This window comes from Mytilus trossulus, chromosome 12 (genome assembly GCF_036588685.1).
Source record: "Mytilus trossulus isolate FHL-02 chromosome 12, PNRI_Mtr1.1.1.hap1, whole genome shotgun sequence".
NCBI lineage: Eukaryota > Metazoa > Mollusca > Bivalvia > Mytilida > Mytilidae > Mytilus > Mytilus trossulus.
Window position 1 is genome coordinate 9,915,585 of NC_086384.1, and position 59,549 is coordinate 9,975,133.

Below are 59,549 nucleotides of genomic sequence, written 5' to 3' on the forward strand. Positions count from 1 at the left end.
ACTTTTTTGTGACTATCCATACTTTTACCTATAAGCTGAGAAAACCAACAAAAGACAATAAATGGCAAGAATCCATTGAGTCTTATATTCAAAATTCTCTTGATAAATACTTTTCCCATTTTTAATGGTTCGGACGGGGTTCTTAGTTACAAAACATTCCTGTTACCCTGAGATATGACCGTGAATACATAAGAATAATTGCATTTAATGTCCAACAAACAACTTCTGTATCAGACATCTTTGGTGCAAGAGGGATGCTGCTGAAGAAGTTTGAAATCAAATTACAATTTCTAAAGCTCATTATTCCGTTCGAATACAATTCATTCAGAAATATTAAAAAATCGCGATGTTGTTGTCTGTTAAATCTACAATCAAACAAATTGTTCTCGATTATAAAATAATGAGGAAGGTAATTGTAGTAAACGTAGTATATGAGTCGCTTTAAACATTTCATAAAACATGGCAATATATTTTCTGGTCGCCATATCGATGGCTCAGATCCCTCAGAAACCCAAAACAGTACGGTTTTCAAGAATTACGAACATAGTAATCCATTAAATTTCTCATTTTTATCAATGACTTGCTTCAACATAAGTTTTAAAAGAGCATAACACAAAAATTGAGTATGTGTAAACGAAAATATCAGATGTTTTTCAGCGACGGAAAAAGACATTCTCCATTCTAAATTTTCATTTGGCGAATCCTTAGAACCTATTGGTACTAATAAAGTACCATAACTCCATATATTTGACACCAATTTCGGGGAAGGCCAATAACGTTCTCTTTTAATCCATGGCTGTGCGTGTGGAAAAAAAACTGGACATCGCAGACAAACAGTGATATCAAGAAATCCTTCTGCTTCGTTCATGTCTGATGCACATGGTCCATGAAAGGTCACAGGCCTAGAAAGGCCGACGATCGGAACAATCAAATGTCGTATACGTCTACTTTCAAACCGCAATTCCTGTCCATATGGAGTAGAAAGCCAATTCACTAGTGCATCATAATGACAGCTGTTCCCTTTTAATTGAGTAAAGCAAGGTTTACAGTCGTCAGTATCCATCACAAAATTATTCGGAATAAGAAACGAATCGTCTGTTCTTTTTTCACTCACATTCACCAATCTAAATAGACACATTACGTCTATATCACTGTTAATTCTAAGCCTTCTGCCTTGCTTTCACTAGTCACTATTGAAAAGTGTTTCTTTTCTGTGAAATATTCTACTGTCGCATAGAATTATCGTCTTGCTTTTACAACTTCCTCTGATCCTATTGTCTCACACAAACAATGGTAAAGTCGTCTGCAAATGTTTTTGTCAGTTTCCATCTGTTAAAATAAGTAAAGTTACTAATAATATGTGAACCACTGCAATTAAATTATTTTAATCATTGATTATTATCTGTAATGCCAAATTATCATTGCAATATGAATCAAAGGATAATGAAATTTATATAGTGATGTACACAGGGTGTTTATAAAAACAAAAGTATTTGTTGTGAGTCGGATCTATGGAACAACATATGTATTGGAAGAAGAGTCGTATTTATGGAACAACACATTGTATTGGATGAAGAGTCGGATCTATGGAACAACACATTGTATTGGATGAATTGGGATTAAACATTATTGATCCTCTCATCTTGAATTCTTTTGTAAACCCTATCATTTTTTTACATTACTTACCCGAAACATTTAAAACAGAAACGTGCACTAACTTTGTACATGCATTGCAATGAATAAAGGTTTCTAATTAAGAAAATAAAACACTACTCACTTTGACCCTGCTGTGGCTAGTTATTAAATTGACATGGTACTCGAAAACTATTAAATATTTTTTTATAAAAATAACAACTATTGTAAATTCTGGAACTTTTTAATCAACACTTTAAAATGTTAAAGATGATGAGAATATTTTACATCGTGATATGAGTGACACTTTTTAAACAAAGGAAAAGTAATTGTATGTGTGCTGATGTTTAAGAAACTGCATTCCTCTGTAGCACGAATTATTTTTATGCACATTATTGCTTATCCCGGCTGACCGGGCCGCTTGAACTTTTGACGCTCACAGCAATCACTTTTTCATTGGGGCGTCAGATATTTTGTTTTGTGACGTCAAAATTTTATGGGACCCTGTGTGATATTCAGTAATGGCGGACAAATAGTGATAAGGTGGATTGTTTTATTTGTAGCACGAATTATCGTTTATGTTTAAAGTTAAAACACACACAAAATGATCTCATTGATTTGTACAACTTGAATTGTTTGTGTGGTATTCATATCTTGCCTAAAAAAATACTGTTGATTTAAACCAACACAAATATTCAGTATTCCAGTTATTGTTACAATTTTATATTAAGGTAGATTCATGGTATACCGCCATCTTGGATTGGACAATCACAGTACAAAATCGGTCTATTTATTTGCCGAAATCTGCAAATTTGGAGACAGATTTGCCATATAATGGTTAGACTGCTTATTTATATGAAGAAAACTTTTTTAAAATGAGCTCTTTTAAGAATATATTCTTCTGACTTTTTAGTCTCGTTCAGTCTTGTTGAAATCTCGTTCTTGAAATATTTCCAAAACATGTGATACAAGTGGAAACTTTCAATGAATTTTAAAAATATTATAATCAAACATAACTCTGTGAAAAAATTGAGTATTTACAATGAACGGTTTTTGAGTAATCCAGTTTTCAAATTTTTCGACCAATCAAGAAAATGGATTAGGGATACTAAAATGATTTTACAAGTTGCATGTACATCTGACATCATTTTGGTCTTTTCAAATTTCTGAGATATGTATGTTTTCATATGATTGCATGTTTTGGCGTTAATATTGAGTGACTGATAAGGTTTTTGCATTATTCTAATAACAGTTGTTGGCATGACACGGGTTATGTTCTTCTCATATATGTTATGATGGTATGACACTAAACCCCTAACTGGAAGGATTGTGCCTGATGTTCATATGATGAAATCATAATCTTTCAGTCAGTTTAATTGAAGTCTGGAGCTGGCATGTCAGTTAACTGCTAGTAGTCTGTTGTTATTTATGTATTATTGTCATTTTGTTTATTTTCTTTGGTTACATCTTCTGACAACAGACTCGGACTTCTCTGGAACTGAATTTTAATGTGCGTATTGTTATGCGTTTACTTTTCTACATTGGTTAGAGGTATAGGGGGAAGGTTGAGATCTCACAAACATGTTTAAATCCGCCGCATTTTTGTGCCTGTCCCAAGTCAGGAGCATCTGGTCTTTCTTAGTCTTGTATTATTTTAATTTTAGTTTCTTGTGTAAAATTTGGAAATTAGTATGGCGTTCATTATCACTGGACTAGTATATATTTGTTTAGGGGCCAGCTGAAGGACGCCTCCGAGTGCGGAAATTTCTCGCTACATTGAAGACCTGTTGATGACCTTCTGCTGTTGTTTTTTTTATTTGGTCGGGTTGTTGGTTCTTTGACACATTCCCCATTTCCATTCTCAATTTCATTTTAATCATTTATAACAAAAAAGCTGAAATAATATGCACTTTGTTCTTAAAACTGAGAAAAATCACAAAAATAGAAAATTGATAGCATGGTAAATTTTACACAAAAAAGCGTCAAAATATGATAAAAATTTCTTATATTAACACCTACCTATGTTTTTTTAGTAAAATTTATTCAGATTGGTCCATTTCATCTTTATAGAAAGTATGAAAAAAAGTTTAATTGGGGAATTGTGATTTTTTTCTCGATAATAGCCCAAAAATAGGTAAAAGTCGAGGGAAAATAGGAAAATCATCAAAATTGGGCATTTTCAAAGGGCCGTAGCAAAAAAAGTAGTGCACCACCATATTATTTTTTCTTCACCAATTATTTTGTTACAGACTTTTAAACCCAAAAATCAGGTTAAGAAAAAAAGTTTAATTCTAGAAATTTTTAGCTCCTCAGAGGTGAACATCCTTTATACAAAATTTATACTGGTCTAATAGGGAAACTTTCAATTCTGAGCAAGAATACAAGTTCGGTGACACCACGTTTTCTTTATTTTTTTCTTAAAACATATTATGAAACCTATCTTCTCACAATTTATTTCAAAATTTTATCTCATATGTGTTTTTTCATGAACAAACTAACCTAATTTAGGCAATTTCTACGACTCATAGCTTGAAAAACAGCACGGTGACCCATGCTTTTATTACATTTTTGAAAAAAGTATGCTAAAATCTTCCTTTTGGCAAATTACAAGAAAATTCTGTCTCAAAAAATATGTACTTATGATCTACCTTAAATGGTAACTTAATCATTTATTTGCTATTTATGTTTTATCATTCATATATCTGACATTACTAGGGTTTCATCTTTGTGTTCAAATGTTAGATAACATTAAAATACACCTTTATTTAATGTTTGCATCAAAGACATATATAATTTGCAACAAAAGATGACGATAAATTGTTTTTCTTAAGATATTTAAATCCATCTGTAAATGCAGCGTCACTTATAGCAGTGTACAATTTTTTAAATGTAAATTAAAAACAAATATTGACAGCCGATCATTGTTCATCTTGTTTTAAAATCAAACAGATATGACTGAGTTGCCATCCTCAATAAAAAAAAACAGGCACAATTTGTATTTGCAATAAGAATCACACAGAATTAATATTTGCTAAATAAAGGCAACAGTAGTATACCGCTGTTCAAAACTCATAAATCCATGGACAAAAAACAAAATCGGGGCAACAAACCAAAACCGAGGGAAACGCATTAAATATAAGAGGAGAACAACGACACAACACCGAAACGCAACAGCACACAGAAACGGACCAAGCAACAGACAATACACCACGAGAATAACAAATATAACATCAAAACCAAATACATGAATATGGGATAGACAAGTACCGTGCCACGTCTTATCTCAAAAATAAAAGAAAACAGAAACGACTCAACGTTAAAATGCAACACACACACAGAAACGAACAATATTATAACAATGGCCATCTTCCTGACTTGGTACAGGACACTTTTAAAGGGGAATAAAAGTGGTGGGTTGAACCTGGTTTTAAGGCATGCCAAACCTCGCACTTTAATGGCACAGTTAAATATAACATTGAAATGAAAACAAAATATTACAGGACTACAATACAAATAAAAAGCAGAACATATTAGACAAAGAAAAGCATGATTAATAGATAACAAAAAGCATCAGGTTTAAAATTCAATACGCCAAAAACGCGTCTAGTCCACACGAGACTCACCAGTGACGAAAAAAATACAAAATTGTACAGCACTGAAGATCAAAAGTTGAAAAGGTTTTGCCAAATACGGCATTGTTTGTATGCCCAGGATAAGAACATTTACATCCTCGTGTTATATCATAATGCATACTTGATGAAAGAATATGCATCTTGCGCTGTGCATTTTATATTACACGTTTATTGATTTTGACATTTTGTATTAATTCGCTTGGTGGGTGCTGCGTGCCTATCAGGAGTCGCTTACCTTATAGAGGCACCCGGTCTTAGTAAGGGATGATATAAATAAAAAGAGTAGAAATCTCAAATAGACTCCAGAAGACCAGAACATCTTTTCACCAATTAAATAAAATATAACAATCTGGTAACATAAGTGAGAAAATATAAATAAATATCAAACAGAGAAATGTGATCTTTATCTTGCTGTATGATCCGGAATGCAGGAGAATAACACAGAAAGACAGCACGAGACTCTTTGGATTTCACACCTAATTGTGTCAGGAAATTTTTTAAAAGTATCCAATACAGATCTGTACGACAGAACAGGACAAACGATCTTATAACCACCTTAAAACAACGGATATTAACACGACTGATGTATCCATATTTTGACTATTTTATTTATTGTGTCTGTTTAGTTAACGCATCAATGTAAATATAACGGAATATGATAATAGTTATCAAAAGTACCAGGATTATAATTTTATACGCCAGACGCGCGTTAAAGAACGTCTTAAAAGACCAAAACATGATGGAGAAGGATAAGACTGTCATCAAAGTGAGTGGGTTCGCGTTATAAAACTTTTTGCCATGTGATTATGGACTTTCCGAATTGATTTCCTCTAAGTTCAGTATTTTTGTGATTTCACTTTTTACACCTTAAGAATACACCAGGATAACATCAACAAAGAAGCTCTGAAAAAAAGTAAAATCACAAACATACTGAACTTAGGAGAATATGGCCACCATCGGAAGGCTAAAAAACAGAGAACGTCTTAAAAGACCAAAACATGATGGAGAAGGACAATTGACCGTGAATTTAAAACATGGAAAAGACCTGGGATGAAATGAAAGACAGTGGTGAAACCTGGTATTAGCCTTATATGTCAGCTGGTATGAGGAAGATTAGTTCGTACAATAGTTCAGCCTTATATGTCAGCTGGCGTGAGGAAGATTAGTTCGTACAATAGGTCAACCTTATATGTCAGCTGGCATGAGGAAGATTATTTCGTACAATAGGTCAGCCCTATATGTCAGCTGGCATGAGGAAGATTAGTTCGTACAATAGGTCAGCCTTATATGTCAGCTGGCATGAGGAAGATTAGTTCATACAATAGGTCTGCCTTATATGTCAGCTGACATGAGGAAGATTAGTTCGTACAATAGTTCAGCCATATATGTCAGCTGGCATGAGGAAGATAAGTCCGTACAATAGGTCAGCCTTATATGTCAGCTGGCATGAAGAAGATTAGTTCGTACAATAGGTCAGCCTTATATGTCAGCTGGCATGAAGAAGATTAGTTCGTACAATAGGTCAGCCTTATATATCAGCTGGCATGAGGTAGATTAGTTCGTACAATAGGTCAGCCTTATATGTCAGCTGGCATGAAGAAGATTAGTTCGGACAATAGGTTTAAGGAAAATTCTTCGTCTGAACGGTTGGAATAATAACCGATGTTTTAACCAGTTTACCATCTTGGTATTTTGATATTAAAAGATAGCAAATGTTTTGTTATAAAGTCATCATCATCATCATCAAACAGTCAACCAGTTTTCAAAAAGTAAAATTACTAAAATTCGAAAAAAGTCTTACTTGATGGTCCTTAATCAAATTGCAAAATCAAAAGCTCAAACACATCACACGAATAGATAACAACTGTCTGACTTGGAACAGGCATTTTTTCATGTAGAATATTGTGGATTGAACCTGGTTTTATAGCTAGCTAAACCTTTTACTTGTATGAGAGTCGCAAATCATTATATTTATGTACAATGATGTGAGAACAAAATATATAGACATAATAGGTAAAATGTCAAAAATAGCAGTCAACATTGTGTTGTAGTCTCAATCACTATAAAATAAACAAATACATATCAAAAAAGCACAGATACGGAATATTTATCGACAAGGTCTTGGAATCTTCCGATGAACATTTTTAGAAAAAAAGACATGACTTCTTTGACAGACCTATGGTTCATCAGTTTTCTGCTCAAACACTGGTGAAGTTTAACATAGCCCATGAATACCGAATGCTTGTCTGTTCCCTTTTATGAAAAGTCCATATGTTTAATTAATGATCTGATACACATGCAAAACTTAACTATAAATAATTGCATAAAATTTGTTTGCACAAAACAAATTATGAGTTTACTTAAAATAAATTCATTAGGCATAATGCAATAATTCAAAAACTGGAAGGGTATCTACAATAGATATTTTTAGTCCAAAATTTAAATCAACTTTTCACTGAATTTTCAATTTATAATATATTTACACAAAACTGATGATAAGTAGGATGCTAAGAGTACTGTAAAGATAATCTCGGTATGAAGGACATCCCTTTAATTCTGCCTCGTTTTGTTATATCAATTGCGGAAAAGTAAACTAGTACGGTTTATATTGGCGTTGGCTTCCTTAAAGTAAAATAACTTATGTAAGATTCATCTTTCATGCATAAAAAGTTATCATGTTCAATGTTTTATTTAACTATTACTTAGCTATTGTCTTGACGTTATTTGCTATCGTAAGATCTTCTTACCATATTTTTAATTTCATGACAACAAAAGATTTCATGTAGATTAATCACGTTCGCGGATGCGTTTGGGGAAAACCTCCATTAAACTACTTCACTAATAGGTTTTTGTCATGAAAGTCACTAGTTTTGTTTGATTTATTCACATTTTTAAAAACAAACACTCACTTTCATTATTGAAATTATCACTGTACGTGTTTACATAATAAGCACACACAGCATAGTAAAATATAAAAGGCCTCGAAATGGCAAATTTTAAAACATCAAACGGATAAGTTAGCGTCATAATTCACACAAAATAATGAACGAAAACAAATATGTAACACCGCCAGAAACAGTAACCAGTAAATAACTGGCCCCTAACTAGAATACCATCGATGTTTTTTTAATGAACTCAATGTTTAAAGTACTGCCGTCCTCGTCAAAACAGCATACAGGACTTCTATACTTCTTTTTTGCTTTTCTTTTAACTTGTGTCTCAAACGTTTTGCTTAGTAGAAAAATTTATACACGAAAAAACGTTATTTATTATACAGGGTTCTAGGCAATCCTGAGATTTGATAAATAATTGGTTTGTTACACCAATTCAATAGTATTATAATGGCTTTAAAAAAACTACAAGCATTTCCTCTGAAATATTTTCTTTTGACCCTAAGATTTATAGTTTAACGCATACAAGTTATTATGATATATTGTAATTTGCTTAAAGTACTTTTAAACTTGACAAAATTCTACAATCAAGACTTTTTTAGTCTGTTAAACAAATAAAGAGACAGTACAGAATTAAAATGTTATTGGATACCACTAAATATTTCTAGTTTGTCTCTCGTTCTTTGTGAATACAATACGAAACATGCATGCACTTAAAGTCATAATAATTACATTAGATGTAAGTTTCATTATAATTCGTTGTTCTGATTCGCTAACTGCACATCACATGTTATTCCGTAAACAATTGCATTGGACAATAAAATTTATCATGCATGATGACACGAGGTCCCACAATAAAGTGCACAGGTGAATTAAATAAAACTGGATAAAAATCGTGTTTACATGATCCTAGCTAAAAAATGTAATTATAAGTATTGAATGCTTCTTTTTGTAACTTTAAAGGGATGTAAAAGCGTTGACCGTGCGTACATTTTTAGAATGGAGCGCTTCCGCGCTTCATACAAAATGTACTTCGGTCAACGCTTTTACACCCCAATAAATTTACAAAAAGAAGCAATCAATTCTTAACTAAACTTCAAATTTAAAAAAGATATATATGCATATGTTTTTTTTTAACTAAACGGTTAGTTCTTATTATAAAACGTATGTACATACACTTCATTGTACTCTTTCTCAAGAAATTCTATACTTTGTCCAAATTAAGAAAAAAACACTTATTTTAATGGTTTCCTTCCAAATCTCGAAATTTAAACAGCAATACATGTTGCGTGCGCTAACTTTATACATGCATTGCAATGAACAAAGGTTTTCAAGTAAGGAAATAAAACACTACTCACTTTTATCATTCTGTGTCTAGTTAACAATTGACATAAAAGAATAAAATATCTGATAAAAATACGTAAAAAGAAAGGAATTTCGAAATATTTTAAAATAGAGTTAGCTGAAGGGTGAATCCTTTTGTTTTTTTATGTAACCCGATCGACAATGACAGATAAAATAATATTATTGCTTTTCTTCCGTTTCTCTTTCCTTCTTCTAATTTTGTCACCCGATCGACAAGGTCGGGTGACATATTGATTTTCCTGTTTCTTTTTCCCTTTTCTTATTATTATTATTTCCACCCACAAAATGTAATTTTGTCCGGGACTTTTCTCAGCGACAATGGAACCTATCGCATTGATTGTTCACTAAAACAAGGACATTTTTTCTTTCTTTATTCTTTATTCTCATCAGCATATACATAGGTGCTTTAGAGTTGCAATGTAACTTTATAACTTAAACATGGCTATCGTAACCATGGAACATTTCAAAATGTGAATAAAAAACATAATTGCAATTTCCATTATTTTTTTTATTATAACACTTAACCGGAAGAAACTTTATGGGAATGTTCACTAGCATACTTAGTTGTGTTGACCATATTTAGAAATTTCAAAATGGCTGATATCAACATGAAAACTGCAGAAACATTTACCATTAGACCCTAAGGGAAATTTTTAAATAGCATATACTGACTAAAAATAAGAGGTCACATTTCGTGATTCTTTCATGGTATATTCCTGGTCAAGAGTAAATGTGGAATTTGTCTTCAAAATTTTGAAATCGGTCACTGAACCATATATGTATGGGAACAACAAAAATTTCCTAAAAAAGAAATGCTCCAAACTTGATAACACTTTACAGAAATATTAACTGGGATGTGCTATTTGTCTTTGAAATTTCCAAAATGGCCGCTTTTGCCATGGGAACAGGTAAAATGTAATTTATTACAAAATGCTCCATTCTTTTTAAAAACATACAGAAAGATGCATTGCTATGTATATATATGTGTATTCGCTTTTTAAATTTGTTTGAATGGCTGCTACTTAGTGGCATGGAAATTGAGTGTGTGATATCCGCTATTGCTTGAAGGGCAAAATTTACTTGATATTATTCATCCACCTTTTTTGTCCGGAGCGTTCTTATTGAACTGAAGGACCAATATTAATCAAACTTAAGCATAATGGTTATCACCATTTGTGAATTTGAAATCCTACATTGGCAACCAAAAAATGCTGCTTTTACCAGGGAAACTGAAAACATATATAAAAACTTTTGATACAAAGTAAATGTCCATATTATACAAGTGTTTGTCGTTTGATCATCAATGGAACTACACCAAAATTTTCAAAATACTGTAAACTTCACGAAACTACACAGTAACAATGATCGGCTCTTGTAGAATTTCAAAATGGCTGCGGTTACTATGGAAACAATGCAAAAATGGTCAAAATGCTCCAAAATCTTTAAGAAGCAATTCCTCTCTTAAAATGGTAGATAAAATCTAGTGAAACTTGTATGTCTCTGTTATCATGGAAACCACTTTCAAAAGGCTCCGAACTTAATGAAACCTTTTATGATTTAATTGGCAAGTATAGAAGAGACTTTGGACTTCAAAATTTCAAAATGTCTACCGCTGCCATGGAAATTTGAAAATGACAAAAATTTGAAAATGCTCCAAACTAAATGAAACTAAATATGGGTGTTTAATGTAATGGAAATTTACAAAAGGATTTAGCAAATGTAGCAATGCACATAATGTGGATTAAAATTATCGAAATAGCTGCCACTAAGTGGAAATGGTGGAAGGGTGACATCCGCGAATGCTTGCTATGACAAATATAGTTTCAATTACCTTTCATATGCAATGTCAACCAAGTCTTCCGCGCTGTTAGAAAGACACTTTTTATTCTTTAATAAAAGGAAACAACTTTTGAATACGAGTTGGAAATTGTTTTATAACATGGCGTTTTTCTCTATACTTTGCGATGGTACACGAAGAACTATGAGATGATCTTTACAAAAAAACAACTGTTAAGAATTCTGGGTCACTTAATGTGTAGGATAAGTCAGGAAGATGGCAATTGTTATATTATTGTTCGTTTCTGTGTGTGTTGCATTTTAACGTTGTTTAACGTCGTTTGTGTTTTCTCTTATTTTTGAGATATTCAGATAAGACGTGGCACGGTACTTGTCTATCTCAAATTCATGTATATGGTTTTGATGTTATATTTGTTATTCTCGTGGTGTTTTGTCTGTTGCTTGGTCCGTTTCTGTGTGTGTTGCGTTTCGGTGTTGTGTCGTTCTCCTCTTATATTTAATGCGTTTCCCTCGGTTTTAGTTTGTTACCCCGATTTTGTTTTTTGTCCATGGATTGATGAGTTTTGAACAGCGGTATACTACTGTTGCCTTTATTTGACAATTTCGAAAACCAGTGCCCACCAACAATTTCTAAAAAAAATTACATGCCTTTGAAATATCATTATCATTTTGTTTATTTTTTATGTTACCTGTTCTTACATCAGACACCGAATTCTCTTATACTGAGCTCGAGGTTTCGGTGTGTATCGCTGTGTTTTTGTTTATTCACATTATCTAGAGATATAGGAGATGGTTGAGATCTCACAAAGCATGTTTTTCCCGTTGAATAATTGCGCCTGTCACAATTCATGAACCTCTAGCCTTTGTTAATGTTGTATGTTGGGTTCTTTTTTTTTTTCATTTGTTTGAATGTTTGTAGTTTGCGTTCATTTCGCCGAACTTATATACATTCTTATTAAGGGACCAGCTGAATTCCTCTACCGGTGCGGTATTTTCCCGCTGTATTGAAGATCCATTGAACGTATCTTTTTCCCGAATTTGACATGCGGATTTAGGCTCGAAACCGGGTTTTTACTAACATGAGCAATGAAAACGACGATGCCCGTGACATGTGACGCGGGATCAGCTTAACCTACCGGATCAGCTAAAATCACCCCAGGTTTTGACGGAGTTTGTGTTGCTTATTCTTTATTTTTCTATTTTGTCTTTATCTGTAAGCCTTCTCTTTTTAGTCTTTACGTTGACAACCGTGTATTCGACTAATGAGTTAAAATGTCATTTTGATATCTTTCGCCTCTCTTACAGTGTTCTGTAGATATACAGTTAACATCTTGAAATAAACTAATCCGTTCTTTATTTAAATTAAATGTGAATCTTTGTGCGTATCGTTTGTACCTACAATAACTGTATTTTGTGCTGTCAACTGCTATTTGTTAGTTAACAATATATCAGTTTTAAAGTCATATTAAAAGAGTGACTGGCGAAAAATAATGTTTATTCAATTATTGAACCAATACATGTATATATCATAAACTTGGTCTCTTGTGCACAATTTTATTATTGTTACACATCCATATCGTATAATCGTCAAAAAAATATCTCAATCTGTTATCATTGTGCAAATATGGCAGCTAATTATGAAATGACGTTTTTTAATCTATAGTTTACTGATAGTCACTTTTGGAAACAATAAACAAAGAAGCATGGATATTGAGCACGTGTATAACATGTGCAATAGGATTATAGTTTATTTCAATGACAAATCTATGGGTATTGCGATCACCGGATTTGTACGTAAACGGTCACACCGATTTCATTGTATACGGAAAACATATCGTCGAATTGTTGACTGGAAGCAAACAATAAAACAAGTAGATGTCTTCTAGATTTGAACAAATTATAACTATTTTGACCAGAGTCTTATGAAGACGAAACGTGCGTCTGGCATATTAAATTATAATCCGGGTATCTTTGATAACTATTTACACCACTGGGTCGATTCTGCTGGTGGACGTTTTGTCCCTAAATAGTTATCAAAGGTACCAGGATAATAATTTAGTACGCCTAAGGGTATCACCAGGCATGTAGTCATCATTTCGGTGTTGACATGAATACCATATAAGGTAAATTTTTTATAAATTTCCTGTTTACGAAACTTTGATTTTTTCGAAAACTAAGAATTTTATATCCAGGAAAGGATTACGTAAGCCGTATTTGGTACAACTTTTTTGGAATTTTGAATCCTCAATGCTCTTCGACTTTGTATGTGTTTGGCTTTATCACTATTTTGATCTGAGCGTCACTAAGCTGAGGAGTCTTATGTAGACAAAAATTAAATTATAATCCTGGTACCTTTGATAACTAATTATCATAAAAACTAGCAATTTACTTATAAAAAACATATGCATATTTATTTATTTTTAAATGGAGGTCTCGGATGACCTTTTTATATCAACTGATTATCACTGATAGGCTTTATAGTTTTACAAAAGCCTCTATCAGACTTCACTTCTATTAGCCCTCTACTTTTTGTTGACTGTTTTGATACAATCATGAACATAACATGCTATTCAGCGTATAAACCACCCTTGCACTTCTGCATAGTTATCCATCAAACCATATGATATAAAAACAGGTTTTTCTTCATTAAAGATTTATTATAACTGAGAAAAGGAGACCAATAACTGTTTGAACACTCATATTATGATGGTTGAGTTTTTCTGATGTTTGTATCATCTATGTATAATATTTGCTTGAAACCAAAACTGTTTTTTGTTTAAATCAATGCCGCCATCGCACATAAGCGTATTAAACAACACACCCTCAGCGGAGGCCATCGCAGTTCAGCATGACCATCGCGGTTCGAAGTACCATCACGGTTCCGAGTCCTGGCACATATGTGTAAGATTGAATATTAGAAATAAAAACCCTTAAATTTGTCTTTATACGCGTTTGATTTAGCAAAATAAAATCGAGACTCTTTCGGTTGTCCAAAGATCAACAAAGCTTTTGCTAAACAATGGTAGGCTTGTCCGAGAGCACATCTATCATCTTCAAAATGTGTTCTAGATACGGATTACCGAAGGTCATCAATTGCTTGCATACACTGAAAATCTTCCTTTAATCGATAGAAACAGAGAAACCTTAGAAAATGAATGTATACCCTCAAAGGTATGTAAGCCAGTGTAGTAGCCTGCACATCTAATTCTGGAGGAATAATTCGAGAATTGAAATAAAAAGATATCTCATTTACGACATGGTGCTTATATACATGTCTCCTTTTCCATATCTTTTGTCGTATTCCTTCTTGCTCGATCGTAGAAATATAAGTGGAAGATAACGTACATATTTCGTTGAATAGTTTTCCATTAGTGCATTCCTTCAAAGAATGGAATATAAGTTTAAGAGACGTTCTGTACTTGCCAAAACAATAGTAATATGTTGCTAAATACATCCAACTTGCAACTGAATCTGTATAAAGTCCCATAAAAAGGTATGGCAAAAATTGCCTCAATAGTTTGTATCTATATCTGTTTGGACACTTTGTGTAACTATCCATACTTTTACCTATAAGTTGAGAAAACCAACAAAAAGCAATAAATGGCAAGAAACCATTGGGTCTGATATTCAAAATTCTCTTGATAAATACTTTTCCCATTTTCAATTGTTCGGACGGGGTTCCTACAATACAGAACATTCCTGTTAACCGTAAATATTGCCGTAAATTCATTTGAATAATTGCATTTAATATACAGCAAACAACTTCTGTATCAGTCATATTTGGTGCAAGAGGGATGTTGTTGAAGAAGTTTGAAAGCAAATTACAATTCCTTAGGCACATTATTCCGTTCGAATGCAATTCTTTCAAAAATATCAAAAAGTTGCTATGTTGTTGTCTGTTAAATCTACAATCAAACAAATTGTTCTCGATTATGAAATAATGAGGGAGATATTTGTAGTAAACGCAATATATGAGTCGCTTAAAACATTTCATAAAACATGTCCATATATTTTCTGGTCGCCATATATATGGCTCAGATTCCTCAGAAACCCAAAACAGTATGGTTTTCAAGAAATACGAACATAGTAATCCATTAAATTTCTCATTTTTATCAATTACTTGCTTCAACATAAGTTTTAAAAGAGCATAACATAAAAGTTGAGTATGTGTAAACGAAAATATCAGATGTTTTTCAGCGACGGAAAAAGACAATCTCCATTCTAAATGTTCATTTGGCGAATCCTTAGTACCTATTGGTACTAATAAAGTACCATAACTGCATATATTTGACACCAATTTCGGAGAAGGCCAAAAACGTTCCCTTTTAATCCATGGTTGTGCTTGTTGAATAAAATCTGGACATCGCAGACAAACAGTGATATCAAGAAATCCATTTATTTCGTTCATGTCTGATGCACATGGACCATGTAAGGACACAGGCCTAAAGAGACCGACCATCGAAACAATCCAATGTCGTATACGTTCACTTTCAAACCGCAATTCCTCTCCATATGGAGTAGAAAGCCAATGCACTAGTGCATCATAAAAACAGCTGTACCCTTTTAATTGAGTAAAACAAGGATTACAGTTGTCAGTATCCATAACAAAATTATTCGGAATAAGAAAGGAATAGTCTGTTCTTTCTTCACTCACATTCACCGATCTAAAAAGACACATTACGTCTATATCACTTCGCATGTCTAAGCCTTCTGCCCTGCTACCACTAGTAATTAGTGCAAAGTTTTTCTTTTCTGTGAAATAATCTACTGTCGCATAGAATTGCCGTCTTGCTTTTACAACTTCCGTTGATCCTATTGTTTCACACAAACAATTATAGAGTCTTCTGCAAATGTTTTTGTCAGTTTCCATCTGTTAAAAGAAGTGAAGGTCTTTAATATGTAAACCATTAATTTGTACACTCGTTCAACCATTGATTATTTTCCATGATGCCAAACTGTCGTATCAATACGAATCAAAAGATAATGAAAGTTAAATAGTGATTTTAACAGGGTTTATATAAAAATTAGAATATTTGGTGAGAGTCGGATCTGTGGACAACACAATACTATTGGATGAAATGTCGGATCTATGGAACAACATGAAGTGGGGTTACACAGTTTTGATCCTCTCATTCTCATGGAATTTTAAAGTAATCTCTGTATCAGTTTTTACCCGAAACTTAAAAAGAAATACATGTAACGTGCACTAACTGTGTATATGAACTAGTATTGCAATGAATAAAGGTTTTCAAATAAGAAAATAAAATACTACTCACTTTGATTTCGCTGTGTCAATTTATTAAATTGACATGAACAAAATAAAATGTCATATATATATATATATATACGTAAAAAAAGTTCAAAATATCTTTACAATAGAGTTAGCTGATGGGCGAATCCTTTTGTTAATTACAATTTCCTTTCGTATGCATTGTGAACCAAATGTTTCACACGGTTAGTCAGACTTTCTATTCTTTAATAAAAGGGAAACAACCTTTTTGTTTTGTTTTTTTTTGGTTCATTTGTTTGTTTTGGGATTAAAGTTGCGTCGATGTCCTCGAACTGGTATACATTATTATTTAGGGACCAGCTATATTCCGCCTCAAGTGCGGTATTTTTTTAGCTGCGCTGAAGACCCCATTGGTGGCCTTAGTCCGTTTTCTGCTATCTGGTTGTTTTGTATTTTTGGTCCTTTCCGCATTTCCATTTTGGGGTGCCTTGTATGATTTTGTCTAGTATCCTGATATTACAAGATTATTACATGGCATATTTCAGTTGTATTATCATCCCAAGGTTCAATTTCATATTTGGTATGCATTATTCAAAATCATATCCAACTAAATTAGACATCACGTGACTTTTGTGACGTATAATAGCCGCCATTTTGTATTATATTTCCCCATATAAAATGCATATATGCTTCAATAAAGTTTAATTTTCTCATAACCCTGATCCGTTTTCTTACTTTTGCAAATCAATCCTTGATATTCAAACATATTTCTATCAAACAATGTTGGTCCTAACAGTTTAATTTTTGATTAAATTCGGTCAAATCGGAATCGTAAAACATGCACTTTTTCTCGTCATTTCTCCGTTGACGCAATGCTAAATTACCGATACCCATGTCTACTTTTACAACAAATAAAGAAATTCTGTAAATAAAACACAAACTTTGCAAATCGATTAAGTATATTCAAACATATAGCTAGCGAGGAATACTACTTAAAACAGTTTAATTTCAGGGAAAATTCGGTCAAACATCGAATTAAAAAAGGGAATTTTCCGAGATTTTTCAAAATGGCGGCTGATGTATCATATGAAAATGTTGCATCAAATCAATGATTTCTATAGTAAGACTTTCCTAGATTATATTATATTTTTCATAAAGAATCTCTGATGTTTCTGTTATTTTCCTTTAGTGATATTTCGATATCATTGATTTCAAAATTTCTTAATAAAAAAAAATATTTTAAGTGTGACACGGGAACATTTATTTTGACAGATATTCATCCAGGAGATACTGTTACCAGAAAAAAGTTTACAAAATCTATAATAATAAAAAAATCTCTTCTTTTTTTCAAGGTGTTTTTCAAGTTTTCTGTATATTTTATCTTTCTTTAGAAATATATTCATACATTCCTTTTAGAACAAAAATGTTTTCATCCTAAGAGAAAAAAAAACAATGACAATTTATATAATAGATAAATATTCTATACCTTTAAAATTTTATTCCTTGACCGAACAGGTGAAATCTAACTTGGGTTATAATGTTACATCATAGTATATTGTCAGGTAGACGTGCAAACCAAAAGCAATCAGGTGACATTCAACATCCTGTCAGTGTGTATACATGTATTACCAGAGTTTAAATATTGTGATATACAAAAGTTTTCATAAATGTACAAATAAATATCTTCTCCTTCTCGTGTCAAATCAGAAGAAGTATGTTTTATAATAAACTTTAGGAAGATATGAATATGATGAAAATTTCTTTAAAAAACTTTTTTTTGCTTAAAAGGCATTCAAATATTTATATGTTTCTATAATTATTTCAAAGAAATATTCTGATTCAAATTTTGATTTAAATGAATTTCGATCATTGAATATTATTTTGTTGTAATTTATTTTTATAATTCAATATTTAAAGCTAAATCCAGGCAATGAATCGATATAATGTTTAAATTGTAAAAAAAAAGAAGAGTTATTGTATACATTCCGACAGAGACTTATATTACGATTGGTCTGGTTTTAACAATATTGTATACCCGATAATATCTCTCGAAAGAGTTATCGATCTTGAATATATATAGGACTGATATAGTTGGGTATGAGATGTTCTTGCTTCCTAATATTTTGTCTGTCCTACTTTGTTTTAATTTTCACTAAAATAGTGACTCGCAACCAAGGGTAGAAATTGGCGTTGGTCCGGTGGTCCGAGACCAGTAGAATTTGCGTCGGACCAGTAGATTTTATCAGCTGGTGGTCCGGCGGACCAGTAGAAATTTGTCAATAATTACATTAGATGTATGTTTCATTAAATTACTTTATTCTGATTGGCTAACTGCACAGCATGCGTTATTCCATAAGCTGTTGCATTGCTAAATACAACTTTTTATTCATGATAATGTAAGCGATATATTTGTCCTTGTAAAATATGTCCGGGCGGACCCAAATTCCTAGTATAAAATGTGCATGGTTACAAATTTGACTAGTAAATATAGTCTGATGTTAGTAAATTTTGTCCCCAGACTAATTTTCCTAGGAATTTAAGTCCATGTCATTAATAATCCTAGGTAAAAATGTCCATGTCCTTTTTTTTTTTTAAATCTGAAACATATAATTCATTTACATAATTGAAAATTTTTTTAAGAGTTATTATTTTTGATAAAATGTAAGTAACCAGACTAACTTTCCTAGGAAATCATGTCCGTGGTATTAATATTAATAGGGCAAAACGTCCATGATTTTTATAATTTAAATTAAAGGTTAAAACTTATTTCTAACCAAAGTAACTTTTTCCAGTACCTTGCATGTTTGATTTTGTTAAAGAGTTATGTAATAATATATATGAAAAAAAATATGTACCCAGACAAATTTTCCTATGAAATCATGTCCATGTTATAATTATTCCTAGATAAAAACATCCATATCATTTAATTTCAAAGGTTTATTTACATAAATGGTTTTAATATTGTTTTAGATTTATGTATTAATATTTTTTAAATTTATGTCCCCAGAATAATTTTCCTAGGAAATCATGTTAATGTCATTATTATTCCTCGACAAAGATATTAAAGACACCCATATCAATTATGTTTAAAGGTTAATTAACATGGCTTGTGTTGTTTTAATATTGTTTTAGAATTGTGTATTGATATTATGAAGAATAGAAAAAAATCCCCAGACTAATTTTCCTAGGAAATTTGGTCCACTTTCTTTATGTTAATTGGACATTATTATCAAAACTTTCAATTCTTAACTAAGATGGGGTTGTTTATTCAATAGTTTTCATCATAAAATTGTTTCTAGCAGATATTTTTGTTTTTAAGATAACCAATGTTTAAATCACCAGTCATGATTTACTGTTTATGTTAATCTTTTGCATTGTATTTATCCATTGATCCGGTAAAAAGTGTTCATTTTCTTTTGCTTCCAGAATGTAATTTGCTAACAGACATTTTTTCTAGGTAAACAAGTCCATGATCATAATTTTACTAGAAAAACATGTATAAGGACAAATTTTCCTAGGAAAATAAATGCCAGACTTATTTTACTAGCTATGGACTTATTTTCCTAGGAGAATTTGTCCTAGGACTTATTTTCCTAGTAAATAATAATGCAACTAAGTAGGGTATATAAATGTATAATTTGTCCAGTTTGTATATGATTGGCAAACTCAAACAAAAAATGTATAAATGTTTGTATCTATTTATTTTGAATGAGATAACTGTACAAACAATCGATTCATGGATTTCAACAATATCAATAACAATAAAATATCACCAACAAATCACATGTGGATGAAAATAAAAATACGGAAACTATCTTAAAAATATTTCTGTTTAAAAAAAACAATCTCCAATATAAAATATAATACTCTTTATCAATTAAATTCTGCTTTGTAAAATCTTCTGGTTTAGTGCAATTACTATTGACAGTTATCTTTTTAGTAAAAGAATGATTTTGTAACATGTAAAGTCATACCAAACAAAGTTAAATATATAAGCTAATATGAATTTTAGTTTCAATCTACTTTTAATAGTTATGTAATATTTGGAGACATGGATACAAGAAAATTACCACATGAATCCGTTGCCCAATCTATATAATAAAACTAGATAAATCCAGACCTAAGATGTATTAATCAGCAAAACATAGAAATTTCCTCGTTATGAATTGATATACATGATATGTACAAATGTAGATATATATAATATGTAAAAAAATCTTGTTTGATATGTTTAACAACTATAAAATTGTAGAAAGGAAATTATATACATATAAAAAGGTCATATTTTAAAGGAATGTCATGAAAGTGTGAACATCTTTATATCAAACTCATGCAGACATGATTATTAAATACTCCCTTGATTCTGGTATAAATTTCATTGATTTTGTAAAAAAATCTTTTTGATGATTCAAACTAAAAAAGAAAAATATTGTTTCGATGATTCCAAATTTAAAATTTCTCAATTTTAGGTAAATCTGGATGATTAATAATTTGTGTAAAGATGTAAATTTAACCTGCATTGAAAAAATGGTTAATTTTGCATTGAAAATGCAGTACAATCAAGAGAAGACAAAACTTTAATTACAACATTTCAATGAATTGGTTCCTTAAAATAAATAACACAAATGAGGTATCTATTGTATGCAACATTTGAAATATTAGCAAAATCATTATTTTACTTTATAACTTCATTCTACTTTAATAAAGAATAGTTTTGTATTTAGTTTCATAACAATTCTATCTTTGATATTCATCTTTTAAAAAAGCAGTCTTTAAAAAACAAAAACAAATTAAAATCATAAAATTTCTCAATTCATCACTTTTTAAAATCACTTATAAAAAATGAAGGAGTTTTAAGTTAAAAAATAAAGTCATATAGAATCAAAGAAATGTAATTTTTCAAACAATTGATAAATTCACTTTAAAAATATTTTATAGTTCTTGTATTTAAAGTAATAAAAAAATGTAAAACTATGTACATTTCAAAATTCAGCACTAAAATTATGTTGGAATTGATTAAAATACTGAAAAAATCAGGGAGTAGACGGATTTACAATATATTTGTGATGGTTTTCTGTCATATTCACAAAATTCTCCACTATTGAGTAAAAATTAAAAATAGCTCTGCATTTCTTTGTTATACAAGTACCCTGAAACTATGTGTGATGCATTCATTTTGAAATATACTTCAAAGAGAAACAATCTTTATGGTTCTAATATTGCTATAGTTTATAATTGTGAAGCAGGATTGTCATAAGCATAATCTCCTTTTCTTCCAATGCCTGTTGACATTAAATGTGCTTCAGGATTGTATACTTTTTCCTTGGTATTGGGTCCCCAGTCAGCTGTTGGCGTTGTTACTATTCTTAGTCTCTGTAAATATAAATAATATGTGGTTAAGTTGATGTTTGGTGCATAATATGTGGTTAAGTTGATGTTTGATGAAATAATATGTGGTTAAGTTGATGTTTGGTGAAATAATATGTGGTTAAGTTGACGTTTGGTGAAATAATATGTGGTTAAGTCGATGTTTGGTGAAATAATATGTGAACAAGTTGATGTTTGGTGAAATAATATGTGGTCAAGTCGATGTTTGGTGAAATAATATGTGGTTAAGTTGACTTGGGGGTGCAATAATTTGTGGTTAAAATGAAGTTTGGTGCAATAATATGTGGTTAAGTTGATGTTTGATGCAATAATATGTGGTTAAAATGATGTTTGGTGCAATAATATGTGGTTAAGTTAACGTTTGGTGCAATATGTGGTTAAGTTGATGTTTGGTGCAATAGTATGTGGTTAAGTTGATGATTGATGCAATAATATGTGGTTAAAATGATGTTTGGTGCAATAATATGTGGTCAAGTTAATGTTTGGTGCAATAATATATGGTTAAGTTGACTTTTGGTGCAATAATATGTGGTTAAGTTAATGTTTGGTGCAATAATATGTGGTTAAGTTAATGTTTGGTGCAATAATATGTGGTTAAGTTAATGTTTGGTGCAATACTATGTGGTTAAGTTAATGTTTGGTGCAATACTATGTGGTTAAGTTAAGTTGATGTTTGGTGCAATAATATGGTTAAGTTGGATTGGTGCAAATTGTTATCTGCAGTGGTTATCAAAATTGCAGATTACTGTGAATCAATTATAACTCATGGAGTACTAATTTTCATAAGTTTTGTATGGATAGTTGAACCAAAAATTCTTTGAAAACAAGAATGCATTTCACAGTGAGCAACTCTCACAAAGAAGTCCTTTTTGATCCTTCTCTATCTTCTTTCAAAATGCAACTTAGGTTACCTTGCAAATTCAATTGTAACCTTAAGCACATGTACCCAATATTTTGTTGAATCAAATTCTTAGTTTTTAAATTCAACATTGTGCTATTTTTAAAACAACACTGCCAAAAAACAAACTAGAGGCTCTAAAGAGCCTGTGTCGCTCACCTTGGTTCTATGTTAATATTAAACATTGTACACAAATGAATTCATGACAAAATTGTGTTTTGGTGATGGTGATGTGTTTGAAGATCTTACTTTACTAAACATTTTTGCTGCTTACAATTATCTCTAACTATAACAGTAGTTTCTGTGGAAAATGTAACTGAAAATCTACAAATTTTGTGAAAATTGTTAAAAAATGACTATGAAGGGCCATTACTCCTCATGGGGTCAATTGAATATTTTGGTCATGTTGACTTATTTTTAGTTCTTACTTTACTGTACATTATTGCTGTTTACAGTTTATCTCTATCTATAATAATATTCAAGATAATAACAAAAAAACAGCAAAATTTCCTCAAAATTACCAATTTAGGGGCAGCATCTAACAACCGATGATCCAATTCATCTGAAAATTCCAGGGCAGATAGATCTTGACCTAATCAACAATTTTACCTCTGTCAGATTTGCTCTTAATGCTTTGTTTTTTGGGTTATAAGCCAAAAACTGCATTTTACCCCCATGTTCTATTTTTAGCCATGGCCGCCATCTTGGTTGGTTGGCCGAGTTACCAGACACAATTTTTATACTAGATACCCCAAAGATGATTGTGGCCAAGTTTCAATTAATTTGGCCCAGTAGTTTCAGAGGAGAAGATTTTTCTAAAAGATAACTAAGATTTACGAAAAATGGTTAAAAATTGACTATAAAGGGCAATAACTCCTACAGTGGTCAACTGACCATTTTGGTCATGTTGACTTATTGGTAGATCTTACTTTGCTGAACATTATTGCTGTTTACAGTTTTTCTCTATCTATAATAATATTCAAAATAATAACCAAAAACAGCAAAATTTCCTTAAAATTACCGATTCAGGGGCAGCAACCTAACAACGGAATGTCAGATTCATCTGAAAATTTCAAGGCAGATAGATCTTAACCTGATAAACAATTTTACCCCCATGTCAGATTTGCTTTAAATGCCTTGGTTTTTGAGTTATAAGCCAAAAACTGCATTTTACCCCTATGTTCTATTTTTAGTGATGGCGGCCATCTTGGTTGGTTGGCAGGGTCACCGGACACAATTTTCAAACTAGATACCTCAATGATGATTGTGGCCAAGTTTGGTTAAATTTGGCCCAGTAGTTTCAGAGGAGAAGATTTTTGTAAAAGTTAACGCAGGACGACGGACGACGGACGCCAAGTGATGAGAAAAGCTCACTTGGCCCTTCGGGCCAGGTGAGCTAATAAAAATAATTGAATATTTCAGTGTATACTTACTTCAGTGACTTTGCCAGGTGTTATGATGAATTTATAAACAAAGTACAAAGGTATAGGACATAACACTACGGCAGTCACACACCATCCAATAATCTGGGCGAAATCTGGGAAAAATACTCCATCTTTGACTTTAGGTGGTACATACTCAATCAGACGGTATGCAAACAGACCCTGTAATAAAGAATTACTTTACTTTAGGTGCTAAGTCAATCTTATAGCATATGTACATGTATACTAACATGTATATGTATATAAAAAGTCAACATGATACATAACTTGTCTAATGATAAGCAATAGAAAGTATTTCTTTTCAGCATTACCTATAGCTATGCACAATAAATTAAAAATGGTAAGTATAATGCCTCGTTCACACGGCGTTTTATTCGTATCGAATGTGAATCGAATTTGCTAATCGCATTCACACACTCTTCTTTTTTAATTCGAATTGATTCAAATTAACTAATTGTAGCCAATTTGCATTAGAAATACGTTTTTTGTTAATACGAATTCAAAGTTAATGTAGTTTGGACAGTAAAGCAAATTTGACGCTTATTGCAATTCGAATTAGAATTGACGTTAAGACGTAAAAATTTTCGAATGCGAATTTAACTAATTCGAATTAGTTAATGGGAATTGAATTAGAATTACGTGTGAACTCAGCATAAAAATGTTTAAGAAAAGTATATTTGACAGAAATTCAAATACACATACAATCATTTCCTGAAAAATTGTATACAGCTCATTTAAAAATATCTTTAGTTTTAAATATAGACTAAAGATGGTCAAACCTGAACTTCATTACATTCATAGATTATTGCATGCATTTATTATTGTGATTTTCATGAGTGGATATAAATGTGAGATCTATTTTTGCAGTATTAGGATAATCTGTATCCAGATATACTAGTCAACAAAAGAAACGATACACGGCTTTGAAATAAAATTTATCAAAAAGTATTTGATATAAAAAAACATGAGATACACATTTTTAAAAAGCTTTCATTTGCAATGTATGCACATGTGATAATGAAAATCAAAACTTGTCAGGAAGTATCTTAATTCCGTGTAAATGATCAAAGGGTGCAAAAGTTGAAAAAAAATCGACACATAATTTTCAAAGCATTAAATAAAATTTTCAATTTGTTTAAAAATATTCAATATGATAATCAAGTTATGTTCATGATGTAACTAATGGGTTGAAATATTGATTTTTCAAATTTTTGGGAAAAAAAGTGTTTTTATGAAATCTCAAAAAATGCAAAAAAAAAAAATTAATTTTTCGTCTCAAATCAATGCTTTAGATATGAAAACAACACACAGTAAATTTGGAACCTTTCAGATGAGTTTTAAGATTGCTACTGCTTTTTGAATATCACTTTACACATACTGTCTATGGTAAAATGTAAACATTTTAACGATTTCTCGTAGGTCCAAACTTTGCTTAACAGATAAACTAAGAAACTATGATTTTTAGAAACAAATTGATGGCAAACACTATCTTTACCTTTAAATAAGAGGTTGGCATCATTATTTGGAACTTCTGTTTTTAAAATTGTCGTTTTATGTAAATTTTGTAAAAAAAAAAAAATGCGAAAAAAGTCACAAAAGCAAAAAAAAATTTTTTTTTAACGGATTTATATTTCCACAATGATTAAGTATAACTACCTTCAATATTGGTCCAATGAACAGAAAACTCAATCTTTAATTTGAAAAAAAGTCTTGTATCGTTTCTTTTGTTGACTAGTATATATGCATCAAGTGTCAAAATGCATGTTCCTATATATTATTGCTGATAAGCACCCAGATGCATTATTCACACAATTAAAACCTCTCAATTATTTCTGAATAAACAGTATATTACTTACCCCAATAAGAAGTGGTGAAGCTAACACCCAACAAAACAACCAGTATGTAGTTGGTGCTGGGGTTTTACCCAACATAAATTCAATATCTCTAATAAATCTTGTCACTCCTGTAAACAAAAGTTTTTTAAATTATTTCAGTTTAACAATTTTTATTGGCATGAATAATAATTCCATTAAGAATCTGATGAAAATTTGGTTAATGAAGATAAAGGGCAGATAACTCTGACATTTTAAAATAAGGGGCTTAGAATGTAAGGAGGGCTTTAAGAGTTATAACATGATAGCTTTGTACACATCAAGTGTGTTATCGTGTAACAGCATGGCATTCTCTAAGTTGTGTCATGAACTCAACATTCCTACTTCGACTAGACAATCATGTTTGAATGGTTTAACACTCCTCATTTATAGCTTGCTGTTAGGTGTGAGCCAAGGCTCTGTGTTGAAGGCAAAACTTTTGCCTATAATGGTTTACAAAGTGCGACTTGGAGTGGAACTTATCTCATTGGCACACATACCAAGTCTTCCTCTTACTTGATCTTCATGTTCAGCTGCTTGATTAATGATGTCATAAAATCGTTAAAAAAAAAGAAAGAAAAAAAAAGAATTATCTTAAATTTATTAGGCCATGAATATTTTTGATTTAAAGTTACTGGTATATTCATATGTTCATTAAGAAACATGATGCAAGTATTCATTTTCAAACCCTTTCTTCTTTCTTAATTGAAGAAAATAAGATTGACTCACCATAAACCCATAGTACAGATACACATTCACAAGTGGCTACACACAATACAGAGAAATCAGCGCCATAACTGTCCATTAATCCTACTATGTAATCTCCTGTCTGTAAGATAAATATAACACTATGTACTATCATAACACCATGTACAAACAACAAGAAGTTCAATGTTTGCATGCAACTGGTAATTCATTAGAAATTATCTAATTACTTTACAATTTCTGCACCAAACAATATCTTCTGCAAAAATAATTTGAAAATTTGTTAATAATTATATATAAATATTATATGGTCGATTTGTTGTCTCTTTGACACATTCCCCATTTCCATTCTCAATTTTATATGGGCTTAATATTTTTACAAATTCTTTATGTTATTTTATCTTGTGCTATGTACTTTCAGCCTTTTAAGTATTCTTATTAAAACTATAAAAGTAAAACCATTGTCACTTTGGTGTCCTCTGTATCTTTTCAAAGGAGTAGGTTCAGTAAATCCCCTTTATGGCCCAAAAAATTTAAGCCCATATAAAATTGAGAAAAGTTTTACAAAATTGTTAAAATGTAATCTTTTTTATAAGAAAGAAAATTACTTCTGTTACATACAGATGGGTTGGGGTTTTTTTAATATAATACAATGCACATATATCAGATATCAGCATCATTAAGTCATGCAAAATTACTGATAATTTTAGCATTTGAGTGAATTTTTAGACTGTTTCCATCTTAAATGGATGTGGCCACATTTGTATTAATTTTTTATTTTTAATGTAAGTTGTATTTGATGATAATACATAACATATATTAAGGTTGAGGATGAACACATATGTGGCCACTTTCATTTTTGACAAAAAACAACAGAAAAGTGACATATATTATGATAGATTTATAACATTTAAGCTTGAATATGAGTGTCTCTTTAATGACTAAATCAGTTCGAATATATCACATAAAATGGAATGAATCTACTAAGTAGACACTTAAGTGTTAAAAAAATGTCCAAAATCTTTCATCAGATGATCTGGAAGTTTTGAGCCAAAATCGGTCCTAAGTACCGGGACCTACTTCTTGTATCAGGAAATGTTTTGTACTCTTCTAGCCTTAGCCATGGTAAAAAACATCTTATCTTGTCCTTCAAAACATCTTATAGTTTTCTTCAAAACCATATCATTGTAACTGATTTAAATTTTCTTTATATTGATTTATTCACATTTGTTTATAAAAAAAAACCTTTTTTTTTTTATAGTGTTTATAAAAAAAGTTTCAGAGTTATTTCCCCTATATTGCAACAGCTATTGTTGTTTTTTTTGTTTTATTTTAGAATTTTCAATGATACATTTCATATCATTTAAATGGAAAACAGACATTTCGTTAAAGGGCAGAAAATCAAACAATTACCGTTACATATGTAACTTTTATAGTTACTGGTGTAACACAAGACAAAACCAAGAAGAAACACACAATTAAACAATACACATATGACTTTTATACTTACTGGTGTAACACATGGTAAAGCCAAAAAGAAACATATCACTCCCAAACCAATACACATGTGACTTTTATATTTTCTGAGTTTTGGGAACTCATCCTGTATACATGTCAAAACTGTTTCCAATAAAGCAAACTGCAAAAAAAATTATTAGATATCACATATGTATTTGAATACAAAAAACAAAACTTGAAAAGCATTAACTTAATTCGTTTCATAGTAATCTATGAATAGATTTTTACAATCCTATCTTATAATGAACTGGACTTATTGGTATTCATGTGGGTACCAGTTCTTAACAAAATACAAGTTTCTCATTGGTTTGCATAGAAATAGTACACAACAATATGATACTTTTCGTAATAATTATTCCTCAAAATTGAACAAAAAAAATGATTCCGCAGTATTATAACCATTGCACACATTTCAAAATAATGTAATTGGTAATATTCAACTTTTGTATCTTATAAGGGTATAAGACAAAATCATCATCACAAATATAATAGTTATTTCCAGTCAAAAATAAGAAAAAAGTCTGGGTCCTTTGCCTAGTTAGGGGTCATTCTGCAGTAATTTCGTCAGTTTCTGAGACAGGGCCGTTTTTTACCCTTCATGGCCCTACTCCTTTAACAGCAAAGAACTGCTGAAGTATATGAGATGCGTTGGAAAGAAAACAACCTTATGCAAATAAGTATCTGTTAACTTATTTAGGGTTAAAAAATATCTTGATGCAAAGTCTGTAGGTTGCACTTTGTAAATTCAGCTGTTTCTCAAACCACACCTCTTTTGGGGAGATTTAGAATATTCATAGAACATTCATTTTGTTTACTTACTTGTTCCCAGTTATGCTCTCTGTGTAAATCCATCTCATAGAGACATAACTTGGGAATGTTACCAGTAAATATACATGTGCATAGTGTTTACATTGAAATCTGTGGTAACCCTTCATTGGTGGTAGGAGTAGTTAAGAAAATTAGTGTTAGTTTAAACTCTGAAAAGTTAAGGGCATATAAATGTTGAAAATATGCCGCACAGCCCTATATTTTGACCTTTGAAAATAATTTGTAGTGCATATGAACCTTCAATTCTAGGATAAGATTTTTTTCAAAACTTCATAGTAAAAGTGGTACAGTTTTAGCCATAAAAGGAGTTCCTTTGGGAAATTGCATTGTCAATATTTACAGAAATGCAACCTGTAACTGTTTGGAAATTCAGTTGATATAAGAACCTACTAAACAGAACAACATTCCTCTTTGATATCTTTTTTGAATAAGGTTGATTTCTATCAAACGCACAGACACAGATCCAGAGGGGGGGTTCTGGGGTTGGAACCCCCTTTTTTTGGGGACAATCAATGCATTTGAATGGGGACATGTAATTGGAACCCCTCCCCCCCCTTTGTCCTGGGTTAGGAACCTCCCCCCCCTTTTTAAAATGGCTGGATCCGCCCCTGACGCAGCTCATATATTATCATTAACAAAAAGTTTCTGGTTAAAAAGGGAGATAATTCTATACATATTACAAAACTATCTTACCTCACTGTCAAGCCCAAGTGTAAACAACATGAAGAAAAACAAAACCGACCATAATTGAGGTAGAGGTAGGTTAGACAATGCCTCAGGGTAGGCTACAAAGGCTAATCCATAACCTGTAATAGAAAAATAGAATTAATGTATTGTATTTGGAACTAGAAGAATTTTGATTGTTTCGACAGATTCTAAACTGAGGATCATTTTTTCAATTGTTGTGATAGTCTCAGTGGTATCAAATTCAAAAGATTTCAATCATCTGATTATAATCTAAATAAAATATGAATTTAACTTTTAAAATAGCTATTCAAATAAAGACTCATATCTAAATCTATTTAAATAGCTTGACAATGTATTTAAAAGTTAAATGCTCTCTCCATAAAGAGATTAAAAAAGAAGAAAAACATCTTTTCTTACCTCCCCTGGCAACTTCTGAGACTTGAAGTCCTGTTTTCTTAGCTAATGCTCCAAATGTTGTAAAAATGACAAAACCAGCTATTATACTGGTAACCAGATCCATTACAGCGATTAACAAGGCATCACTATAAATATAAACCCATATAAATATGAACAACACAGGATATATAGACTGTCCAACAGTACAGATATACTGTAAATTCAGAAATTATTGCAAGGTTTTTATTATTGCAAATAATGCGACAGAGTTGTAAACGCAATAATTAAACTTGCACTTTGTAATATTTTAACTGAATAAAGCATGACTTTTCCATAAATGATAAAAATTAAAATCGGATTTTAGTTGAAATTGACAAAATCGCAATAATAAATGCATGCAATAATTTCTGAATTTACAGTAGATAAAAATAAAAGAAGAATATGATGTCCCAGGACACATATGCCCTACTCAAGCTTTGCAATTTCAAAGTTAAAAGGATCATAACTCTAGAACAGTACACAACTTGCTGCCCAAATTTAAACTCACTGCATGTTAAAGGTTTTAGTACTGTGTATGAGTTTCATAAAATTTGGAAAAGGCAATCAAAATGATTGCTGAAACAAAAAGGGACGGACAGAAGTTAGTAATATGTCATAATTTTTACCAAAAAAAATAACTGACATGGTCATCCCATTTCCATCAGTCATATTTGATTAAATAAATAAAGATGCTGTAATGATTTCTGAAAATGAAAATGAATCTTACCCATATACATTGTTACTAAATTTGTTGTAACTTCCAAACATTATAATTCCACCAAAGGACACACTGAGAGAGAAAAACATCTGTCCTGCTGCAGCAACCCATACCTATAATAAATAAATTATAAATGTCAACACATAATTTGAGAAAATTTTCCCATTTGAATGGTTTTACACTAGTAATTTTGGGGCCGTTTATAGCTTGTTGTTTGGTGTGAGCTAAGGCTCTGTGTTGAAGGTCGTACATATAATGGTTTACTTTTTTTTTTTAATTGTAATTTGGATTGATTGAGAGTTGTCTCATTGGCACTCACACCACATGTACATCTTCCTATATCTATTTCAAATTTAGAGAATTTTTTCAACTGTGATGTTTATGCTGTGGGAGGACCAAAAAACATTTTTCTGTGTACTAAAATGACATGCTTTATAGAGGAATTTGACATAGCTTTTCAGGAGACATATCACCTTCTTTACAGTTTCCCCTTCAAAATATCATTGAATTCAATTTCAATTTAAAAAGATTTACAAATTAATCTTAAGAAGGTACCAATTACCTTGACTAAAAAAAATCATTGGATATATAGCAGTTAGACAAACACTAATTCTGATCATTGAGGACCTAAGATTTCCTTAACTTAATTAATACATTATTAAAACATTTAGCTGATTTTTACTGAGTTATCTCCCTGTAGTGTTATGTACCTACTGAAAAGAGTTACAAGTCAAATATAGGACTTCTCAAATTTTAGGTACCCCATGGTATTAAAATACACTAATAAATTGACAAATACAGGAAATTGAATTTAAAACAAAATTCAGTACAATTGTCAATTAGATAATGACCACTATTTCTGTAAGTATATCTAACAATCATGACTAATATATATACCTTTAGATCTGCTAGTTTGGACCATTCAGGTATCAAAAAATATTTTATTCCATCAATAGCGCCATCTAGTGTAGCTCCACGGATCAACAATATCAACAATATAACATATGGGAAAGTGGCTGTGAAATATACAACCTGAAAAGATCAAAAGTAATTGGTAACTAGTCCAGCTGAAATGTCATTCATGGGTTGGAAGCCTACAAATAATTTGATATTTTGTTGAAAATGCTAAATTATATCAAAAGCTACCAATAGTTTCTTTTTTAAAGGAGCACTAGCTACGATACATATAAAAAAATAAAGTATGACTTTTTTTAGATTAATCATTAATTAAATTGGAATAATGAAATAATAATTTGCTTTTAGCAATCAATTTGCTTTAATTTTGTTGAAATAAGCGATTATACATAATTTTTGACTGATTCACTTGCAAGTGAATACGTCATCATCATTCTAACCGGTATTCATGTGAACTTCAATTTAACCCCCTAGCTAGAGACTGACAAGGCATGCATTGTACGTGAACTGGTTATTTAAAGAAAAAAAATGACAACAATGAAAGTGAAACTACGGTAAATCATTTGATTACTAATTCGATCCACATGAATTATTCTTATACGGTTAAAAACAATGAGAAACTTATATTTTTAATCTATAAATTCAAATCAAACAGACCTATAAAAATCCAATTGCACGTGCTGGTTTAACCTATTCATATCTTTATTTGTGTTTACATCGCTTATACAGTACAGTTCAAGAGTACCAACTCTCCCACACCCTACACCGAGGAAAATGTCGGAGCCACTCCGACAAACTCCGATATTCCTCCCAAAATGTTGGGAGGAATTTGGGAGTAATCTCTCCCAAAATCAGGTAAATGTTTATTGTGATAACGAGCTCACTCTCTACACCGAGGAATTAATTGCCCTTATCCTACTTTGATCTATACCGGCACAAGACTGAATGGGTAATTGGATTTCCTGACAGGTAAAGGTTGAAGTAATAAAGAGTTATATTTCCGGTCTACTGTACCAGTTTAAGTGTCAAACAGGTGTATAATTTTAAATGTCTTTTATACTAATTAAATTTCATTTGTGGTAATAAAAACTAAAGTCAAAATATTTTCGTATTTTTTGTTAGCCCATCTAAAAATATCTTAACCTTAATGTACTTGCTTTAAAAAAAAACGATTATAAAATATAGCGGAATATGTGAAAAACAAAATATTCTACTTCAAAGTTAGTCTTTATTTAAAAATAATAAGTCTAAAAGTTTTATATATGCAAGTAAAAAGGAAAATTTATTCATCATTCATTAGACAAAATAATTGCCCCGTATTAATTGTGTAAATCTACGGCATTTTCTTTTTACGATTATCTAATTGCTGGAATGAATAAAAGCAAAATGTTGTTGTTAATTCTTTCAATTGTATTTAAGTTTTATAAAAAATGAAAACTACTTAATTTTGACCTCGATGTCTTCACCAGTAAATTAATATTTTATTTACGAAATGAGCATACTTGTGTAAAAATAACCGGAAACTTTCGCTAAATTAATCTGAGCAGTTGAATAAAGTTTTGTATATTCAAGTAAAAAGGAAAATATTATTCACCATTGTTATGCTTAACAATTACGGCATTTTCGTTTTACGATTTGTTGGCAGTACAGCAGAATAATAATACATTTCCGTTACAACAGGAATACTTCCAGCTGCATTAATTCGTCTTTGTTTAATATTAACTTTCGCACAATGAATGTAAATTTGTGTATTTTCAACAAAAGATTTTAAAAACAATTATTTGCCGTGCGAAGACAATTCCACGATACACATCTCAGTTATCAACAGTTTGGGTTGAACTTGAACTTGACTTACTTAACAATGTTAAATGCTAAAAATAGTTAACATCAATGTTATCCACAGCACGAGTTTTTTAAAGGGCGGGAAAAAATATCGCGTACTAGTAAACTCAGGTGACCTTTCTGGCCGACCGTGGGAAAGTCCATTCAAGGTTTCTAAAGTTGCAGAACGACATTTTTGTGCAATCGTATTGAGGCTCCAGAAGGTCCTTTTACAATTGATTTATCGGGAAAATATAATTCTTATCCGAATAAACGTGAACACATTTTTAACTATTTGAATTTTAATGTTTTATCTTTCAAAAAAGAAAGTACATTAGTTATATGTCCATGGTCAATAATATAGATTTACAGTTGGTGATGTATTAATTGAAATTATGATGGAAATTGTCCGGGGTGACTGATTGTATTCAAATGACAATAATCATGATAAAGATATGCCAATTGTAGGCGGTTGGGAAATTTTGAAAATAAAATGATGACTGATTTAACTGGAATAGAATATTATGATGGGCAATTATGAGGTTTGATAAATTTTATTAATAATTAAAGGATTAGTGACCTATCGGATAGCGATAAGCGGATTACTTATCATCACAACTTTTAACATCTTTTGTAAACGTAAAATGATTGAGCGTCATAAACTTGTCAAACACCGGTAGAATTATAGTACATTTATAATATAATTAATGTGAAAATATTTTTTACTTTCCAAATTCAAATGACGAAATTGATATAAATACTTTCGTCAATTTGAAAACCGTTCCGTAAAATGCGAAAATGACGAGCACTATCAATATCACTTGAAATTATTTCCTTAGTTTCTGTTCGTAATTTGAATTATTCAAGTCTGTATAAATGTACCGAGGTGGTGAAACATCATATTTTACATTGCTCAATAAATTAAGTTTACTTGATGATCCGATGAATCAGGTTACCGAAAAAAAAACATGATTTTATTAGCCAGTTGATTTTTTAATAATGAACAATTAATGCGCTGATATTGCTTATTGAATAAGTTATAAAAGAAACTAATTGTGGCAAAATCGTCCTTGCTGAAAGAACACAATGTATGACCTGACCGGACTGTAATAGAAACACAAAATAACAATTTTCTTCATACTTTTTCGTATGTACGTTCTATTTTAAAGATAACGGCATAAGACACAAATATAAAAGATAATAATTATCTTATTCTAAATGATATTGTCACATCTTTATCTGTCAAAGAAAGGAAAACATTTGTTCAATTTATAATACTGTGATTTTAAAGCACACCTGTGCAACCAAGATCGATTAAATGTTCAAAGGTAAATTATCTGGGTAATCCAATTATGTTGTCACGCGTCGTTAATTTGAAGTACATCCGATGGGCAATAAACCAATTAACAGCCACGCGGTGTTGGGAGAGAATCTTTGGAGGATTTTAGGAGTGAAATCCGCGGTACTCGGTGTGATTCCGAGAAACACGGAAATCGGAAAAAAAGTTATCGAATCGATATTTTTGAACAGTACTGTATGGTCATCTGAGGTCAAATCGATAGTTAATTAGATGGCATCTGGATTTAAATACACACGAAACGAACCTACATATCATCTACCCCATGCTCTGTAAACTGTTTATTTTAAACGTTTGATAGATTAAATCAATGTTTTACATTGTAATTAATCAAATATGAGAATTTGAGTCAAATTGGTGACCATGAATTTGACAGCTAGTGCCCCTTTAAGCCTTGTTCATGGGAAACAACCCCCCTTTATGGAACGAACCAAAGATGACAATTTGTTAAATGGATTAAATTGATGACGCACTGCACATCTCTTGAAACTTCAAAAATGTGGGATAAAACATCCAGGTCAAAAACTTCTTGTAGAAACCTCTCAAGTTTTATCTCCAAATACTATATTAAAAGGCAATATCAACAGTTTTCATGGTAATAATGAAAAAATATTCAATCTATGTTGGTAAAGTAAAACCTAGTGTCTGGTAAAATTAATCAAATCTTTTTAGATTAAAAATGTGCAAATCACTGCTGATTAAAACATGAATTCATTTCACTTTGTGTAACGAAATTTAGAATGTAGGGGGAATGTGGCGCGATTTAAAATGTTTTTTTATATTAATGTATAAATATGTAAAATGCTTATTGTTGAAGGCGGTAGTGACCTATAGTTGTTAATTTCTGTGTCATTTTGGTCTCATATGGAGAGTTGTCTCATTTGCAATCATACCACATTTTTTTTTATATATAGAAAATGTATATATATAAATGAGATAAGATATACCCTTCCATGTCAAAATTGCTCTTTCAAATTAGGCATATTTTCTAACACACATAATATATCTTAAAACTTACTTTTCCTGAAGACTTAATTCCCCTTACTAAACAGAGAACAACAACAATCCACGACAACAGAAGACAGAGTGCTAACTTCCATTGTGGATTTCCTGTATCAGGATAGAAATCGTCAGCCTTGTTTATTACAGTTTTACTGAAAAAGAAATTATTCTTAGAATAGGGTGTGGTATCAATCTTACAGATAACATCCATTTCATATTTAAACTATTTGAATTGTTGTAGTTGTACAAAAGAAACTGTTACTGTAGATTCCTTTTTATTTGTTTGATATTAATTTTCTGGGTTTTGTTGGAACAGGTGGACCAGGAAATTAAATGCTTAACAATATTAAATGTTCTATTGCCTTGAACACAGACATTGGTAAAATCATCAAATAAAATACCCACGTAAATAGGCTACTTGCCAATTCCCATATTGATCCTGTAATTAAGAGATCCCTCTTTCAGTTGTCTCCCTTATGTCAGCGACATTAATTTTTATGTACAATGGAGAGCCACCAGAAAGAGCAAATTTACCCGTGCATAATGTAAATAATCGTTAAGGTTTTTAAATCTAATGATTACATTAATTTGTTGTTCAGCTAAATACTTTTGACATCAGAATTTTTTTTTAATAAAAATAAATTAAACCGCCGATACATCACTTTCAATTCATCATGCTTTGCATTGGTAAATGCCAATTTTGTCCGGTATGGAACTAGTTAACAATTGACAAGGGAAGTAATTTGTGTAATAACAGAATCAAATCAGTAATTGGCAAATGGACTATTGGTACCCACGAAAATTATATAATTATATCTTTCTTTACAAAAATAAAGTTTCAAGCCGAAAGACTTGTCAATTTTTTAACCTGATTTCATTTTTAAAAAGCAGATTTTAAATACTACTGTAAAATTTATAAACTTGACAAACATCCTTCCATAAAATTTATGACCTTGAATATTATGACCTACTCAAAATAGAGCTGTGCTACAGGTACTGGGACGTCTCCTTGGTATGTGACATTAGTACAGTTAAATCCCTGGTCGGACAATAAAGAATCTGTCCCGTTCAAAAAACATCTACAGGCTTTGTTATCGGTCAATAATTGTGTAATGTTCATAGAGCAATAGTCTAATCTCTGTGTCGACTGCTCTACACATCCTAATGGTAACCATGCCTACAATACAAACAATGGAAGGTTAATTACAGGTTGGTCTTGTCACCAATATGACTATATTTTAAGACAATTGTGATGATGATTGATTCTTGTTTAACATCCAGTGGCAAATATTATATGAAGTCGATTTTCTCCCCGGTTTTTTGTTTGACATCCAATGGCAAATATTACATGAAAGTTGATTTTCTCCCGGGATATTTAAGCAATAAGTATCCTGGTATACAGGGAAATAATTTGCATGGTAAAACATCCTTCAATAATCAATATAGTAAACATTATTTTGTATAAATGCTCAAAACGGCAATTCTAAGTCGTCTTCAGGTGCATGATCAGAAAAAGACCATTATGTTGCAAGAAACTAAGGTGCATATCTGAAGTTATTACAGTGAAAATAAGTAAAGTTTAATAACTTCTTGAAAATGTGCATAAATCAGACTGGTAGTTTTCTCATTTGGATTGGTTTGTCGATTCAGGACCTTTTTATAGCTGACTGCAGTATGGGTTTTACTCCTTGTTGACCTATAGCTGTTTTAAAATTCTGTGTTTTTGGTCTAATTAGTGAGAGTTCTTATTTTTACAAGGTGAGAAATAAATTGGCAATAATACCACATCTTATTTTTATATGGAGATTGAGCCAAATTTTGAATACTGACTTCCCTTATTTTTATAATGTCAATCTTGACATTCACTGATCCAAATCTTTATCATACTTACATCTTCACAAACAGTCCATGGTAGAGTTTTCTGCATGGAGGAGAAGAAGTAGATCAGTGTATAGGCCATGATCACGTTATAGTAGATTGCCACTACTAGGGATATGAGAGCCATAGATATACCAATACCTACAAAATTAATACATTTGTATAAGATTTATATTCAGTGTATACTAATGTTTGGCTTTATAAATATTTTGATATGAGCGTCACTGATGAGTCTTATGTAGATGAAACACACATCTGGCGTAATAAATTATAATTCTTTGATAACTATAATAGTAGAATTAGAGCCATAGATATGTCTATAAACTGCAAAGTTAATACAGTTGTACATTTGTATAAGATTTATATTTAATGTGAAATAAATTATTTTATAACATGAAGAAATTGAAAATATTTTGTATTATGTAATAAATCTTTGTACAAAATTCATCATTTACAATACATTAAACCTGCATAAAGTTATTTTGTATAAAATTCTACACCTATATTTTTCTCACATTTAAAAATGAAAATTATAAATGTATTTCAGATATACTTCAATATTAAATAAACCAGCCAACTTTTCTCATCATGTGTGGGAAAACAATATAAGTGTCATACAATTAGGCAAAATTAGATCAAAATAAAAAAAAATCTATGTTGTCAAATTCCGCAATGAAATGGTTTTTGAAGGTGGATAAAAACCCTATTTTTATTTCTTACAAACATCAAATACTGAAAATGAACCTGTTTTAGTATACTTAAATGTTTTCAATAGATATAGGAAGATGTGGTGTGAGTGCCAATGAGACAACTCTTTGTTCAAATAACAATTTTAAAAAAGTAAGCGATTATAGGTCAATGTAAACGGTCTTCAAGCCCATTTTGCAATTTTTAAAATTTACCTGGTGAATTAAATAATACATATCTGTTAATACGATTTATGTTAGCATTATATGTTCTACTAGAAAAATCTTCAAAAAAAAATCTTCTCCAAAATTATTTGGTATCTTAAAGTGTCTGCCCCACATCATCTCAAACTTCAAAAATGGAAACACTAACAAGTATTAGCCTTTCAAAAAGGGCTAGCCGTCTCTTAGCTGATGAAAAGGGAAAGTGTTCGCTTTGTAGATAAATTCATTTACTAGAATAGCCACGTGCATTAATCAACAAATTTTACCACACATGTGAGGTCACACGTTATGAAGTAGTATATATAGTTTAAAGTTCTTGTTTACAAAACTCCAGAAGATTCGGCTATTTATAGATAAAAGTTACCTGTGTACCAATATCATGAATATGCATGATTAATGACCAGGCAAAATCTAATTACTAAAATAGAGAAGACAAATCCGATACTCTAAGGAATTGAAGGACATTTACTATTACCTTTAGCACTTGGGTTCATTTTCCAAACCCCTGTTGGTCCTAAACCAGAGAACTGACCCATAACTAACTCCATGAAGTACATGGGCTTTCCTATCAGGAACTGTAGGACTAAATAAGCAATCAGGAAGGCAGCTGAAATTAAAAAAAAAATGTGAATAAAATTCTAAAATATTAATATGGATCTTGTCTTTATACCAGCTTTGATTATTTGGAATATCTACTAATTTTCACTTCTTCGTATGACATTTGTATGAACATCAAGATTTATTCTCCTTAAATCTGTACAGGGAAGTTTTAGCTAGCTTTAATTGCATAGTTTTTTTGTTTGTATTCAGCCCAATACGTATCTAGTGTTAAATTATGTATTTATATGACAGAATTTTCTTGGTATTCCTAATTATTGACAAAAGTGATTATTTATAAAGGGTTGTTAAATATTTCGCGGTAGTGTCTTGCCATGGCTTTGTTTGGACTTGTGTGTTTGCTTTTTGGCCTTGAATGTTTGTCCCTAATATCTTAAACTATGCATTTGCATTCAGGTATCGCAGATGAAATTTATTCGTTCATAGCTAAATCTCTATTTTTTTTAGCATGAATCTGGCAACTCTTGACCATATATCTTTTCATTTTTTTACAGGTTTAGTTTTACTCAAATATTTAAAATTTGATCCATCTTTTCAATAAATAGAAGAAAAGAATTACTGTTTGTCTGTAAGGAAACTAAACATGCAAAATGATAAAAGTGTCATCATATAAAAAAAGAAGATGTGGTATGATTGCAAATGAGACAACTATCCACAAAAGACCAAAATGACAGACATTAACAACTATATAGTTATTTCAAACTAAGTATTTAATTTGCAATTTACTAATTCAGAGTGATAAAAACTTTTAAGTCCGACTTTTGGTAAGAATAACCTGATTCTGTCTATAAATCTACATGTATTACAAGATAGAAATTTACTATTTATTGAAAAACCTGCAGTGTTATAGTGTTAACCATAATTTACATATACATGTATCTTAAGTAGTCTACATGTTCTTACTGTTTTCTTGTCAAATCATTTAATATTATGCTAAATTTCAGACTAAAATTAACCTTTACATTATAACATGTGAAATAATTTTAATACATGTTTGAATTCAATCAGTTTTCACATTGGTAACACATGTACTTGAAAGACATCTCATTAAAGATGTCTACATTTCAATTTACAAATCATTTCCAAAGATTTCTTTCAGTGAGTCATAACTATACAATGTACAGATATACACCCAGTTAAGAAGCAGTAAAGATCGATAAACTTTAAAATATTTGAGTAAAACATGATTGTCTTTTAAAAAAAACCAATAAAAACCAACCAACTTAAATGATTTAGTCAAACAAAACCTGTTATACCAGTTATTGCCAGTACATTTATTCTTTAAAATATTCAACTCCTTTAATTTGTCCTTACATGTATATGAGATACATGTAATTAACTATTATTGTATTCATTTATTTTTCCCATACATTTCAGATGTTAAAATGAATATAATTATTAGGTAAGAGTAGATTGTTCAATGATAAATTACCCCGATTGACCTCCAGTCAACTGTGACAACTTGTTTGTAAAAAAGAATATTGGGCTAGTGGCCATGCAATATCTTACCATCTAAATCATTGATTATTAACTTATATTTTAAAACAAGCGCTCAGATATATTTCACTTCACTATACATGTATTTACCATGTTAATTTAAATCGCCTATTAATGTGTCAATGGTAAAGTTCTATTTATCATTTAATTAATTTAAAAGTAAGCTTTAACATGTACAAAATGTATAATACCTCCTCCATTTTCATATGCCAGGTAAGGGAAACGCCACACGTTTCCTAATCCTACAGAAAGCCCAATACAAGACAGAATAAACTCCCATTTGGAGCCCCATTGTCCTCTATCTTCAGTATCTTCATCAACATTTACATCAACATCTCCATTCCTTTCTTTTAAGCCATTATTTATATTGTAGCTATCTTTTGTGTCTAACTGCAATTAAAAAAGTAGAAAATAGGTTTTAACAAATAAATCAGATTATATAACAAGATGCTAAAGGAAGAAACCATCCAATCAAAATTATGAGTGGTTCCTATTAAACATGCATCATGTTCAGCATTACAAGTCATAGGAAATATACATTTAGCATTTCTGGTTAAAACCTGATAAGGCCTGAACAAAATATATGCCTCGCTATGCCTTCAAGATTTTTATGCTGACAGTAACAGATATTCTAATATGACGTGCTTGAACTCTAGCTTTGTGAATAAACCCATGCTCTAAATCCAATAAAATGTGTTTGCACATATTCATATGCATATATTGACTAGTGCAAAATAATGAATTTTATCAAATTGGCATGCATCTAATATATTTCATTAACTAAAAACACTTTCAAACTCTTAAATGATGCACATGGTGTTACTAATTCAATTATCATGACTTAGTTTAAACATATTTATTTATAGTGGATTGGGAAACAAGTTATTGTCACTTATATTATTCCCTTTTCACTTTGCGGGTGCGAGTGCTGCCTTGTAGGGGTATTAGCCAGCTCTTTTTCCAAGTCTACAAGAGTGTCTTTTACCTGCAAGAGATATGGCTCTCTCTTAACATGACTAATGAGTTGCAATTCAAAATTGACATATATTAGACCTAGATACGACATTCATTCATGCTGGATGTTCAATACTCCCTCTAAAAAATCACATTGCCAGTTATTTTCTTGTTTACAAACAAAAAAGGGAGGTTCATAGAAAGAGCCTTCACAAACGCTGTACACTTATACACATCAGACATAAAAATTGCCTTTATTGTCCTAATCAGAATTGAAATAATTGATGCAAGCTATACTTTATTGTAGTTTTAACATGGGTAGGCATTATATTAGTGTTTTATATATATATTAATGATTTAAGTCCCAAATTTTCCATGTTAGGTGTTTAAAAAAGTATATGATTTTACCTGCCTATTACCTTAATTTTTCTGCCAGGAGATAGGTACCATCAAAATTATGAGTGTTAGTTTGATTAATTGGTCATGTTGGTAGCAATTTTATTTTCTTTCATTGATCCAAACCTTTTTTCAAAAGAGAAGCAAAGAAGATCTGTACATGTGGATTTTCGTGAATATCAATTTTCGCGGATGGATTGGAAATTGCATTTTCGAGGATATTTGTTTTCATGGTTTTGACAAAATCTGAAAAAAATGCCATTAGAAAATGTCTTCTTCGTTGATCATTTAATTTCATTATTTACCAACAACATATACAAACAAAATTGGTATCCAATGAACATCATGATCGAATAATAATGAATCCAGTTTTTACAAAAATATTTCTCTCATCATTGTGTAGATTAGAAAACATAGCTAATGAGCTAATGAGCTTTTAACTCTCCGCTATAATAGATTATCATGCATGCACTCGACTCTTTTGCTAAGAATAATACTTATTTGTTTTATATTATGGTCTCATTGAGTTGCTTTGCAAAATTTCTATTTGAAAAACAATAGTGCAATAAACTATTATTACCGGAAGTTAATTTTCTAAAACTGAAACTGAAACGAGCACCAATGTGTAAAATTTCCGGAAATGAAAAATCTAACCTAAGGCTTTTGGTTAGTTTAAACATATTTATTTATAGTGGATTGGGAAACAAGTTTTGCAACTTATGTTAATCCCTTTCCACTTTGCAGTGCGAGTGCTGCCTTGTAGCGGCATTAGCCTACTCTTTTTCGAAATCTACAAGGGTGTCTTTAACGTGCAAGAGATATGGCTCTCTCTTAACACGGGTCAGTCATTTATCGTCCCCTTCCGACGGACTATCATCGTTTCCTTAAGACCATACTCGCAAATGGTGTCAAGTGAGAGCCGAAAATTGAGTTCTTGAAATTTTCATCCCAAACGGGAATCGAACCAGGAAGAGCTCTCTTTCAGTTTAAGACTTGACAGCTCGGAGGGACCAGCCATTTTCAAGACACATGATCCTGCGTTAAAGTGGAGAGTGCAGATGCTCTCTGTACCTAAGGAACGTCAGAACAACTCTGATGTCCGTACACGAGCAGTTGCAAGGTTCTTTTAACGTACATAGGATTACTGATGATTTAAGGGGGGGGGGGCATACCTTTTCATGTTAACCTGTTTTGGCCTTTTACAAGGTGTTGCTAGCTGTTATCCGAGATAAATTTTAAACTGTTAAGTGTTTTCGACCAACTGAGATAACTGTTACCACATTTTTGCATTTGTTGTTAATTGGTTTTGCCCAAATCGAGGTGTTGTTAACATGTTAACGGACCCCTATTGCCCCCATGACAGAACATATATCATGAGCTGCGATTTTAACTGAGTATCATAAAATTTAAAGATCCCACACAGCTAAAAGGACGCCCGCTTCATTAAGGGGTCTACAGGCGGTTGGGATACCATATTCATTCAACCCTTTGGATTCGTCCCGAATATATAAATTATAAAACAGTAGTTAATGAGTTATATATAATCGTTCTATCCAAGAACAATAATGGACTGGAACGCACTACGACTCACCATCACCAGTGCAGGTAGTCTTGAACGTTTCAAGACTCGCCTACATGAGACGATTTATACCACTGTCCAGGATGTTTTAACCTCGTTTTCTATAGAATATATATAGCACATCAATTTTTAGATTTTATCTATAAAACATTTACATGCACATCCAAAAGTGGCAAAGTAATCAGTGTATTGATGGTGGCCGAAAAATGGGGGGGGGGCTAGGATGAAATTTGAAAAAATAGGCAGGACAGGAGTTTTGAGTAAAAAAAAAAGGCAGGATGAGACACTTGCAAAAAAAACAAGAGGCTCTCAAGAGCCTGAATCGCTCACCTTAATTCTTTTGGTTAAATCTCTCATCAATGATTATTTTGGCTTTTCAATTTATTTAAATGTTTTTTGGATCGTCCTATTTTCTTCAAAAGCCAAAAAAAATAATCATTTTCTCCTATGTTCTATTTTAGCCATAGTAGCTATGTTTCTTGACATACAAGGAAATAAAATATAAAATTTATACTAAATACTCTGAAACTCATTTAGCCTAAGTTTGGCTGAAATTGATACAGCAGTTTCAAAGGAGAAGATTTTTTAAAGTAAGTCAACATGATGAACAAATTGCGAAAAAAGTCCTTAAAGGGCAATAACTCTTTAAGGGGTCAATTGACAATTTTGGTCAAAATGACTTAATTGAAGATCTTACTTTGCTGAACATCATTGCTGTTTACAGTTTATTTCTATCTATAATTATATTCAAGATAATAAACAAAAACAGCAAAATTTCCTTAAAATTATCAATTCAGGGGCAGCAACCCAACAACAGGTTGTCTGATTCATCTGAAAATTTCAGGGCAGATACATTGTAGATCTTGACCTGATAAACAATATAACCCCAGGTCAGATTTGCTCTAAATGCTTTGGTTTTTGAGTTATAAGCCAAAAACTGCATTTGACCCCTATGTTCTATTTTTAGCAATGGCGACCATGTTTGTTGATAGATCATAACTTCGGATACAATTTACAAACTAGATACCATAAGGAACATTCAGTTAAAGTTTGGAAGTATTTGGCCCAGTAAAAGATTTTTAAGATTTACGAAAAATGGTTAAAAATTGACTATAAAGGGCAATAACTCCTAAAGGGGTCAACTGACCATTTCCGTCATTTGACTTATTTGTAAATCCTACTTTGCTGAACATTATTGCTGTTTACAGTTTATCTCTATCTATAATAAAATTCAAGATAATAACCAAAAACAGCAAAATTTCCTTAAAATTATCAATTCAGGGGCAGCAACCCAACAACAGGTTGTCTGATTCATCTGAAAATTTCAGGGCAGATAGATCTTGACCTGATAAACAATATAGCCCCTTCGGGACAGGTGAGCTAAAAAATTCAGGACGACAATTTCGATAAATGAAGTCAGGATAAACTAAAAAAAAAAAAGGCAGGACCGAACAGAGTGAAAAATAAAAAAGCAGGACAGAGATTACAGCTAAAAAAAAAGCAGTACAAACTTTTTCATCCTAGCCCCCCCCCCCCCCATAAAAATCAAATGGTAGCTCCCTTACATATAGATTTGTATGTACGTCTTTGCACGGTTTTGCTTGTTTCACCCTTCCTGTCAAAGAAATAAGAAAGCCAATACAGGTACGAATAATAAAATTCGAAATTTAGTACATGTATACCCATAAAAACAACACACCGTAACTTTTTAACGCGACTTGAATTACGAATAGATAAATCTTCATGTTTCTTAAGACCAGTTTATAAGTCATAAATGTCTATTTTGTATACATTACTTTATTCGACTGTTGTGTATGAAAGATATATTTTTTGTGAACAGTAATGATCTTCACAGCAGCTGTATGATGGAAAAACACGTTCTGGTGGAATTATTATTCACCGTCAGAGAGAATTATATGGTGTCGTTCGAGTTAATAGGCACAAGAAATATATGCATTGTTTTCCTGCCTTTCTATCTTCACTGTAGCCAATGTACATGCATTTTTTTCATTAAGCAACGCCGGTAAAAGGCAAGACAATTTTGGTGAGGCAACCGAGGCTTAAGAGTTCTGTCATTTTTGCTGAAGCACTGTTAGAGACCACAATATTTCTCTACATAGTATATAAAAATAAAAACCATATACCCATTTCTTTCACAAGAAAAATTATGTTGGCCTTATTGAAATGACAATTAGTTTTTTTGTAAACTTATGTGAATACTAAATCATTTTTTGATGCACACGAGTTCACAATGAGTATGCATACACGTATAGACGCCATGATCAGATGTCAATGAACTTTGGCCATCATAAAAAGTAGTGGAGCATTCTTTAGGAATATAAATATGTGGCAAATTAGAAACCCGAAACCATTTTACATAAGATTTATATTTCTCATTTAAAAGCGTACAATTCCTGTAGTGTCATGGGTCAGAAAACCAAGTCAGAAAATCAGGACAATATTTTAAAATTCATAGTTTACTCAATGCGATGTGCTACATTGCATTTCTATAACATTAAACTCTCCGTACGGATAAAATTGTAAAGATAAATTGAATCTGCCCCCGGTTTTATTTCTACGTGTTTGAACTTCATAAAACGGCCATCAAATACCAATATAATCCTCTGGTAAAAGGAAGCCTACAATCTACCTAGTCAAGGACGGTGTATAAATGGCCTTACATATACTACATACAATGAAACAGTTTTAAAATTATTTTACTTGTTTAAACTTAAGAATAGAAAGCACACATACTTCAAAATTCTCTCAGACAATGCCACTTTTCATTGAATGTTGAACAATTCAAATCCATTCGGTAAATATATACATGTATAGGGAATTTGAAGTCATTAAACAAGTTTTTAATTGAGAACTAAGTCTTGGGACTGACGCATAAGAAAATGTTTGAATTTAGTCGAGTCTTGACCAAGTACATTCCACTTTCATTTGGCATAATTATATATTGATCATATATGGGGGGTAGGCATATATGTAGTACTATATGAAGGTTTAAAGATTCATCTAAATTAAAAGTTCAACGTTGTGCACACAGTTTTTATTTTCTATTTCGGTTTATTCTGTTATCTTTTTTGGGGATAGGGGGTTTGGGGTTCTTAAACATTGCTGGGGAAGGGAGTTACAATATATATACAAATTGTATCTAATTAATTTGACAGATATGCAAGTACAGATTTCAGGTAGACAATTAACAGAATAATGTCCTAACACATTTGTTAATAATTGTTATATGTATACTGTTATTGTTGAATAATTACACCTGCTATTTTCTGGGATGAACATAAATTAATTTGTGGTTTTATAATTTATTATACCGGAATTTAGACTGACGTGATTACTAAATCTGAAATTTTGCTCTACGTTTAGTTTTAGTGTTTTAATTTATAGAAGATCATATAAGAGAGTATATATCTCACGCACTGGGGCTGGTTAAATCTAGATATAGCAAGCTGTGGTATGAGTGCCAATGAGACAACTATCCATCCAAATAACAACTTATAATAGTCATCCATTATAGGTCAAGGTACGGCCTTCAACACGGAGCCTGTTTTTATACCGAACAGCAAGCTATAAAGGGCCCTAAAATAACTAGTGTTAAACCATTCAAACGGGAAAAAACCAACGGTCCACAGCCTGTTGAACTTTATGGGTGCATGTCATTTAAACCGACATTCCATTTATCAACATTTGTAGAAATCTCGAGGTAGAAATGAGGATTTAAATGCAATATCTAAAAGTGTATTCACTGTACAATGAACTATGCGAAGAACACATATGTCAATATTTGAAAGGTTATAATTTACTTATCTATTTCATCAATTAAAACGGCCGAATAAAGTTATTTCATTTACTGTGTTAAATTCAAACAGTATCATAAGTGTAAATTCACATAGAAACCCGACACACAGTTCCACATTAAGACCTGGCAATAAAATGTCTTTATGATGTGAGCATTTGACTTCGTATTCAAATAAAACAAATGTTTTTATAATGCAATAGTACAATTAATTTGAGTTGTGTGTACCTAACTGTTCTTCAACAAGTCAGTCATTTTATCAATTAACTCAACAGAATTTACATAACGAACAAAATATTTCCCTTGAAATTGTTCAATAACTAGTTTTTACATGCAGTCGATTGAATGGATTCGTTAGTTTTCGGTCATTGAAGGTTTAACAATCTATAGTTTAGAAAAAAATGCATTTTGGAGATTTGTTTGTTGTCAGTTTGCTTTTCGTCCAGTGGCAAATGTTTCGTGCATATTTAGGAGGGGAACATTTTGGCTATGCATCGGACCGTTATAAAGTCCAGAAAAAAATGATAATAAATCTAAAAGGAAGCCATACTTTGAAAATATTGGGATAAAGGGCGAGAACTTCGACTGCCACTGGCAAATTAATGTATACTGGATATAAAGACATGCATTGTATTTTATAGCAGGGCTCCAACGAATTAAACGAACCTTCCAAATAGAAGTTTCAAAAGTTTTAATATGCGGAGTCATACACGAGGATTCGATTTTAAGACTACATTCAGTTTGAGTGCGGCTTACATATATCAGACATTATGTCCTTGTCAAACGGATGACACCCTAGTAAATGTTTCACTGTCCGTTCGGAGAAGTCAAGAAGACAGCATTCTTATACCCCAGTCAACCTTACTCTTCGACGAGGAGGGGTAAAACTTAGAAATACTGATAAAGTGGAATACAATCATGTTGTGTGCATTTTTCATTTTTTTCCCCATCTATAATTGAAGTTATGTCATGTACCTTTACGTCCTCTTTAAACGGCATTATTCTAAATCATTTATCAGACATTTCAATCAAAGATCTAAATTATATGTTATTGATTTTTTTTAGAGTCCACCCACTTTTCACGCATTCTTAACAAATATCTTCTTGGGTGAACTTTAATTTGAAAATGTAGTAAGATAAAATCATTAGATTCAGTAAAACCTACATATATACGATTTGAAATCAATTTCATCTAAATGTATCAACACTATCATCTTAAACAGGTAAACACAACAACAAAACACGTCATCGTTCATTTATTTAGATATTTTATTTTACTCATAAATAGGTGTTAAAATTTTTATTTATTTAATTAACCTAAGTGGACATCCGGGAACCAAAAGGTTGAGGAAGTCATTGTTGCAATACGGGCCCTCATAAAATTGTACTTTTAGATTCTTAAGTACTTATTACCTCAAATTATTCTTTGGGTCACGAAATAACGAACCTGTAAAATAACCAAACCTGTAGTATTTTCCAGGTCAACTATACTTTTGTTACTTGTAATGATGTCTTGATTTTCATCTTGTTACTTCAGGGCTTTTATATATTGATTAATAATTGATGTTAAACGTCACTTTCTTCAGCACTACATGCTATATCGTGGCGGTCATTTTTTAGTGCCGGTTGGAAAAGAACCACCGACCTTCGGCAGAAAAATTGACAATCGTAGTTCAGATTTGTGTTTTATACCGCACCTGCCACTTGCGGGGTTCGAACTCACAACATCAGTGTTGACAGACTATACAGTAGATATTTTCTACTCAGTACTTAGACCACAGTGCACTCGAACACTGTGGGCTCGCGGACTTGTACAATCTAAGTTACTTAGTCTGTAAGGCAATACATTTGGTTCTAAAATGGGTGAATTATCCAAAATAGATGTAGGAAGATGTGGTGTGAGTGCCCATGAGACAACTCTCCATCCAAGTAACAATTTATAAAAGTAAACCATTATAGGTCAATGTAAGGCCTTCAACACGGAGCCTTGGCTCACATCGAACGACAAGTGAATGATCCAAAACCTCTTTATAAAATAAAAAGAATAAGCTGAGTTGATGGAGTATACTTTTTTTTTAAATAAACCAAAGTTTTATTTCACTTTTGCTATTAACAATTTGATGGAGTTTACTGACTATGACGGTCAGTTTTGATTTTATTTGACCAGGGTTTAAAGTTCATACTGTTTAAATGCAAATGTTAACTTGGAGTAAATAACCTAATCCAACACCTTTCATGATACTAGAGAATAGCACATAGATCAATTCTTATTTTTAATAATAGCTCTATAACCATAAGCAACCCCAAATTTAAAAGTGAATCTTAACTATGTTTACAATTAGAATATTTCCTTCTAATAACCAAATAACCTTTGTTAATAATGAATTTTGTAAATATTTTTTTTACCACAAATAGTACGTACCAAAACCTTAACGACAGTAAACGGACTTTTTTTCTTCATTTTTTTACATAAATAAGGCCGTAAGTTTTCTCGTGATTTGTTTTACATTGTCTTATCGGGGCCTTTTATAGCTGACTATACGGTATGGGTTTGCTCATTATTGAAGGCCGTACGGTGACCTATAGTTGTTAAAGTTTGTGTCATTTTGGTCTTTTGTGGATAGTTGTCTTATTGGCAAGCATACCACATCTTCTTTTTTTATATAATTCAGTTTTAGTATCTTAGTTTGCCTAAAATATCTACAATTGTCACCACTGCCCAACATTTAATCATACTATTCTCTCTATTTCATTTGAAACACTGCAGTACCGATTCTTTTTCGTCGTTTTAGGGGGTGTGTCTCATTGACGTGAACTCTACAACTCCCTTTATACAAAGAATAAAATCATCATTTTTTTAAAGTATATTTCACAATATACATATTTCCGGTTTGCAACACAATTATTCATGTTTTTATGACAAATACAGTCTGTCATATATATTAACAGATGTTATATATCCGTATCCTTAACACGATTTCGTTACCATAATCTTTTTGGTTCGATATCTAGAAGCATGGATGTCGACATGCCAATTGGTACTAACTGTGCATTCTTGATGTATTATATACGTTATTAGAAGAGACCAAAGAAATTTAAGTATTTTAAGTTTTACTTTATGGTTTATACTTCAAAAATTACTGAGAACAGACTTAGACTGAAAAGCTGGAAAAAGTTTAAGGTCTTGATTTGACTCGACATAAAAGTCACACAAGTTATATAGATATTAGAAGACTTGTCATATGTGCCAATGAGACAACTGTTCATCCAATTTGTAAAAGTAAACCTTTATATCAAAGTACGGTCTTCAACACGGAGCCTTGGCATTTTATAAAATTAGAAAGACATTCATTAAGCAAGATGCATTAATTTACCAAAACGAGCCATAGCTTAAAAGTGCTAAATATAGATCTTTAATAACAGCCTTTATGCATTTTTACACAACTATACAGTATTGTCTTATTTGGGAAGTTTTTCGTATAAAAAGAGATACAACCGATTTATTAGGATCACAACAACCTGTTATATCCAGATCTGAAACTAATACAATACTAGTATTAAAATTCTAAGCATCCTACTAAGTATATAGCTAGAATCGTTCATCTTCATCTTCAATTTCATAAAAAAAAAAATATGAATGTATATATGTAATCCTATAGGAGGAGCTAGGATTTCTACATCATTTGATTTCGGTGTGGACATCTCATTTTTATATCGACAAAAAATGAATGCCCCCAAAACATCTATTTACAGGTTAACGTAAACTTTTCAGGACAATGCAATCGGAAAAATCATTAAGCTGATTGTCCTTTATCTATAAGATTAGATCGATTTGTGATTTTAGATTTTAGTAGAAAAAGAGGTATATTACATAGAGTTATGTAAGATGAAGTAACAGCATTCTCTAGGGCCATTGTGGCGGAACGACTTAACTATCACATTACATTGTTATGACAAAGATACAATTAACACCGACTGTTAACAAACAGGGTTTATTTAAATAGAAGTTCGGTCAGACTACTGGAGTTAATACTTTAAACTATAGACCTATTGTATAGCCTTAGAAAACGTATGCTATAACTGCATACTGAGAATAACTTTAGAAATATAAGTCATCGAGCAAATTACTATTCAATAGCCATCGAGTAATCCAAGTAGGTAATTTACAATAGAAATAGCCACATACAACAAAAGTTCTAAATATAAAACAGTATTAAAATGTCCTGCCCATCAGTAATGCTCGTCATAATGCTATGAACAGGACAGACTAGAAGTTTATTGTCATGGAACATTAAATCCAATTTTAATACGTTTCATTAGATACAATAGCGTCCTACACACAATGGAGTTGTGCCATTTAAAAAAATATAAACCAAGGACATTTTGGTACTTAAAATAAATGTTGTTATTGTTTTTATTTCTTTTGTGTCTTAGCACACAACATTTGGCCTTATGCACCAGTATTAAACAAAGCTATATAATGTACGAAATAACTTTGAAATACATCCAACAGTTCAAAAGCATATACTGCTCTCAGAGATACGACAGGTCAATATAAAAATAGAATGAATTGTCTTGTCCAGTCCTCGCGGGCATACATGTAAATCAGAAAAACGATGTATATATTTGTCAATAACAAAAGTTTTTGTTGTAACAATTAGCATAACATACACTTAGCATCAAGATTCTAAGTACTAATTCATGGAACCACCTTCTTTTTTAGCAAAAGGATTAATCTACTAACTATGTACTATCTCGTTACAAGACTACCGGAGATATTTTTAACATAGAGTATTATACGAGTATTATTTTAACAATAACGATATACAGGATTACGGTCAACCCTCGGGTCAACCATGACAGATTTTCAGCCTCACGGTAGATATCAAAATCATATTCTGTAACCGTTAAAAAAGAAAAAAAAGAAATTTCCTTAAAAATAAAAGCTAGCCTATATTGATTGACATTGAAATGGTCTTCTTTGGCTTCCGCCGCTTCCCTTGGACTAATTAAAACTAAAATCAATAGTTTGAAATGTTTAAAATTTCACCCCGACCTACTAACCAAAGTATTGCACTAAGAAAAGACAAATTAAAAAATATAGTTTCTTATAACTTATTTTTCTTTTCTTTTATTTGTAATAATCTTTTTAAAATGTGACTCACCGACATGGTAAAGACAGTTTTACGAAGTTTTCAAAAGAATTGTATCTCCAACAAAATCAATTATAAGTGTGACTGCTTTCACCAAGTTTCAGGTACAGAATGAAATAAATGAAATACAGGTATTCCTTAAATCATGACTAGCATGTGTAAATAATTGTGAATCAGTCCGTGAATCAGTCAAGCGTGGAAAATAACAGGTAATTTGTATGGGGGAATTACGATGGGTTACTTTTCATAGTGAAACAGAACAAAGGAATTTAATAACGTTGTGCTTAATACTGGTTTTAATTTAAAAACAAAGGTTTTTGTACAATTTTGATTAAAAATATTGATTAAAAAATATTGATTAAGAAAACACTAACAAATCTTTGTTTTTCAAATTTAAATTTAACTTTTATGCCCTCTGTCACCCATCGATTGTCTTTTCGCCTCAACCTTTCCTAAGAATAAACTTTTATTCATTGGTTATTATGTGTACATATGTCATAACACGTCTACGTCATGCACAGTTTACCTGAAATATTCATGTTTATATATTTTTTTAATAATTAATAAAAATGCGCTGTAGAAATACGTTAAGCTACAGTTGTTTACAAACTTGTAGGCGGATCATGCATGAAAGGGTTGGTTAGCCACTGTTTACGATCGGCACACCGTTTACGTTATCTTAAAAATTCCCAATTGAAATAACTTAAAATCGACATAAAAACGAGTTTCTTTAAATCATAATGTTAATGACTTCAAAGAAACAACACCTTTACATATACTAAACTAAGTCATATATCTAGGGACAGAATGTCAACATATATGTTCCTGCATATAGTAGTCTCAGCATATATGCACGATTTTTTAAAACGGATTAATTATGAAATTTATGATCCAATAAAATATCATCGAAAAAAAATATTTTCGTTTACTGAAAACATTGCCATTCAGTAGAGCACGTTAAAATGAAGTGAAATAATAGACATGTGATAGAGATTTTTTAAAACTTATTTTAGTATTTTCCATAAATTTCTATTTGAGAAACAAACAGTGTCATAAAAGAGGGACGAAAGATACCAAAGGGACAGTCAAACTCATAAATCGAAAATAAACTGACAACGCCATGGCTAATTCGGTAGGTCACATTTGTGAAAGGGAAGTGGATTGTAGTCACGATGTAAGGAGCATATCCGATATCATTTGTGAAACGGTTAGTTCAATAACGGTCAACCAACTCGAGATGGCGTCCGTAAGATTTACGAATATATGATTTCAACTTCACCATTTGGAACTCCTGGTTTAATAGCTTCCTTGTGAGCAGCAACCTTCTATTAAGAAAATCATGATAGGAAATGCAAGCACGGGAATATTAAATCAATTATAGGAGATATATATCACGTATGCAGTTGCTGCTGGAATGTTGCTACTTAGAAACGGAACGTTCACAATTGGAAAGCTGAAATCATCTCTTTTGTCGTAAAGTTTTGTTTTCAACTTACCCTCATTATCAATTTCTAGATGTAGGTCAAGATATGAGGCCGACTTAACTTATCTGTAGTATCCTTTATCTCTAGTTCAATGGGATAGATGCGTTCCACATAGTCATCAAATTTTGAATTATTTTGTGAAAGAACATCATTTATATAGCGGAAAGTAGAGTTCAAGGATATCGATAACTTCTTATCTTTCTTCCTAAGAAGTTCCTGCATGAAGTCAGCCTCACAACAATAAAGAAACAAGTCGGCAAGTAGAGGGTCACACTTTGTTCCCATTGGAATGCCGACAGTCTGTTGAAAAAACACGTCCTCCGAACGTAACAAATATGTTGTCAATCAAGAAATCAAGCATCTTGAGAATATCAGTTCCAGAGAATCTTTTGTTTGAATCAGAGTGATCCTTTACAAAGTAGGATTTTAATATCCCTCCCTAAGACAAGATACTTGTACATTTGTATCTAAGTTGCCTATTCTTTTTAATGAAGCAAAGCAATACCAACTCTTTCAATTCGTCTTTTAGTTTGGAATGTGGAATACTTGTGTAAAAGTTGCCAAATAATTTGATGTATTTTTTCTTCATTTTCAGATTTAATTTAACATTTTCTTTCTTCCACGTGTATTTACCTTTTCTTTCGTTTCATTTCTTTTTTCAGTTTGAAGTTTCATATGACTTTGAACGTGCAGCAATAAGATTTTTTTAAATGAAGAAACTTTACTCGCTTTGTTCATCATTGTTTTCGTTGGATCATTTTAGGCAGCAACCATTCCAAGTTGGGGGGGGGGGGGGGGGGGGGGGGGGGCTATGGGTTTTTTTTGGAAAAAAAGTTTGTTTCCAGGTTTTGGTGAAAAAAAATAATTTGTTTTTGACCCTGAGAAAGAAAAAAAATGTTTGTTTCACCCTCAGCTGCCACTATATGTAATGCTAAAATTGAAAGAAAAAAAATTGTTTTCGGTTTGTCGCTAAAAAGGTAGATTGTTCTTCGCCGAAGTTTGCACAGAAAAACCATACCCCTCCCCCAAGAAAATCAACAAATGGTTGCTGCCTTAGCTCGATCGCTGGGTTTCTGTCTGTCAAAGGGACTTTTGTGTACACATCTACACGTGTACTTTTTTAGTACTAGATGATACGAGTTATCATCCGTCGTTAGTTATGCAGTATAGTACTTCATTCATTAAAAGTTGTGGTTTCTGAGGAGAGCAGGTAGAGTATACATTTGATATTTGATTTTTTTGTGTTTTAACGAAACTTTAAAGCACCTCATTTAGGCTATTCCGTGGCGGCCAGATTTTTTTGGGTAGGATAGGGAAAATGACAATCCTAGTCAATTAAGATTGGAGTCGAGTGCAAACGCACAACCGGTGTTCTAGAGTATACAACTGCAAAGCAGCATGAGCAGTACATGTAAACGTATATGATCCCATATATGCTTGTATTCCTATGATGTTTTTGTATCTTGTTGTCATTCATGATACATAAAATCTTGGGAAAAAACTTGGATCATGGAAAACTACACTGAAACTGGTATTTCACCCTGTAAATACAAACAGAAAACGACGTGCTGTAATTGCTCATGAGACAACTCTTCACAATACATAAGACCAAATGGTACAGAAATTAACAATTAAAGGTCACAATGCGGCCTTCAACAATGAGCAAAGCCCATACCGCATAATCAGCTAAAAAAGGTCCCGAAATGTCAAATAATTATCAAATGAGAATATGAACGGCCCAATTAATGTACAAAAATGAACGAAAAACACAGTCAAAAACCACAACCACTGATTTAAAGGCTCCTGACTTAGGATAAGACACATAATGATATACATCATGACAGAATGTAGCGGTGTCAAACATGTAAGCGTGACCCCATGCAAGACTTCCAAAACAGTGGTGCAACAGTATGAAATAAGAACGAACTATAAAATATTAGTTGAAAAAGGCTTAAGTCATCAGATGGACACACATAGACTTCCAAAACAGTGGTGCAACAGTATGAAATAAGAACGAACTATAAAATATTAGTTGAAAAAGGCTTAAGTCATCAGATGGACACACATAGAAATACACCAAACGAAAACAGAGTGGACGTGACCGGGTACTTGTACATCCCAACAACAAAATTACACTAAATTTCTACAGATCTGAGAGTACAGTAATCGCAGTAACTGACAGCTAGTTCAAAGCAAATGACAACTTATACTACATGTAAAACATCGGGAATCTAGGACTTAACCAGCACACATCTAACATCCAATGAATTTAGTGTTAAGGCGTCATAAAAAGTCAGAGAAAAACATGAGACTCTTACTTACAGAATGGAAGTATTATATTGACAGGGTCTATATAATAGTCCCATGCTTACAGCAAGACATGTGCAGCATTAGAAAATCTCAAGGGAGAGCTGACAATGTGTTTTAACACCTCAAACGTTGGTAGCATGAATGTTAAATCATCTTGCTTATCAACATGAACTCCTTGAGAGTTCACATAACATTTTCCGAGTCCTCATTTTCGTTCGGTTCGATATATATGACTTATATTTTGCGTGTTGGAGCTGACGAGCGATATCAAAATACCATGACCCAGATGAAAAGGAAAGAAGAGCTATTTTTAAGACAGGGTTTTGATACGTATATCTTTATAGTACATGTATGCATGCAGTTACACGCATTAGATTTAAACTATATGCTATTTGGATTACTGCAGCGTAAAACTGACGTAAAATTCTCGCATGTATTAACGTAAGAAGAGAAAATATAAATACTCTGACACATCAGTCTCGCCTCGTGTCTCACATCCATTATGCTGTTAATCTGTCTTAGGGATAAACAAACTCTTTAATATATATGTAGCTTTTAGCGACGCCTTTTCGGCTGTCGTAATTCGTTACAGAGTTAAATTTACCTTATCCTGATTTAAGTACAATTCTTGTTACTGATACTTCAAAGTACACAGTCTGTTGAACGCATTTATGCACTCAATTTAAATGACATAATTATGCTTAGTACTTAAACTTCACACTTCATGCATCATGAGTTAGTACATTTAATATTTCAAAGATATTGAATGCGTGGGTATTTGATTTTTTTAATAACACCTACACTCGTAGATTTTTTTCATAGTTTTAAATTCCCGCCATATTTCTGCTCATCTCACAGCTTTACACAAATCTTCATATTCCAAATTGCGTAAAATCCGTCCCACTTTATACAGTAATTTAATAAATTGGTTAAATTTCAATGCATATTTCACGGCAAACAGATATGACAAATGATTTCCAATAAATTATTGTTGTTATTATATTTTTGGTAAACACTCAAGAACTAATTATATTTCTCTCGTGTGTTTTTGAAACTTCAATTATCCATTTAAAATTGATTTAAACTTATTATTCCTTTACATTTAAGATATTATCAAACTATTACGGTGATCTAAGCCAACACGTTTTAGTGAAACTGATATACCTACATGCCCTCCGTGTACTGAATATACAGTATGGTGCCGATCATAATACTGTAGTATTACAAATCCAATAAATCATACTGAAACAAGACAAGATATGAACAAGGACAAAAGTCCTATTTCCCTGGTTCAATTGTTTTGGTGAAAAGCAGACGGGTTTAATTCGGTTTTTTTTTTATATCAGAGGTTTAAAAAGAAATGCTGCGAATGTATTCGCGATTAAGTCTTAAGATGCTTTTTAACTGCGAGTACTCTCAGAAAGTGCTGAGTGTCATTTTGTTGTTGGGGATGTACACAAGAACCCGGTCACGTACACTCTGCTTCTTTTAGATGTATTTCTATGTGTATCCATCAAATGAGTTAAACCTTTTTCAACACATTTTTATAGTTACTTCTTATGTTTAACTGTTACACCACCAGTGCTGCCCCAGGTTAGGGTGGTGGTTGTGCTTCCGCTAACATGTTTAACCCCGTCACATTCTGTATGCGAGTGCCTGTCCCAAATCTAGCCTGTAATTCAGTGGTTGTCGTTTGTTGCTGTGTTACAAATTCATTTTTCGTTTATTATGTTGTACATAGGCTAGGCTGTTATTTTTCTCGTTTGAATTGTTTTATATCTGTCATGCCTCTTGTGTAGCAACCATGCATACCGCATCTTCTTTTTCATAAAAATATACTTTTTAAAATCAAGGACCCTTGATTGTTACTATGATTTCTTTTCCATGCATTTAAACAGACATGTTATAAGTAACCATTATTCTTCTCGGATGTATTCATTTATAAGTTATGTTTACATTATGTATTTATTTATCATATATTGTATTTGCATGTATATTATATATATTGCATGTCATTGTACTGATGAGCATTATTTACCAACGACATGAATAGACACAAAAATACATGTTAAGCAATAACAAAGACATTCTGGTAATGACACAATATAGAAAAATGTTACAATTCAAACATTGTGACACATTTTACTTAAATTTGAAGAGTAATTTTTATTTCTATTTTACGTCGATGGGAAAACGTAAATGCATACAAATGAGAAAACCAACTCAATAAATTTTATTTTAGTTGATTGTAAAATCTGAAATTTAAACTGAATTGAATAAGGTTATTGAACATCAGAGCTCTGATTGAACATGATCATATAACCTTATTAACATCAAAGTAAGTTATTTTAATGAGAGATTCTCTGAAGCAACACATTGACATCTTCATTCTATTTAATTTCAAATTAACAAGTAATGTATATCATATCGTCTCGGTTGGTGGGCTTTCAATTTTGGCAAGCTGTTTCCTTCAACACATGAGCAGCTTTCAATCACTACAACTTTCTCTGTATGTAACATTGTCTATGCCAGAGACATACATATTGTCTATACACAGTCCTATAGATGTATGACGGTCTGGGTGGAATAGATATAAAAAGTATGTGGTATACATGACACCGAGACAACTCTCCATCCAAGTCATAACTTGTAAAAGTAAACCCTTATAGGTCAAAGGTTTCCAACACAGAGCCTTGGCTCACACAGAACAGCAAATAAAGGGCCCCAAAAATATTAGTGTAAAACCATTCAAAAAGCAAAACCAACGGTCTAACCTATATTTAAACCAAGAAACGAGAAAGATTTATGAACCACGTAAACAAA

General features: G+C 31.7%; 2 protein-coding genes across 2 annotated transcripts; both read right to left on the minus strand.

Moving 5' to 3' along the window:
- Positions 1–13,840: 13,840 nt before the first annotated feature.
- LOC134693087 (uncharacterized) lies at positions 13,841–16,698 on the minus strand. Its single transcript, XM_063553795.1, has 2 exons — positions 16,594–16,698; positions 13,841–16,187 (listed from the first exon to the last, which is right to left on the minus strand). The coding sequence occupies exon 2, from the start codon at positions 16,185–16,187 to the stop codon at positions 14,394–14,396; it is 1,794 nt and encodes a 597-aa protein (XP_063409865.1). The 5' UTR covers positions 16,594–16,698; the 3' UTR covers positions 13,841–14,393.
- A 3,531-nt stretch (positions 16,699–20,229) lies between these two features.
- Positions 20,230–53,143, minus strand: LOC134693144 (sodium- and chloride-dependent neutral and basic amino acid transporter B(0+)-like). Its single transcript, XM_063553851.1, has 15 exons — positions 52,945–53,143; positions 41,228–41,426; positions 39,397–39,528; positions 38,024–38,151; positions 37,104–37,309; positions 36,149–36,284; positions 31,935–32,069; positions 31,047–31,150; positions 30,302–30,426; positions 29,891–30,003; positions 28,362–28,490; positions 26,876–26,975; positions 26,132–26,238; positions 24,267–24,437; positions 20,230–21,920 (listed from the first exon to the last, which is right to left on the minus strand). The coding sequence occupies exons 1-15, from the start codon at positions 52,948–52,950 to the stop codon at positions 21,777–21,779; spliced, it is 1,935 nt and encodes a 644-aa protein (XP_063409921.1). The 5' UTR covers positions 52,951–53,143; the 3' UTR covers positions 20,230–21,776.
- Positions 53,144–59,549: the final 6,406 nt, after the last annotated feature.

What these genes read in the sequence shown, in the direction of transcription:
- LOC134693087 (XM_063553795.1), bottom strand. Translation starts at nt 16,187, where the DNA reads ATGGAAACTGACAAAAACATTTGCAGAAGACTCTATAATTGTTTGTGT.
- LOC134693144 (XM_063553851.1), bottom strand. An exon ending in AATGAACCCAAGTGCTAAAG is followed by an intron (nt 38,152 to 39,396) that starts GTAATAGTAAAT and finishes TTAATTTTGTAG; the next exon opens with GTATTGGTATATCTATGGCT. An exon ending in GAATTAAGTCTTCAGGAAAA is followed by an intron (nt 32,070 to 36,148) that starts GTAAGTTTTAAG and finishes TGATCTTTTCAG; the next exon opens with GTTGTATATTTCACAGCCAC.